This window comes from Lactuca sativa, chromosome 1, assembly GCF_002870075.4.
Source record: "Lactuca sativa cultivar Salinas chromosome 1, Lsat_Salinas_v11, whole genome shotgun sequence".
Classification (NCBI taxonomy): Eukaryota; Viridiplantae; Streptophyta; class Magnoliopsida; order Asterales; family Asteraceae; genus Lactuca; species Lactuca sativa.
In genome coordinates, this window is record NC_056623.2 from 178,016,084 (window position 1) to 178,088,172 (window position 72,089).

Sequence of the window (72,089 nt, forward strand, 5' to 3'; positions counted from 1 at the left end):
ACGTGTTAAAACTAACATACACTACACAAGGATAACCAGGTTTTCAGTATACATCGTTTACATTACATTTCGGATTGGTAACCAACTTTTTAGGAACATATAGGATTTTCCTGGGGAAAACATTTGAACATAACCAGATTTATGTAACAATTCAGATAACTAAACCTTACAATTAACAAGGACAATCATGTTTTCAGTGTACATCTTTACATTTCATTATGGATTTGATAACTAACCGTTAAGAAAATATGGGATTTTCTTGGATAACCACTTTTTCAGAAAACTAAAGGAACCTTGTTCATTTTCATAAAACAAACCGCTTATGAACTCACCAGCGTTATGCTGATTTTTAAAATGCTTGTATTCTCAGGTTCTCCTTAGATAGGTATCCCGGTTTCTTTTGTAGAAGACGGAGTGTATGAAGTCACGTCTTTCTTTTGTCTAAACTTATGTATCTATGAAACTTGTATCACTCTACTTTTGAACAAATGTAATGAAATCTATGTAATGTAATGTTTTGTGTTTTACTTCGCTTACTATGTACATTGGTTATGATATTCAACATGAAGTCACCTCCGCCCCATAACGTTTCCGCCCTGGGTTTCGGGGTGTGACACAAGTCTTGTTTTGTTATTTGTTTATGACTTCTATGTTTTGTGAACACATACATTGTAAACACTTTCTTTCTAATTGAAATGGTTGTTCATTACTTGCTTACCATATACATATCTCGTGATACTAAACATGACGTCCTCCGCCCCCGAAGTGTATTAAGCATATAAGAAGCTTTAAAACAACACGAGATAGAAGTACTCACTTTCCGGAACGAAAGTCCGAAGATTCTTGAGAGAGAATTCGGCTTTTCTCTAGTTGGAAATGTAACTAATGAATAATATGGTTCAGAATTCTATATATAGTCCTGCGATTTTTGGCAGAAAATATTTTATTCCTGAAATGAACTCTAATATCATAGAGTTTTGGAATAACAGTGTTGCACAAAACCCTAGTGCATCCACTCTCCTGATATCTCCTTAAGTGTAAATCCTGAAATACTCAAACTTATACCCTAAAGTCTGGAAATTCTCTATAACTGTTCTAATCTTCTACTGGCTTGATATGGTTTGTACAGAATGGAAATTTCGGGTGTCACATCATCCCCCTGTTAAAGGGAATTTCGTCCCGAAATTAGAATTTAGGTAAGGAAGTAGGCACGAATGATCGAGTCATGAGGTGGGGAACTTCCTAGACGATTGGTCTCACGCTCCTAAGTGAATTCGGGTCCTCGGTTGGTATCCCAACGAACCTTCACTAACAGGCGACTGCGTTGCTTCGTCCGCTTGACCTCTCGGTCGAGGGTCACTATGGTTCAAATAAGAAGGCATGGATCTCGTCTAGTGGACTTACAAGAGTCCTAACGGTAAGGTACAGTTTCAAAATCGAGACGCGAAGGGTAAAATGTACGTTACTGAGTTTGCGGAGTAGGTCTAGTTTGCGAGGTACAGGACCAATTCTGGTAAGAATCTCGGAGGTCCTAACTATATTGGATTTAGCTTTCCACGCTTTACGAAGCGTATTAAGCCATTCCCAGAGTGAGATTTCCTAAAGAATTTGGTCTCTCACTTGGAATTCCAAGGGTTCTTTCTCTTGCTAAGCTTCCCAGTCAAGGGCCACCCCTTGCTGGGTCAAAGTCAAAAGGGTTTCTATAATTTGCGAGGAGTTCTGAATGAACTATGACAATAGGTCTGTAAGACCTAGAATTTGGCGAATGTCTGTCGGCGTCTTTGGTGTCGACAAATTCTCAACGGTTTTGACAAACTGAAAGAGTACTCAAAATTTCCCACATCACTAATAGTGTGTCTTAGGAAATTTTGACTCTTCGATTCCAAAACTCGTGTTCAGAGAACTTTGCGAAAAGTATCTCTGAGGGTAATGTTTCTGCGGGTTCCTTCTTACTACGAGGGTAGATAAGTAAGTCGTTACATGGGGAATGATGAACTGATCGAAGTACGAAAAACGGACTCTATTCATTAGACTCATGAATGCTTCGGGCGTATTGGTCCTATCCGAGAGGTATCACTACGGACTCGAAGTGTCCGCATCGAGATCGGAAGGTAGTCTTCCGGACATCCTTCTCTAACACTCGAACTGGTGATATTCGAATCTCAGATCCATTTCTGAAAGTCATCCTTTCCTTGCATTTGCTCAACCAATTCATCTATGCGGGGCAGAGACCACGATTTCTAATGGAAAATATGGACAGAGTTCTGATAACCGAGGAACATACGATGCAATCTGTCGATCTCTGGAAGAATAAGACCGGAGTTATCCAGGATGAGAAGCCTAGTCTTCTAATTCTAGTTTTGTGTAGTTCGCTAAGTTATCTGGGTTGTTCTTGTATCTCCGCAGGTGTTCAGACTGAAGGGCAATCTGTTTACAGAAGTCGTACTGGGTTCTAAGTTTGTTCACATGACGATGCGATTACTCGTAGGCTTGGGTAGTTCTCCGTTCTGAAGTTCATATTAGAATTCATACATGGTTTCACAATCACAATCTCGTGTATACGAGTCGTATATAATTAAGATTGAAAAGGTAGTTGAATAACTGATTCTTCTTTAAGCTCACATCCCATCGAGGAAAAAGAAGTTAAAGTGGAATCATCAATTCTAAACCTTTAGAACCTTGATTATATATTACCCTTATGTATACATTCCTCAGTGATAGATCAATCGTATGAATCCTTGGACTGAACTTGACGTACTGCACGAGTGGTACTTTGGGGATTTCTTCGGAAGAGAAAAGAGCTATGGGGTACTCCAGGCATGAGTACTTCGGTGTTCTGAAATGACGGTTTCGCTAAAAGGACGTTTACTAATAAAGAAATGTACGTATGAAGCTATTTTTGTGAGGATCAATTTGAATCGAGTCGTATGATAATGTCAGAATCATACTGAAACTTAAAGACATTAGATTTGAACATAAAACGTTTACAGACAAAACACAATCGTGCAACCATCAACAGAGTTACAGTACTTTAGATTTGCTACAAGAGTATTGCTGCGAATGAGGTATACTACATAAGACAAGTATACGCAGCACGAGCATCCTTATACTGATAGGATCCCGCAAAAGATAAGACTCTAGTTGCACTAGTTCTGGATAGTTTATAAGTCTGTTACAACAACACGCCTAAGTTACATTAATGTGGTTTCAGAGTAGGTTCTCCCGCAGCTGTGATCCTGAGAATCTTCCCATCTGCGCCAGAGTTCTTTGCTATAGGGCAATCCTTCTTGAAGTGCCCTTTCTCACCACATTGGTGGCATGACTGGCTAGTACTAGCATTGGTGGCGGGAGTGCGGTGTTTAGGCAGTGTTATGTGGACACGAGTGCCTTCCTCATTACTCCACCTTGGAAATTGCTTCCTAAAGCATTCTGCAAGAGTTGCCACTTGTTGTTGTGGCATGGAAAGTCTTTGGGATCTCTTGCAGTAACGTTTGGTGTGTCCCTTTTTGTTGCAGTTTGAGCGCTGTATCTCCCGACAATGTCCATGGTGGTGATAACTACATTTGATTCATTTTGGGAGATTTCCAGCATATTGTCTGGCTGGGTTAGGGACAACTGGTATATCCGAAGGGATGGTAGTAGGAGGTACAGATGTCGTAGCTGTGAAGGTTGTTACCGGTGGTTGTTTCTTGTTCGTCCCTCGAAGCGATTTGTCCTTCTTTCTAGCCCAAAACTTCCATTTGTTACTCTTGGTCTCGGAACTCGGGGTGTCGTGGTAGTTTGCTGCTCGTTGAGGTGCTTGATTGTTACTTGGATTGGAATCGTTGTTAACAATCTCGCTAACATTTGCATTGTTAGCGTTATGGTGGGTTAGAATAGCTGACACGGCAGCCGAGACTGCAGCTTGAAAGGTAGCCGCATCAATCTGAAGGGTCGGTGCTTGGTTGATGGGTTGATCGTTTTTCTTTGGCGACATGATTCTGTTCCACGGAAAGAAAATGAACTTGTGAGCGAGCATGGTTGAACCTAGACGTAGTTCGACTGTTATGTAAAGAATAGAAGTATGTTTCCATGAGTTTGACCTACATCCCTATGAGGCAGTCCTAATACGGATTGGAAGTATGTTCGCGAAGGTTTGACCTACATCCCTATGATGCAGTCCTAGTAATGAGTGGAAGTAAGTTCGTAGAATGGTCTAAAGACATTTGTCGTTTAAGCCGAGGTATAGATGGTTGGTGAATAACATGATCCAACCACTAAAAGAGACTTGGAAATGTCTCCGGAGTTAACTTACTATAGCCCAATGACTTGACTAAAGCATGTTTCAGATAGACTCCAATGAAAGTATGATAAGAGTACTTGAATAAAGAATGACACAGAAGTTAGCCGACTGTCAATATCTTTGATATTCATGACATACAAGTTCGGGAAAATGACCTTGTAAAAGGTCTTACATCATATCCAGAGAAGATAGTTCTTGACAGCATAAAGACCTAACCAAAAGTACTTACAGTACAAGATAGTTTTATAGAAAATGCCACATAGAGCATAGACAGAAAGACGATTCCTATTAACAAGGAAAATAAAGTAAAGCATCTACTACTGGCGACAGTCATCCCTCTGGTGAACTCTCAGTTCAGCCAGTTGACGTTCCATATCAAGTAGGTGTCTTTCGTACACTCTCTGGCATACTCGGAGCTCTATGACTTCGGCTCGTGATTCGGCCAGTGCTTGCAGTAGGGTTTCATGGTTTCTCTCAGATCTCTCACCAGCATCTTCTAGACGAATGGTGCGGAGGGTATGCATTCTCGCATCGGCGACAACTTCTGTGATCTGATGTAGGGCTGTCCTGCCTTGAATCTCATTTCGGGCCACTCTGCGGACCAAGATTGGCAAGATTCTGTCTGTTGAGCCCCCATTGCTCAGGTCATAAAAGCTTCGGTCGCCATTAAATCGCTTGGGCTGATCTTGTCCTTGGCTCCATGCTTCCAAGCATTCCACCCACTCAGGCGTCAGGCCATGAAAAACTGGACGAGGGTTAGGAATTGGAACGGGAGCTGCCTGGGGTAGGTTCTCAACCTCGGGTTCGGAGTTAGCACCGTCTGAAAGGTCTTCATCATGGTGATCATTCAAAGGGATAGGATGATCATTCTCTCGTTCTTCTCCAAACAAACCAGCAATGACTTCGTTCGGAAGATACTGGTTGCCGTGGGGATGGAGTCCAGCCATGTTATCTATGCGAGAATTGGGGTAAGAAAATAATTATTAGATGAACTATCTAGATAATTATTTAGAAAATCTTCATTAGTTACATCGCCATTTGTGAGGTGCATACCAGTTATATGTAATCAAAACAGGATAGGCCTTCGAATAAGTGACCTTAACTCCAAATTCACACAGAATAGGGGTAAAGTAAAATTTTCACAGATTCTATGTCTATAACATCCTAATTACATATAGCTTTAGTGTATCCACTTAGCAACTATCAACTTAGTAACGAAGATCCCGTTTTAGTTCTCAAATATAAAGTACTTATAGTAACACCAAATACCCCTATAGTATTTTAAGTTTAATGTTATGTTCTACTGTTCTCATTGTGGTATTGTTGGTAAGATTTTACACTTGTTGCAACCACACAACTACACTTAGGCACATGCTAGTCAACCCTCGGATAATATAGTTGATCAAGCTATATCTTCCCAGTTTTGACCATATGTCTCTAAGTCCACCTGTGTTGCCCAACAATCATAATTCTTTTGTACTGTCCTAGTGACACTGATTTTAGTATGAATGCAGGTACGTATACTTACTTAAATATTTTATTATTTAAAGTATAAACTCTTGGTCAGAGTGTTTTAATCCCAATTGGGTTTATAGTTAGTATATCTTTTATGGGTTGATATACTCAATTCACTATAAACAATGCTCTGATACCAATCTGTCACACCCCAAAACCAAGAACGGCGGAAACGTTCTGAGGCGGAGGACGTCATGTACAGTATCACAACAATGAAAAGTAGTAAACAAGCAACAACATCATCCATTGCATTAATAATATAATTATTATACAAGTGTGTTCTGTCAAATTATAATAGACACTAAAGCATAAATCAAAATGAAAGATGAGTCTTGAACGAGCTCCATCTTCTCTAGACCTTGCATCGGTAATGAGTAGCCAATCATTTGAATGCTGCTTATTAATTACATGTGATTGATATAATGAGTAGCCAATCGGTAGTGAGTAGCCAATCATTTAAAGGAAACTGTTTGGTAATACGGCTAATGAGTAGCCAATCATTTGAATGTTGCTTATTAATTACATGTGATTGATATAATAATTAGCATAATTCTACTTGTATCCCCCCCATAAAACATTTAAAAACAGTTAAAACATTGATTAAGGGGTATGAACTCACCTGTTGTGGGTGATACGGATGAACTGAAGAGGTAGGACTGCTAGGTGTCAAGTGAAGTCTTGATCACACTCTATGATCCTAGTTAACATATAATTTCACATATATGTAACAAATTAGTCTATAAACAACTAATAAACAAATCAAGACACCCTAGGACATGCTAAACACTTTTATCAAGTGTTATTAGTGTCTAGGATTGCATCTAAGTGTTTGTAGGGGAAGCTATTGTGTGTAGGGCTCAAGGAAAGCTCCACCATGAGGTTCACCGCCCTAATGATCCTACTAAATGAGTTTACGGTTGTAAACTCATGAGTTTATGGCCGTAAGCTCACACTTATGTTACCATTTGATGTTTGATGCTCTATAAGGCCCTAATAAGCATTTCTACTTAATGGCTTGGTCTATGGAAGAGTTTAGGGCATTATATCCCATGGAGATTACGGCCCTGGGACCATATCCCATGGAAATTACGGCCGTAATCTCCCTTGTATGGGTGCTCTTGGTGATTTCAAGTCCCTAATTTAACTAGGAACTAAACTAGGCTATTGTACAAGGCTTTAGAAGAGTTTATAGCACCATTTGGCACTATTGTTTGGAGTTCACGGCCCTGGAACTTCTTGGGCCATGAACACATTACTCTTGGTGTTCTAAAGGTGTTTGCTAGTCCTAAACACATTATGGTACACATCTAAACTAGTCTCTTGGCTTAAGGAAGGCTTTTAGGGTGTTTTGGCACCTAAAAATGGAGTTCATGGCCCAAGAACATCCTTGGTAGTGAACTTACTTCTAGCTATTGATTCTTAGTGATTTTGTGGTCTAAACATGTAATGCTAGCTTCTAGGTTGAGTTCCAAGGCTTTGAGGGGCATTGGGCACACTTTGGCCCTTAAAAATGAGTTTACTCCCCAAGTTGTTCTTGGGCGGTAAACTCATGGATCTTAGTGTTTTCCTATGATTTCTAGTGTATTAAGCAAATAAGAAGCTTTAAAACAACACTAGATAGAAGTACTCACTTTCCGGAACGAAAGTCCGAAGATTCTTGAGAGAGAATTCGGCTTTTCTCTAGTTGGAAATGTAACTAATGAATAATATGGTTCAGAATTCTATATATAGTCCTGAGATTTTTGGCAGAAAATATTTTATTCCTGAAATGAACTCTAATATCATAGAGTTTTGGAATAATAGTGTTGCACAATACCCTAGTGCATCCACTCTCCTGATATCTCCTTAAGTGTAAATCCTGAAATACTCAAACTTATACCCTAAAGTCTGGAAATTCTCTGTAACTGTTCTAATCTTCTACTGACTTGATATGGTTTGTATAGAATGGAAATTTCGAGTTGTCACATTTACTCCCCAAAATGGTCATTTTATGTTTCCTCCCCAATTACCAAAAGAGTAAACTCCAAAAATCCTCTCAAGTATCATCCTAGAATTTATTCAAGATCTTCAATCTAGGAAGTGTTTCTAGCCCTTTCAAGTTAGTATATCACTTAATCTAGTGATTGTACATCCTTTAATCCATCCATTTTTGTGTTTTGACTAGTTTTCCAAAACACCAAGAACACCAAGAACACACACTAGTGTTCTTGGACTTTAAGTTCATTTCAAGCTTCCACAATGTAAGTACCTTTATCCTAGAGTCATTTAAAACTTGCTATACATGTTTATATCAAAGAAAAGTCCCAAGAACACCAAGATAAAGGTGTTTACAGTTTTGGAAGGTCCCAAAACCGTAAACACCAAGATTAGGTGCAAAGTGGTGCCGCCTAGATGCTTCACCATGCCTTAGGAACTTGTCTAGATTCATCCTTGATGAGTTTATCACACAGAAAGCACCAAAATCTTACATTTTTATGTGTTTACGGTTTGGGGATCTCCCAAAACCGTAAACACCCCAAAAGGTGTATAAAGTCCCATAAAAGTCCCATGATTATTCCTTATGTCTAAATCTAACCTAGACTATTACCAAGATTGAGCTAAGGACTTGAAAACCCCCAAATACCAAACTTATGGGTTTAAGGTAGTAAACTCATGAGTTTAAGGTAGTAAACTTATGAGTTTAAGGTAGTAAACTCATGGAGAAATGGTCCTTAGACCGTAAACTCCATTTAGGAGTGTTTTGATGCCACACAACACTTCCTAAGGCTAAATCATGAAGTAGGAATGCTTGGAATAGCTTAGAAGACTTCAAAACAACAAATAGTCAAAAGGTTAGGAGTTTACGACCGTAAACTCAAGAGTTTACGACCATAAACTCAAGGGGTGTTGGTCTTTACGGAGTTTACGACCAATACTTAGATGCACTCCTTAACACTTATAACACTTATACAAAGTGTTTGTCATGTCCTAGAGTGTCTTGACTTGTTTATTAGTTGTTTAAAGACTAATTGTTTATTACATATGTCCTTATATGTTATTAGGATCTTTGTGGGTGTCTAAGTCTTCACTTGACACCAAGCACTTATCCGACACTTCCTTCCGATCCACTTGCTATAGGTGAGGTCATACCCCTTAATCAATGTTTTAAATGTTTTTAAATGCTTTATGGGGGGGGGGATACAAGTAGAATCATGCTACTTATTATATCAATCACATGTGATTAATAAGCAGCATTCAAATGATTTACTACTCATTAGCCGTTTTACCAAACAGTTTCCTTCAAATGATTTTCATAAACACCTTATATGTTTAAAACTCCTTATTAAACTGTACATTTTATTCTGTATGTTTCATTTCAAACTCATTTACAATTGTGTTTCAAACAAATGTTTCTTTATACTTAGACTATTTTATCAAACCCATGCTTTCAAACCGTTTTATAGATTGACATCAAGTTGATCTTTTCTTAGATAATAATTATGTTCAAAGGTTTTACAAAACTTATTTTATGCTTTTATATTATCAATTGCATACCTATATATGTATAGTTATATAAGAAATGTTTAAAAGACTTAGGAAGGCTATCCACCCTATTTCCTTTTCGCGCTTGAGATGTGGTCTGGTGGGATATCGGGTACCCGTCCGAAGGTCGTTTAAATGTTAGTTATATATCATGTGTACATATATAGTCATAAAGGTTCTTCCAGTCCATTCAATACCCTTGGGTAGCAAGGGTATACTTCCATGTTCATGCGTACCAGTTACATTACTAGTAAGCTACCATATGGGTAGTTTAGGAAGATACTAGAACTATTACTAGAACGCGATATCATGCAATAAGTCAGTTCATTCATGAGTCAATACTTGCTAGATAGATAGAGAACACACATTATAGCTAGTGCACACAGTACATTACTATACAATGTGACAACCCGAAAATTTCATTCTTTCATTCTTCATTTCTTGTCAAAGTTAAACTTGTTTTTGCTATTTTGTAGCACTGTTTGGGGTCAAATAGAGTGTTTAAAGCCTAGTATAAGCAGGGTAGGAGTCGTGGGATAAGTATTGTGGGTGTGTCACCTTGAAATTGATCCAATCACACCAACACAAGGTGTGTGCGGCCACACACCCATCCCAACCGCACACACACTCCCCCTATATATTCAAGACTTAGGCATTTTTGAACACATTCTACACTTCTTCAAAGCTAGGACCCAAAATCCTCTCAAGTATCATCCAAATCTCCTTGAGGATCTTCATAAAAGGATCCGCGTGTGTGTTCAAGTCTCAGCTTGACACTTAGCAGCCTATCCAACACTTCCATCCGAAACACTCACTACAGGTGAGTTCATACCCCTTAATCAATGTTTTAAACTGTTTTTAAATGTTTTATAGGGGGGATACAAGTAGAATTATGCTAATTATTATATCAATCACATGTGATAAATAAGCAGCATTCAAATGATTGGCTACTCATTAGCCGTTTTACCAAATAGTTTCCTTCAAATGTTTTCCATAAACACTCTATGTGTTTAAAACTCTTTATTACACTGTACATATTACTCCGTATGTTACATTTCAAACTTATTTACAATTATGTTTCAAACAAATGTTTCTTTATACTAAACTGTTTTATCAAACCCATACCTTCAAAACCGTTTTATAGATTGACATCAAGTCGATCTTTTCTTAGATAACTTATGTTCAAAGGTTTTACAAAACTTATTTTATGCTTTTATATTATAAATTGCATGCCTATATGTGTATAGTTATAGAAGAAATGTTGAAAGGACTTAGGAAGGCTATCCACCCTATTTCCTTTTCCTCGATTTGGATGTGGTCTGGTGGGATATCGGGTACCCGTCCGAAGGTCGTTTAAATATTAGTTATATATCATGTGTACATATATAGTCATAAAGGCCCTTCCAGTTCATCCCATGCCCCTGGGTAGCAAGGGTATACATCCATGTCCATACGTACTAGTTAGATTACTAGTAAACTACCATATGGGTAGTTTAGGAAGATGCTAAGGTTGTTACTAGAACACAATATCATACAATGAGTCAGTTCATTCATGAGTCAATACTTGCTAAATAGAGAGAGAACACACATTACAGCTAGCACACGTAGAACATACAGTATATTACTATTCTATTACATAGATATGTTTACATGCTTACACTTACATAGATACAATTACATGATCACATTTACATGAGTACAATTACATGATCATACTTACATGAGTATACTTACATATACATAGAACAGACGTCACTAGGTGCTATAGCATGGAACCAGTTCAGGATCTAACTACACTGATGTATCACAATGCAATCGTGATTGTTATATCGAGTATACATGATCATAGTAATGTGGATGCTCACGGCTTGCAGATATGCAGGGGTCATGTGTAGGTCCCAAAATCCCTTTGATAGGGGAGCGTATAGCCTGGGATCTAGACATCACATTATACCTTATCCCTCAAATAAGGCAGCTGTGTACCGATGTAGTTATTTATTACAAATGCTACAGTACTTGCAAGATTACCCTAGACTTAAGATAATTGGTATGGTTGCAGTTTGACACTACACCATAGTACTATTTCATTTTCCCATTACATTCACTTCGTGAACATTCACACGACGCTCGGTAATGTAGAAACTATATTTTTGGTTAATGATAGTCAGACATGGGAAAATACATACACTTACAAGAGACACACACACAGACACTAGACGCCTTGGTAGAAGGCTACATTCAGAGCAGTTAGGTCTTGGTAGAAGACTACATTCAGAGCAGTTAGGTCTTGGTAGAAGACTACATTCAGAGCAGTTAGGTCTTGGTAGAAGACTACATTCAGAGCAGTTAGGTCTTGGTAGAATACTACATTCAGAGAAGTTTGGTCTTGGTAGAAGACTACATTCAGAGCAGTTAGGTCTTGGTAGAAGACTACATATAGATCAGTTAATTCTTGGTAGAAGACTCCCTGTTATAATAGTAGGAATCATAGGGATTTCTAGGGTTTTTCAAACGTTTACAGTTGTTTTACATACGTTTTCAATACATACAAATTCTTACATACAAATTCATACATACAAATACTTACTTACAAATTAAGACACTAAAATACTTATGATCTCACCAGCTTCAAAGCTGATACTCGCTTTCAAAATTACTTGTATCCTCAGGTCATCAATAGACAGGTACCGATGCAAGGTTTAGAGAAGATGGAGCTCGTTCAAGCCTCATCTTTCATTTTGATTTATGCTTTAGTGTCTATTATAATTTGACAGAACACACTTGTATAATAATTATATTATTAATGCAATGGATGATGTTGTTGCTTGTTTACTACTTTTCATTGTTGTGATACTGTACATGACGTCCTCCGCCTCAGAACGTTTCCGCCGTTCTTGGTTTTGGGGTGTGACAGATTGGTATCAGAGCATTGTTTATAGTGAATTGAGTATATCAACCCATAAAAGATATACTAACTATAAACCCAATTGGGATTAAAACACTCTGACCAAGAGTTTATACTTTAAATAATAAAATATTTAAGTAAGTATACGTGCCTGCATTCATACTAAAATCAGTGTCACTAGGACAGTACAAAAGAATTATGATTGTTGGGCAACACAGGTGGACTTAGAGACATATGGTCAAAACTGGGAAGATATAGCTTGATCAACTATATTATCCGAGGGTTGACTAGCATGTGCCTAAGTGTAGTTGTGTGGTTGCAACAAGTCTAAAATCTTACCAACAATACCACAATGAGAACAGTAGAACATAACATTAAACTTAAAATACTATAGGGGTATTTGGTGTTACTATAAGTACTTTATACTTGAGAACTAAAACGGGATCTTCGTTACTAAGTTGATAGTTGCTAAGTGGATACACTAAGGCTATATATGTAATTAGGATGTTATGGACTTAGAATCTGTGAAAATTTCACTTTACCCGTATTCTGTGTGAATTTGGAGTTAAGGTCACATATTCGAAGGTCTATCCTGTTTCGATTACATATAACTGGTATGCACTTCACAAATAGCGATGTAACTAATGAAGATTTTCTAAATAATTATTTTCTTACCCCAATTATCGCGTAGATAACATGGCTGGACTCCATCCCCACGACAACCCGTACCTTCCAAATAAGGTCATTGTTGGATGGTTTGAAGAAGAGCCAGAGAATGATCATCCTATCCCTGTGAATGATCACCATGATGAAGACCTTTCGGATGGTGCCAACTCCGAACCCGAGGTTGAGAACCTACCCCAGGCAGCTCCTGTTCCAATTCCTAACCCTCGTCCTGACTACCCCGCACCTGGCTGCTAGCTACAGCCGAACCGAAAGGTTCAAGGGTGACGAAAGTCATAAAATGATTTGGACTTCTTATTGCCATATCTAGTCTATCGTATGGTTATGGAACTCGCAATTTGGATAACATGGATTTACTTGTTAGTAATAATGAATATAGTAAATTAATAATCTTTGAAATTAGTTTACTATGTTGATAGTTTTATATACGTGTTAAAACTAACATACACTACACAAGGATAACCAGGTTTTCAGTATACATCGTTTACATTACATTTCGGATTGGTAACCAACTTTTTAGGAAAATATAGGATTTTCCTGGGGAAAACATTTGAACATAACCAGATTTATGTAAGAATTCAGATAACTAAACCTTACAATTAACAAGGACAATCATGTTTTCAGTGTACATCTTTACATTTCATTTTGGATTTGATAACTAACCGTTTAGAAAATATGGGATTTTCTTGGATAACCACTTTTTCAGAAAACTAAAGGAACCTTGTTCATTTTCATAAAACAAACCGCTTATGAACTCACCAGCGTTATGCTGATTTTTAAAATGCTTGTATTCTCAGGTTCTCCTTAGATAGGTATCCCGGTTTCTTTCGAAGAAGACGGAGTGTATGAAGTCACGTCTTTCTTTTGTCTAAACTTATGTATCTATGAAACTTGTATCACTCTACTTTTGAACAAATGTAATGAAATCTATGTAATGTAATGTTTTGTGTTTTACTTCGCTTACTATGTACATTGGTTATGATATTCAACATGAAGTCACCTCCGCCCCGGAACGTTTCCGCCCTGGGTTTCGGGGTGTGACACAAGTCTTGTTTTGTTATTTGTTTATGACTTCTATGTTTTGTGAACACATACATTGTAAACACTTTCTTTCTAATTGAAATGGTTGTTCATTACTTGCTTACCATATACATATCTCGTGATACTAAACATGACGTCCTCCGCCCCCGAAGTGTATTAAGCATATAAGAAGCTTTAAAACAACACGAGATAGAAGTACTCACTTTCCGGAACGAAAGTCCGAAGATTCTTGAGAGAGAATTCGGCTTTTCTCTAGTTGGAAATGTAACTAATGAATAATATGGTTCAGAATTCTATATATAGTCCTGCGATTTTTGGCAGAAAATATTTTATTCCTGAAATGAACTCTAATATCATAGAGTTTTGGAATAACAGTGTTGCACAAAACCCTAGTGCATCCACTCTCCTGATATCTCCTTAAGTGTAAATCCTGAAATACTCAAACTTATACCCTAAAGTCTGGAAATTCTCTATAACTGTTCTAATCTTCTATTGGCTTGATATGGTTTGTACAGAATGGAAATTTCGGGTTGTCACATCATCCCCCTGTTAAAGGGAATTTCGTCCCGAAATTAGAATTTAGGTAAGGAAGTAGGTACGAATGATCAATTCATGAGGTAGGGAACTTCCTAGACGATTTGTTCTCACGCTCCTAAGTGAATTCGGGTCCTCGGTTGGTATCCCAACGAACCTTCACTAACAGGCGACTGCGTTGCTTCGTCCGCTTGACCTCTTGGTCGAGGGTCACTACGGTTCTAATAAGAAGGTGTGGATCTCGTCTAGTGGACTTACAAGAGTCCCAACGGTAAGGTACTGTTTCAAAATCGAGACGCGAAAGGGTAAAATGTACGTTACTGAGTTCGCGGAGTAGGTCTAGTTTGCGAGGTACATGACCGATTCTGGTAAGAATCTCGGAGGTCCTAACTATATTGGATTTAGCTTTCCACGCTTTACGAAGCGTATTAAGCCATTCCCAGAGTGAGATTTCCTAAAGAATTTGGTCTCTCACTTGGAATTCCAAGGGTTCTTTCTCTTGCTAAGCTTCCCTGTCAAGGGCCACCCCTTGCTGGGTCAAAGTCAAAAGGGTTTCTGTAATTTGCGTGGAGTTCTGAATGAACTATGACAGTAGGTCTGTCAGACCTAGAATTTGGCAAATGTTTGTCGGCGTCTCTGGTGTCGACAAATTCTCAACGGTTTTGACAAACTGAAAGAGTACTCAAAATTTCCCACATCACTAATAGTGTGTCTTAGGAAATTTTGACTCTTCGATTCCAAAACTCGTGTTTAGAGAACTTTGCGAAAAGTATGTTTGAGGGTAATGTTTCTGCGGGTTCCTTCTTACTACGAGGGTAGATAAGTAAGTCGTTACATGGGGAATGACGAACTGATCCATGTACGAAAAACAGACTCTATTCATTAGACTCATGAATGCTTCGGGCGTATTGGTCCTATCCGAGATGTATCACTACGAACTCGAAGTGTCCGCATCGCGTTTGGAAGGTAGTCTTCCGGACATCCTTCTCTAACACTCGAACTGGTGATATTCGAATCTCAGATCCATTTCTGAAAGTCATCCTTTCCTTGCATTTGCTCAACCAATTCATCTATGCGGGGCAGAGACCATGATTTCTAATGGAAAATATGGACGGAGTTCTGATTGCCGAGGAACATACGATGCAATCCGTCGATCTCTGGAAGAATAAGACCGGAGTTATCCAGGATGAGAAGCCTAGTCTTCTAATTCTAGTTTTGTGTAGTTCGCTAAGTTATCTGGGTTGTTCTTGTATCTCCGCAGGTGTTTAGACTGAAGGGCAATCTGTTTACAGAAGTCGTACTGGGTTCTAAGTTTGTTCACATGACGATGCGATTACTCGTAGGCTTGGGTAGTTCTCCGTTCTGAAGTTCATATTAGAATTCATACATGGTTTCACAATCACAATCTCGTGTATACGAGTCGTATATAATTAAGATTGAAAAGGTAGTTGAATAACTGATTCTTCTTTAAGCTCACATCCCATCGAGGAAAAAGAAGTTAAAGTGGAATCATCAATTCTAAACCTTTAGAACCTTGATTATATATTACCCTTATGTATACATTCCTCAGTGATAGATCAACCGTATGAATCCTTGGATTGAACTTGACGTACTGCACGAGTGGTACTTTGGGGATTTCTTCGGAAGAGAAAAGAGCTATGGGGTACTCCAGGCATGAGTACTTCGGTGTTCTGAAATGACGGTTTAGCTAAAAAGACGTTTACTGATAAAGAGATGTACGTATGAAGCTATTTTTGTGAGGATCAATTTGAATCGAGTCGTATGATAATGTCGGAATCATACTGAAACTTAAAGACATTAGATTTGAACATAAGACGTTTACAGACAAAACACAATCGTGCAACCATCAACAGAGTTACAGTGCTTTAGATTTGCTACAAGACTATTGCTGTGAATGAGGTATACTACATAAGACAAGTATATGCAGCACGAGCATCCTTATACTGATAGGATCCCACAAAAGATAAGACTCTAGTTGCACTAGTTCTGGATAGTTTATAAGTCTGTTACAACAACACGCCTAAGTTACATTAATGTGGTTTCAGAGCAGGTTCTCCCGCAGCTGTGATCCTGAGAATCTTCCCATCTGCGCCAGAGTTCTTTGCTATAGGGCAATCCTTCTTGAAGTGCCCTTTCTCACCGCATTGGTGGCATGACTGGCTAGTACTAGCATTGGTGGCGGGAGTGCGGTGTTTAGGCAGTGTTATGTGGACACGAGTGCCTTCCTCATTACTCCACCTTGGAAATTGCTTCCTAAAGCGTTCTGCAAGAGTTGCCACTTGTTGCTGTGGCATGACAAGTCTTTGGGATCTCTTGCAGTAACGTTTGGTGTGTCCCTTTTTGTTGCAGTTTGAGCGTTGTATCTCCCGACAATGTCCATGGTGGTGATAACTACATTTGATGCATTTTGGGAGATTTCTAGCATATTGTCTGGCTGGGTTAGGGACAACTGGTATATCCGAAGGGATGGTAGTAGGAGGTACAGATGTCGTAGCTGTGAAGGTCGTTATCGGTGGTTGTTTCTTGTTCGTCCCTCGAAGCGATTTGTCCTTCTTTCTAGCCCAAAACTTCCATTTGTTACTCTTGGTCTCGGAACTCGGGGTGTCGTGGTAGTTTGTTGCTCGTTGAGGTGCTTGATTGTTACTTGGATTGGAATCGTTGTTAACAATCTCACTAACATTTGCATTGTTAGCGTTATGGTGGGTTAGAATAGCTGACACGGCAGCGGAGACTGCAGCTTGAAAGGTAGCCGCATCAATCTGAAGGGTCGGTGCTTGGTTGATGGGTTGATCTTTTTTCTTTGGCGGCATGATTCTGTTCCATGGAAAGAAAATGAACTTGTAAGCGAGCATGGTTGAACCTAGACGTAGTTCGATTGTTATGTAAAGAATATAAGTATGTTTTCGTGAGTTTGACCTACATCCCTATGAGGCAGTCCTAATACGGATTGGAAGTATGTTCGCGAAGGTTTGACCTACATCCCTATGATGCAGTCCTAGTAATGAGTGGAAGTAAGTTCGTAGAATGGTCTAAAGACGTTTGTCGTTCAAGCCGAGGTATAGATGGTTGGTGAATAACATGATCCAACCACTAAAAGAGACTTGGAAATGTCTCCGGAGTTAAATTACTATAGCCCAATGACTTGACTAAAGCATGTTTCAGATAGACTCCAATGAAAGTATGATAAGAGTACTTGAATAAAGAATGACACAGAAGTTAGCCGACTGTCAATATCTTTGATATTCATGACATACAAGTTCGGGAAAATGACCTTGTAAAAGGTCTTACATCATATCCAGAGAAGATAGTTCTTGACAGCATAAAGACCTAACCAAAAGTACTTACAGTACAAGATAGTTTTATAGAAAATGCCACATAGAGCATAGACAGAAAGACGATTCCTATTAACAAGGAAAATAAAGTAAAGCATCTACTACTGGCGACAGTCATCCCTCTGGTGAACTCTCAGTTCAGCCAGTTGACGTTCCATATCAAGTAGGTGTCTTTCATACACTCTCTGGCGTACTCGGAGCTCTATGACTTCGGCTCGTGATTCGGCCAGTGCTTGCAGTAGGGTTTCATGGTTTCTCTCAAATCTCTCACCAGCATCTTCTAGACGAATGGTGCGGAGGGTATGCATTCTCGCATCGGCGACAACTTCTGTGATCTGATGTAGGGCTGTCCTGCCTTGAATCTCATTTCGGGCCACTCTGCGGACCAAGATTGGCAAGATTCTGTCTGTTGAGCCCCCATTGCTCAGGTCATAAAAGCTTCAGTCGCCATTAAATGGCATGGGCTGATCTTGTCCTTGGCTCCATGTTTCCAAGCATTCCACCCACTCGGGAGTCGGGCCATGAAAAACTGGACTAGGGTTAGGAATTGGAACGGGAGTTGCCTGGGGTAGGTTCTCAACCTCGGGTTCGGAGTTAGCACCGTCTGAAAGGTCTTCATCATGGTGATCATTCAAAGGGATAGGATGATCATTCTCTCGTTCTTCTCCAAACCAACCAGCAATGACTTCGTTCGGAAGATACTAGTTGCCGTGGGGATGGAGTCCAGCCATGTTATCTATGCGAGAATTGGGGTAGACTTAACTGATCTATATGTAGTCTTCTACCAAGACCTAACTGCTCTGAATGTAGTCTTCTACCAAGACCTAACTACTCTGAATGTAGTCTTCTACCAAGACCTAACTGCTCTGAATGTAGTCTTCTACCAAGACCTAACTGCTCTGAATGTAGCCTTCTACCAAGGCGTCTAGTGTCTGTGTGTGTGTCTCTTGTAAGTGTATGTATTTTCCCATGTCTGACTATCATTAACCAAAAATATAGTTTCTACATTACCGGGCGTCGTGTGAATGTTCACGAAGTGAATGTAATGGGAAAATGAAATAGTACTATGGTGTAGTGTCAAACTACAACCGTACCAATTATCTTAAGTCTAGGGTAATCTTGTAAGTACTGTAGCATTTGTAATAAATAACTACATCGGTACTCAGCTGCCTTATTTGAGGGATAAGGTATAATGTGATGTCTAGATCCCAGGCTATACGCTCCCCTATCAAAGGGATTTTGGGACCTACACATGACCCCTGCATATCTGCAAGCCGTGAGCATCCACATTACTATGATCATGTATACTCGATATAACGATCATGATTGCATTGTGATACATCAATATAGTTAGATCCTGAACTGGTTCCATGCTATAGCACCTAGTGACGTCTGTTCTATGTATATGTAAGTATACTCATGTAAGTATGATCATGTAATTGTACTCATGTAAATGTGATCATGTAATTGTATCTATGTAAGTGTAAGCATGTAAACATATCTACGTAATAGAATAGTAATATACTGTATGTTCTACGTGTGCTAGCTATAATGTGTGTTCTCTCTCTATTTAGCAAGTATTGACTCATGAATGAACTGACTCATTGTATGATATTGTGTTCTAGTAACAGCCCTAGCATCTTCCTAAACTACCCATATGGTAGTTTACTAGTAATCTAACTGGTACGTATGGATATGGATGTATACCCTTGCTACCCAAGGGCATGGGATGAACTGGAAGGGCCTTTATGACTATATATGTACACATGATATATAACTAATATTTAAACGACCTTCGGACGGGTACCCGATATCCCACCAGACCACATCCAAATCGAGGAAAAGGAAATAGGGTGGATAGCCTTCCTATGTCCTTTCAACATTTCTTCTATAACTATACATATATAGGCATGCAATTTATAATATAAAAGCATAAAATAAGTTTTGTAAAACCTTTGAACATAATCATTATCTAAGAAAAGATCGACTTGATGTCAATCTAAAAAACGGTTTTGAAGGCATGGGTTTGATAAAACAGTTTAGTATAAAGAAACATTTGTTTGAAACACAATTGTAAATAAGTTTGAAATGTAACATACGGAGTAATATGTACAGTGTAATAAAGAGTTTTAAACACATAGAGTGTTTATGGAAAACATTTGAAGGAAACTGTTTGGTAAAACGGCTAATGAGTAGCCAATCAGTTGAATGCTGCTTATTTATCACATGTGATTGATATAATAATTAGCATAATTCTACTTGTATCCCCCCTATAAAACATTTAAAAACAGTTTAAAACATTGATTAAGTGGTATGAACTCACCTGTAGTGAGTGTTTCGGATGGAAGTGTTGGATAGGCTACTAAGTGTCAAGCTGAGACTTGAACACACATGCAGATCCTTTTATGAAGATCCTCAAGGAGATTTGGATGATACTTGAGAGGATTTTGGGTCCTAGCTTTGAAGAAGTGTAGAATGTGTTCAAAAATGCCTAAGTCTTGAATATATAGGGGAGTGTGTGTGCGGTTGGGATGGGTGTGTGGCCGCACACACCTTGTGTTGGTGTGATTGGCTCAATTTCAAGGTGACACACCCACAATACTTATCCCACGACTCCTACCCTGCTTATACTAGGCTTTAAACACTCTATTTGACCCCAAACAGTGCTACAAAATAGCAAAAACGAGTTTAACTTTGACAAGAAATGAAGAATGAAAGAATGAAATTTTCGGGTTGTCACATTGTATAGTAATGTACTGTGTGCACTAGCTATAATGTGTGTTCTCTATCTATCTAGCAAGTATTGACTCATGAATGAACTGACTCATTGTATGATATCGCGTTCTAGTAATAGTTCTAGTATCTTCCTAAACTACCCATATGGTAGCTTACTAGTAATGTAACTGGTACGTATGAACATGGAAGTATACCCTTGCTACCCAAGGGTATTAAATGGACTGGAAGAACCTTTATGACTATATATGTACACATGATATATAACTAACATTTAAACGACCTTCGGACGGGTACCCGATATCCCACCAGACCACATCTCAAGCGCGAAAAGGAAATAGGGTGGATAGCCTTCCTAAGTCTTTTAAACATTTCTTATATAACTATACATATATAGGCATGCAATTGATAATATAAAAGCATAAAATAAGTTTTGTAAAACCTTTGAACATAATTATTATCTAAGAAAAGATCAACTTGATGTCAATCTATAAAACGGTTTGAAAGCATGGGTTTGATAAAATAGTCTAAGTATAAAGAAACATTTGTTTGAAACACAATTGTAAATGAGTTTGAAATGAAACATACAGAATAAAATGTACAGTTTAATAAGGAGTTTTAAACATATAAAGTGTTTATGAAAATCATTTGAAGGAAACTGTTTGGTAAAACGGCTAATGAGTAGTAAATCATTTGAATGCTGCTTATTAATCACATGTGATTGATATAATAAGTAGCATGATTCTACTTGTATCCCCCCCATAAAGCATTTAAAAACATTTAAAACATTGATTAAGGGGTATGACCTCACCTATAGCAAGTGGATCGGAAGGAAGTGTCGGATAAGTGCTTGGTGTCAAGTGAAGACTTAGACACCCACAAAGATCCTAATAACATATAAGGACATATGTAATAAACAATTAGTCTTTAAACAACTAATAAACAAGTCAAGACACTCTAGGACATGACAAACACTTTGTATAAGTGTTATAAGTGTTAAGAAGTGCATCTAAGTGTTGAAGGGAAAGTCTCGTGTGTTTGGGGTTCAATGAACACTCCTAAAATGAGTTTACTCCGTAAAGACCAACACCCCTTGAGTTTATGGTCGTAAACTCTTGAGTTTACGGTCGTAAACTCCTAACCTTTTGACTATTTGTTGTTTTGAAGTCTTCTAAGTTATTCCAAGCATTCCTACTTCATGATTTAGCCTTAGGAAGTGTTGTGTGGCATCAAAACACTCCTAAATGGAGTTTACGGTCTAAGGACCATTTCTCCATGAGTTTACTACCTTAAACTCATAAGTTTACTACCTTAAACTCATGAGTTTACTACCTTAAACCCATAAGTTTGGTATTTGGGGGTTTTCAAGTCCTTAGCTCAATCTTGGCAATAGTCTAGGTTAGATTTAGACATAAGGAATAATCATGGGACTTTTATGGGACTTTATACACCTTTTGGGGTGTTTACGGTTTTGGGAGATCCCCAAACCGTAAACACATAAAAATGTAAGATTTTGGTGCTTTTTGTATGATAAACTCATCAAGGATGAATCTAGACAAGTTCCTAAGGCATGGTGAAGCATCTAAGGCACCCTAAGGCACCACTTTGCACGTAATCTTGGTGTTTACGGTTTTGGGACCTCCCAAAACCGTAAACACCTTTATCTTGGTGTTCTTGGGAATTTTCTTTGATATAAACATGTATAGCAAGCTTTAAATGACTCTAGGATAGAGGTACTTACATTGTGGAAGCTTGAAATGAACTTAAAGTCCAAGAACACTAGTGTGTGTTCTTGGTGTTTTGGAAAACTAGTCAAAACACAAAAATGGATGGATTAAAGGATGTACAATCACTAGATTAAGTGATATACTAACTTGAAAGGGCTAGAAACACTTCCTAGATTGAAGATCTTGAATAAATTCTAGGATGATACTTGAGAGGATTTTTGGAGTTTACTCTTTTGGTAATTGGGGAGGAAACATAAAATGACCATTTTGGGGAGTAAATGTGACAACTCAAAATTTCCATTCTATACAAACCATATCAAGTCAGTAGAAGATTAGAACAGTTACAGAGAATTTCCAGACTTTAGGGTATAATTTTGAGTATTTTAGGATTTACACTTAAGGAGATATCAGGAGAGTGGATGCACTAGGGTATTGTGCAACACTATTATTCCAAAACTCTATGATATTAGAGTTCATTTCAGGAATAAAATATTTTCTGCCAAAAATCGCAGGACTATATATAGAATTCTGAACCATATTATTCATTAGTTACATTTCCAACTAGAGAAAAGCCGAATTCTCTCTCAAGAATCTTCGGACATTCGTTCCGGAAAGTGAGTACTTCTATCTAGTGTTGTTTTAAAGCTTCTTATATGCTTAATACACTAGAAATCATAGGAAAAGCTTCTTATATTCATTAGTTACATTTCCAACTAGAGAAAAGCCGAATTCTCTCCCAAGAATCTTCGGACTTTCGTTCCGGAAAGTGAGTACTTCTATCTAGTGTTGTTTTAAAGCTTCATTTTGTTTATACTTTAGTGTCTATTATAATTTGACAGAACACTTGTATTAAAATTATATTATTAATGAAGTGGATGATGTTGTTGCTTGTTTACTACTTTTCATTGTTGTGATACTGTACATGACATCCTCCGCCCCAGAACGTTTCCGCCGTTCTTGGTTTTGGGGTGAGACAATAGAAGTGCATGCAATTTAAGCAAAGCTTTGATGAACATTGTTTCATTCTTAAGTTCCACATTAGAAGTCTATGCAATTTTTTAGCAAAGCTTTGTTGAGCATAGTTTATTCTTTAGTTCCACAATAGAAGTAGTCTTCGCAATTTAGCAAAGGTTTGATGAGCATTGTTAAATTCTTGAGTTCCACAATAAAAGTCTATGCAATTTAAGCAAAGCTTTGATGAGGATTGTTTCATTCTTGAGTTCCACATCAGAAGTCTATGCAATTTAGCAAAGCTTTGATGAGCATTGTTTAATTCTAAGGTTCCACAATAAAAGTAGTCTTCGAAATAGAGCAAAGGTTTGATGAGCATTGTTTTATTCTTGAGTTCAACAATAGAAGTCTATGCAATTTAAGAAAAGCTTTGATGAGCATTGTTTCATTCTTTTTTTTTGAAAGAGCCAAAGCTCAGCAAACTTTATTAAAAAGAATAAAAGAATACAAACACCAAAAAGTCAAACAAAATACAAATATAACCAACCTATCCATAACCAACTACCAAACCACTTCCTAATAATAAGAAATAACCACTCACAACCCCAAAAGTCCCTAATATCCTTAAAGGTAGCCCAAAGACTTATTGAAAGAGGGAAAAAAGGTAACTTCACCCCCTTGCACCATCCAAAACCCCAAACTACAAAAAATCCAAAGCAAGGGGTAAGGCCCTTAAAAAAACCCTCAGTCCATAAGCTAACCTTTAAGAACAAACCCCTCAAACCCATAACCCTCATAACACAATACACAAGGTAAAACCAATAAAAGATAACACAAATAAACATCTCAAAACAGAAATAACAAAAAAACCCCTCAAAAAAACTTTTCCCAAATCTCCTGTCACAATCCTTATACTCCGTCCTCCTCATAGTCTTCATCAGGGAATCCACTATCTTCTTATAGCTATTGCCCACCACCATCCATTGCAACACCTTTCTGCACCACAAACACAAAATGAAACACAACAAAATAACACCAAACCACCAGTGAATCAGATTAAGTTTCATACTAGACATGGCATCAATCACATGTCTAGGATTCTCTCTTTGGGTAATCTCAATTAAGATCATATCCAAACAGAAAATCCTATAGGTACAAGTCACATGATTTGAGAGTAAACTCTCCAACCAGTAACATATTCCGTCAATTCCTTTGTATAAGCATTTATTCCCAGAATACCCCCACCAAATTCCAGTAAAAATATCTTCCTTTTTAATCTGCCACCACTGCTAAACCCAAAACCAAAAACAATCAATCACCAAATTGTTAAACCAGAAAACGACCTCCATTATTTAACATTCTCTATTCCCGAAATACCCCAGATCATATAAACCTTATTATTGACCATTTTAGCTCTTTTCCTTAACCCTAGCAGCTTTAAACGAATCTCATTTTCAATACTAGCTATAACCCCCTCAACCAATATTCTTCTAGAGCTAAAAAGTCTATAGTTTCTCTCCCTCCAAATATGAGAAACACAGCTAGCAATCATACATTTGATGATCAAATTCTCACCAATCTTCAAATTAAGCAAGCTGCTTAACTTTAAGATCAGATCATTCCATTCTTCCGTCAACAAATTAAAACCCACCTTAATGCAGAAATACCTCCAAATTCTGGAGGTATAATCACAATTAAAGAATAAATGATTATGAGAATCAGGCACAATTTCACAGAACGGACACAGCAAGTTACCAGCCACTTCCCAACCTCTAACCCGATCCTGTGTTTTTAATCTATTCAGAATAGCCAACCACAATATAAAAGAATTGCGATGGATGCAATAGCTGTACCAAACAATATCATGCCAAGGAACTATGTTTCCAAAGTTATTTAAATCACTCCACACCTGTTTACATGAAAATTTTCTACATATACCCTTCTTATCCCTCCATCCAACAACATCATTCAAATTAGAATCAATGCAAAACATGGGAGCTTCTTTCAATCCGGGGAATATATTAACCCATTCAACCGGCCAGGAATAAGTATCAAAATCAAGAACATCACAGACTAAAGATGAATCACTAAGCCCATTACTAACCCAATCTCTTCTAGGAATAATTGTACAAAGAATACCAATTGGATGCCACCAATCATGCCATAAAGAAGTGTTCCTCCCATTTCCCACACACGAAACAACATGAGGCCTAACAGTTTTCCTTATCTCCAAAAACCTCTTCCATGTCCAGCTCATACTCTTTTTCTGCAAAATATCCCAAAAATTCCTGCTGCCTATATAATTGATTCTCACCCACTGCACCCACAAGGAATTTTTGTTATTAATCACATTCCATACATGTTTAGCAAGCAAAGCATCATTCCATCTCCTTAAATTCTTGATTCCCAGCCCACCATACTCCTTAGGCTTGCAGATATCTTGCCACTTGACTTTAGCTTTCCCTTTGACTATCTCACCATTAGCCCATAAAAAACTTCTGCACATCTTTTCAATCTCATTAATAGTAGCAATGGGAATTTTAAAGATCGAAGCCCAATAGACATGAATAGAAGTTAAGACCGAGTTAATGAGTTGCAACCTGCCAGCAAACGATAATGTCTTACATTTCCAATTGAAAATTCTCATCTTAATCTTTTCAATCAACTTTTTACAATCTCTTTCAAACAACTTAGTAACACACATAGGAACACCCAAATATTTAAACGGAAATCTCCCAACATCAAAAGGAAGGATACCCAAAATAATCCTTCTCATTAACACAACTGAAATAAATCTGACTTTTTTCCATACTCACCTTCAGCCCTGAAACCTTTTTGAATTCATCAAGGGCATCCCTTATAATTCTGACCGAATTCCCATTACCATAAGCGAAAACCAACAGATCATCAGCAAAGCATAAATGGGAAATATTGAGGGCCATACACTTACTATGGAACTTAAAATTCTGAGATTCTTCAATAATCTTACCCATAATGATATTAAACACCTCCATAACTATAGTAAATAGGTAAGGAGATAAAGGATCTCCCTGCCTAAGACCTCTCTTTCCTTCAAAATACCCATGATCTTCACCATTAAAATTAAGCATGAACCACGGGGAAGAAACACAAGCCATAATCCATTTAACCATGACTGAATGAAACCCAAATCCCTGCAAAATTCTATTCAGAAAACTCCAATCCACCGTATCATAAGCCTTTTGTATATCAATCTTTATCGTACATTTAGGAGCTCCCCTCTTTTTTTTATACCCCACCATCAGCTCCTGAGCAAGGAGAATATTGTCCAAAATAGATCTACTAGGAATGAAAGCTGATTGATTATTACTAACAATATCACCCAAACAGTTTCTAATCCTGTTCACTATAATCTTACTGATACACTTATAAAAAGTATTACAGCAAGCTATAGGTCTAAAATCAGAAACTTTCCTCGGAACCTCCACTTTAGGAACTAGAACTATTCTCGTAGCATTGATCCCCTTCAACAATTTTCCAGTCCAAAAGAATTCTTTCAAAGCCTTACACACCTCCGGACCAACAATGCTCCAAGAACTTTTAAAAAATTTTGAAGAATACCCATCAGGGCTAGGGGCACGATTGTCATCTATATCAAACATCGCAGCTTCAATTTCTTCATAAGTAACCACTCTAATCATATTAACAGCCACCCTACTATCCAATTTTTTAGGAAAAAAAATCAACATTTAATCCCGACAAATCAATATCTTCCTTACAACCCTAGAACTTATTAAAATGTGAAACAAATTTATCTTTCATAGCCTTCCCACTCACCCATCTGCCATCTTCATTCAGAACCATCTGAATACGATTACTATTACCCCTGTCCTGTAACCATTTAATCTTAGCACGCTGAGCAAGAAGTTTTTCTTCATCATTACAAGCAACATTATAATCTAAGAGAATATTAGCATGCTCTTCCCTAATCTTGCAATCAAAAGGATTACTGTCAATTTCTTGTTGTTTACATTCCAACTCTTTTCTTAACTTCTGAATTCTTTTCCCAGCACCCCAATGTTTATTACACAACTTCCTGCAATGTTTTTTGAGAATCTTCAACTTTTGAGTCACTTTAAACATAAAGAAACCTTCAATATTAATATCCCAAACCTCCTTAACCAAAGGTAAAAACTCCTCCTTCTCAGAAATAAAATTAGCAAATCTAAAAGAAGGCTTCCATTTCACTTTATCAACAGGTAAATTTAAAATAACAGGACAATGATCCGAATTTCTATATGGTTTAAAAACAGCATAGGCAAGAGGATGGTCCGAAATAAATTTCAAATTGACCATAACTCTATCAAGCTTCTTCAAAAGACCCATATTCCCAGCCGGAGTCTTGTTCCATGTAAACTGAAAACCATAAGAATTCAGGTCCTCCACTTCAATAAAACTTAAACAATCAACAAAATCTTCAACTCCTTTGGGGGTTTTAGAACAGCCTTCAGAATATTCCGAAGGTTTTAAAGCAACATTAAAATCACCTAATAAACCCCAAGCTTCCTTCTTAACAACCAAGCTATGCTTCTTCAAATCATCCCAAAGCAATCTTCTATCAAGGTAATTCGAAGCAGCATATATAAAAGACAAATACATGCCAACATCAGAACCACAAAATTTAACATAGCAGTGGATAACCTGCTTGGATTGAGAAATTATCATCACATCAAAAAGTCTAGGATTCCACCCCACTATAATTCTAGTACCAGCCTCACAGCTATTATTATTAGAAACCCAATCCCACTGCCCAAAAGTCTTAACACAAACATTTTTAAGATTTAAGACTTTGACATGAGATTCAACCACAGCACAAATACCAAGGTTATTACTCCTAATAACATCAATAACCTCCTTCTGCTTAACAGATTTATTCAAACCCCTAACATTCCAAGCACCTATAGACATCATTGGGAAATAATAGAGATTTTGGCATTTACCTCCTCAAATGCCTGAGAAATCCCCATCTTGCTGTTATTGTTTTCCGATTCCATCCTGCCTTTCTTTATTTTATTACTTTCATTTCCCTTTTTCTCCCCCTCTCCCTTAATTGATGGAAGCATTTTATTATTCACAATTTCATTAGTACCCATATCAGCACTACCACAATCTTCAATCTGATGAATAACTAACTTCTCACTCTTAGCATCCTCTTCCATTTTATCCAAAACTTCCTCTTCAATCTCTCCCAAAATTTCAAAACTGTTTTTATTACTAAAGCCATCTCCTGTTTTTGTCACACTAACTAGACTTTTATTTCCCTCCTCTCTTTTATTATCCTTTTTGATTACATACTCCTGCATTTTATTCTCCTTTAACCCCTAACTACCAATCAAATTCTGCCCATTAGCAAACTTCTCATAATTTCTGTTCTTTTCTAAATTCCAATGACTTACTCCTTTATTGTTCCAATTCCAATTCTGCCCTTTACCATTACCACCTCTATGCCCATTATTGCCTTTTGAATTATTACCCCTGCTCCAATTCCCATTCTTCCCATTATTCCTCTGACTATACGATTGATTATAACCCTCCTGAGCCTTGCTAGTGCCTTCACCATTATTGCTACCTATCACCTTCTTATGTCTGACTTTTGTAAATCCATCCCCACTAACCACTTCCTTCCCTCTATTGTTCTTTAAGTTTCTCTCATCCCCATTTGTAGCCACATTCTCAACATTCATAGCTGCAGCACAAACTTTATCCATATGCGCATAAACTTTACAATGATTACATCTAGATGGAATCCAAGCATATTCAACATCAAAACTTTGTATCACAGCAGAATTAGAAACAAAATCCCATGTAGAAATATCAATCTTCTTTCTCCATTCCTTCTCAGCTGCCATTTCAACAAGAATTCTAGCATAAGCATTCCTTCCTTTATGTTCCAAACACATTTCCTCCGTAAAAGAGTCAAAAGCCAAAGGAATCCCTATCTTACTAGCAATTCTACATAAATTTTCACCACTCCATACTTCCAAAGGCAAATAAATTTTTTTAATCCACACCGGAATTTTATCATGCTTATTCTTAGTTAATGTCAATCCTGGCCTCCACCTTTGAAGAAATAATGGCATATTATTAAACAATAACCATGGACTGCCCCCCAAAATAGCTAACATCCCCTGCTCATCACTGAATTTAAAAAAGAAAAATCCTTTGCTATTCATGAAAACCTCTTCCAGACCCACATTCTTCCACAACCTTCTAACTTCTTTCTGAATCACAGGAAACGCCAGCTTCTTATCAATCATATATCCATATAAAGTATTAGTATATGGAATACTCGCATTCTTCAGATTCTCAATCGGAATAATTACAGGTCCATCATCTTCACCATTTTCCCCTGGAATGAATCTAACATCAATCTTACCCTTATGTCTATTACCCTTTAGCACACCCGCATAAGAATTCAACAAATTCCCCTGCATTTCACCTTCCACCTTTTTGCAATTATTAGCATCCCCCAAAATAGAGGGAAGCATATTAATGCTATTAATAACAGTACCATACTTCATTTTACAACTAGTATCAATATTAATCATAGCATTAACCTCTTCTTCCATTTCAATTTCCTCATCTACACTAGTATCATCCTCACTTGAATCATTTTCCCCCTCCTCTTCAGAAGAACCATCATCATCAGTATTACTTTCCTTCTCATTGACTTGCTTTTTCAAATTTGACATATCAACGTCCATTTCCTGATTCTTCTCACTGTCTAAATCCTTCCCCATAGACTTCTCCACCTTCAAATCACTAAGAAATTGAAAGCCAATCCCCAGAATAAATTCTTCATTACTGATAACAATCTTATCCCCATCATCTCTAGACTTCACAACTTCATTTTCAACCACCTTAGAACTATCATGATTATTGACATCAATCACCGCAATATTAGGATTCACCCTAATCATTTCACTAGTAACATTCTTCAATTCCAAATTAGGATCCTGTAAATCATTACTCAATTTCGACCCATCCCAATTTTTCATCAAATTAGCAGTGTTACCTGAAGGAATAGACACAACTTGAGCTCCATCATTTTTCACCTCCCCAGCACCACCATACTTCAATCCCTTCACTTTACAATCAGATTCAGGAATAGAAATGTTAGAATCCGAATCTTAGGCTGATACAGATTCCAAATCATCTCTCGATATCTCTTCGTAACCTTCTTCATTGTCGTAATCCTCAGCATCCATCGGCGATAACCCATCCACCAACTTCCGAACCCTATTCTTAACTCTGAAAGCTTTCCCCTCCATTTTCCATTCAGCTTTACCAATCCCTGATGCAACAGCTCCAGACACACTTGGCTTACGACGAGCTTTATAGATCGTAGCTGAAGTTTGATCAATAACCCCAGGAGGAACTAACTCATTCACATCCACTTCAGTCCTAACATACCGGACAACAACACTTTTATCCGGAGGTTTAACTTTCACTTCCTTCAATCGATTCGCTTTGGATGATGCACCCATTAGGACAACGAAAATAGAGGAGAAACTGCTTCACCAATTAAATGAAATACGTCGGAAAAGTAGCACCGATGAATCAAAAACTAGATCGCACCACCGTTAGAGAGAATCAGGGGAAGAGAGAGAAAGTAGAGAGAGAAAGCGAAAAAGTTTTTTGCAGCATTGTTTCATTCTTGAGTTCCACATTAGAAGTTTATGCAGTTTAGCAAAGCTTTGATCAACATCGTTTAATTCTTGAGTTCCACAATAGAAATCTATGCAATTTAGGCAAACCTTTGATGAGCCTTGTTTGATTCTTGAGTTCCACAATAGAATTCTATGCAATTTAAGCAAAGCTTTGATGAGTATTGTTTGATTCTTGAGTTCCACAATAGAAGTCTATGCAATTTAGCAAATCTTTGATGAGCATTCTTTCATTCTTGGTTTCCGCATTGGAAGTCTATGCAATTTAGCAAAGCATTGATGAACATTGTTTAATTCTTGAATTCCACAATAAAACTAGTCTTTGCAATTAGCAAAGCTTTCATAAGCATTGCTTAATTCCTGTGTTCCACAATAGAAGTGTATGCAATTTAAGCAAAGCTTTGATGAGCATTGTTTCATTCTTGAGTTCCACATTAGATGTCTATGCAATTTAGCAAAGCTTTGATGAGCATTGTTTAATTCTTGAGTTCCACAATAGAAGTGTTTGCAATTTAAGCAAAGCTTTGATGAGCGTTGTTTCATTCTTGAGTTCTACAACAGAAGTCTATGCAATTTAGCAAAGCTTTGATGAGCAACGTTTATCTCTTAAGTTCCACAATATAATTCTATGCAATTTAAGCAAAGCTTTAATGAGGATTGTTTAAATCTTGAGTTCCACAATAGAAGTATATGTAACTTAGCAAAGCTTTGATGAACATTGTTTAGTACTTGAGTTCCACAATAGAAGTCTATGAAATTTAGCAAGGCTTTGATGAGCATCGTTTAATTCTCGAGTTCCACAATAGAAGTTTATGCAATTTAAGCAAATCGTTGATAAGCATTGTTCGATTCTTGAGTTCCATAATAGAATTCTATGCAATTTAACAAAGCTTTGATGAGCATTGTTTCATTCTTGGGTTCCACATCGGAAGTCTATGCAATTTAGCAAAGCATTCATGAGCATTGTTTAATTGTTGAGCTCCACAATATAAGTGAATACAATTTAAGCAAAAATATGATGAGCATTGTTTCATTCTTGAGTTCCACATTAGAAGTCTATGCAATTTAGCAAAGCTTTGATGAGCATTGTTTAATTCTTGAGTTCTACAATATAAGTAGTCTGCGCAATTTAGCAAAGCTTTGATGAGCATTGTTTAATTTTTGAGTTCCATAATAAAAGTCTATGCAATTTTAGCACAGCTTTGATGAGCATTGTTTCATTCTTGAGTTCCACATTAGAAGTCAATACAATTTCGCAAAGCTTTTATGAGTATTGTTTAATTCTAGAGTTCCACAATAGAAGTAGTCTTCGCAATTTAGCAAAGCTTTGATGAGTGTTCTTTAATTCTTGAGTTCCACAATAGAAGTCTAGGCAATTTAAGAAAACCTTTGATGAGCATTGTTTGATTCTTGAGTTCCACAATAGAAGTCTATGCAATTTAGCAAAGCTTTGATGAGCATTGTTTCATTCTTGGTTTCTAAAGTGGAAGTCTATGCAATTTAGCATAGCATTGATGATGATTGATTAGTTCTTGAGTTCCACAATATAAGTAGTCTTTGCAACGTAGAAAAGCTTTGATGAACATTGTTTAATTCTTGAGTTCCACAATAGAAGTGTATGCAATTTATGCAAAGCGTTGATGGACATTGTTTCATTCTTGAGTTCCACATTAGAAGTCTATGAAATTTAGCAAAGCTTTGATGAGCATTGTTTCATTCTTGAGTTCCACAATAGAAGTAGTCTTTGCAATTTAGCAAAGCTTTGATGAGCATTGTTTAATGCTTGAGTTTCACAATAGAAGTGTATGATATTTAATCAAAGCTTTGATGAGTATTATTTGATTCTTGAGCTCTACAATAGAAGTCTATGCAATTTAGCAAAGCTTTGATGAGCACTATATATTTCTTGAGTTCCACAATATAAGTTTATGCAATTTAAGCAAAGCTTTTGTGAGCATTGTCTAATTCTTGAGTTCCACAATAAAAGTCTATGCAATTTAAGCAAAGCTTTGATGAGGATTGTTTCATTCTTGAGTTCCACATCAGAAGTCTATGCAATTTAGCAAAGCTTTGATGAGCATTGTTTAATTCTAAGGTTCCACAATAAAAGTAGTCTTCGAAATATAGCAAAGGTTTGATGAGCATTGTTTTATTCTTGAGTTCCACAATAGAAGTCTATGCAATTTAAGAAAAGCTTTGATGAGCATTGTTTCATTCTTTTTTTTTTTTGAAAGAGCCAAAGCTCAGCAAACTTTATTAAAAAGAATAAAAGAATACAAACACCAAAAAGTCAAACAAAATACAAATATAACCAACCTATCCATAACCAACTACCAAACCACTTCCTAATAATAAGAAATAACCACTCACAACCCCAAAAGTCCCTAATATCCTTAAAGGTAGCCCAAAGACTTATTGAAAGAGGGAAAAAAGGTAACTTCACCCCCTTGCACCATCCAAAACCCCAAACTACAAAAAATCCAAAGCAAGGGGTAAGGCCCTTAAAAAAACCCTCAGTCCATAAGCTAACCTTTAAGAACAAACCCCTCAAACCCATAACCCTCATAACACAATACACAAGGTAAAACCAATAAAAGATAACACAAATAAACATCTCAAAACAGAAATAACAAAAAAACCCCTCAAAAAAACTTTTCCCAAATCTCCTGTCACAATCCTTATACTCCGTCCTCCTCATAGTCTTCATCAGGGAATCCACTATCTTCTTATAGCTATTGCCCACCACCATCCATTGCAACACCTTTCTGCACCACAAACACAAAATGAAACACAACAAAATAACACCAAACCACCAGTGAATCAGATTAAGTTTCATACTAGACATGGCATCAATCACATGTCTAGGATTCTCTCTTTGGGTAATCTCAATTAAGATCATATCCAAACAGAAAATCCTATAGGTACAAGTCACATGATTTGAGAGTAAACTCTCCAACCAGTAACATATTCCGTCAATTCCTTTGTATAAGCATTTATTCCCAGAATACCCCCACCAAATTCCAGTAAAAATATCTTCCTTTTTAATCTGCCACCACTGCTAAACCCAAAACCAAAAACAATCAATCACCAAATTGTTAAACCAGAAAACGACCTCCATTATTTAACATTCTCTATTCCCGAAATACCCCAGATCATATAAACCTTATTATTGACCATTTTAGCTCTTTTCCTTAACCCTAGCAGCTTTAAACGAATCTCATTTTCAATACTAGCTATAACCCCCTCAACCAATATTCTTCTAGAGCTAAAAAGTCTATAGTTTCTCTCCCTCCAAATATGAGAAACACAGCTAGCAATCATACATTTGATGATCAAATTCTCACCAATCTTCAAATTAAGCAAGCTGCTTAACTTTAAGATCAGATCATTCCATTCTTCCGTCAACAAATTAAAACCCACCTTAATGCAGAAATACCTCCAAATTCTGGAGGTATAATCACAATTAAAGAATAAATGATTATGAGAATCAGGCACAATTTCACAGAACGGACACAGCAAGTTACCAGCCACTTCCCAACCTCTAACCCGATCCTGTGTTTTTAATCTATTCAGAATAGCCAACCACAATATAAAAGAATTGCGATGGATGCAATAGCTGTACCAAACAATATCATGCCAAGGAACTATGTTTCCAAAGTTATTTAAATCACTCCACACCTGTTTACATGAAAATTTTCTACATATACCCTTCTTATCCCTCCATCCAACAACATCATTCAAATTAGAATCAATGCAAAACATGGGAGCTTCTTTCAATCCGGGGAATATATTAACCCATTCAACCGGCCAGGAATAAGTATCAAAATCAAGAACATCACAGACTAAAGATGAATCACTAAGCCCATTACTAACCCAATCTCTTCTAGGAATAATTGTACAAAGAATACCAATTGGATGCCACCAATCATGCCATAAAGAAGTGTTCCTCCCATTTCCCACACACGAAACAACATGAGGCCTAACAGTTTTCCTTATCTCCAAAAACCTCTTCCATGTCCAGCTCATACTCTTTTTCTGCAAAATATCCCAAAAATTCCTGCTGCCTATATAATTGATTCTCACCCACTGCACCCACAAGGAATTTTTGTTATTAATCACATTCCATACATGTTTAGCAAGCAAAGCATCATTCCATCTCCTTAAATTCTTGATTCCCAGCCCACCATACTCCTTAGGCTTGCAGATATCTTGCCACTTGACTTTAGCTTTCCCTTTGACTATCTCACCATTAGCCCATAAAAAACTTCTGCACATCTTTTCAATCTCATTAATAGTAGCAATGGGAATTTTAAAGATCGAAGCCCAATAGACATGAATAGAAGTTAAGACCGAGTTAATGAGTTGCAACCTGCCAGCAAACGATAATGTCTTACATTTCCAATTGAAAATTCTCATCTTAATCTTTTCAATCAACTTTTTACAATCTCTTTCAAACAACTTAGTAACACACATAGGAACACCCAAATATTTAAACGGAAATCTCCCAACATCAAAAGGAAGGATACCCAAAATAATCCTTCTCATTAACACAACTGAAATAAATCTGACTTTTTTCCATACTCACCTTCAGCCCTGAAACCTTTTTGAATTCATCAAGGGCATCCCTTATAATTCTGACCGAATTCCCATTACCATAAGCGAAAACCAACAGATCATCAGCAAAGCATAAATGGGAAATATTGAGGGCCATACACTTACTATGGAACTTAAAATTCTGAGATTCTTCAATAATCTTACCCATAATGATATTAAACACCTCCATAACTATAGTAAATAGGTAAGGAGATAAAGGATCTCCCTGCCTAAGACCTCTCTTTCCTTCAAAATACCCATGATCTTCACCATTAAAATTAAGCATGAACCACAGGGAAGAAACACAAGCCATAATCCATTTAACCATGACTGAATGAAACCCAAATCCCTGCAAAATTATATTCAGAAAACTCCAATCCACCGTATCATAAGCCTTTTGTATATCAATCTTTATCGTACATTTAGGAGCTCCCCTCTTTTTTTTATACCCCACCATCAGCTCCTGAGCAAGGAGAATATTGTCCAAAATAGATCTACCAGGAATGAAAGCTGATTGATTATTACTAACAATATCACCCAAACAGTTTCTAATCCTGTTCACTATAATCTTACTGATACACTTATAAAAAGTATTACAGCAAGCTATAGGTCTAAAATCAGAAACTTTCCTCGGAACCTCCACTTTAGGAACTAGAACTATTCTCGTAGCATTGATCCCATTCAACAATTTTCCAGTCCAAAAGAATTCTTTCACAGCCTTACACACCTCCGGACCAACAATGCTCCAAGAACTTTTAAAAAATTTTGAAGAATATCCATCAGGGCTAGGGGCACGATTGTCATCTATATCAAACATCGCAGCTTCAATTTCTTCATAAGTAACCACTCTAATCATATTAACAGCCACCCTACTATCCAATTTTTTAGGAAAAAAAATCAACATTTAATCCCGACAAATCAGTATCTTCCTTACAACCCTAGAACTTATTAAAATGTGAAACAAATTTATCTTTCATAGCCTTCCCACTCACCCATCTGCCATCTTCATTCAGAACCATCTGAATACGATTACTATTACCCCTGTCCTGTAACCATTTAATCTTAGCACGCTGAGCAAGAAGTTTTTCTTCATCATTACAAGCAACATTATAATCTAAGAGAATATTAGCATGCTCTTCCCTAATCTTGCAATCAAAAGGATTACTGTCAATTTCTTGTTGTTTACATTCCAACTCTTTTCTTAACTTCTGAATTCTTTTCCCAGCACCCCAATGTTTATTACACAACTTCCTGCAATGTTTTTTGAGAATCTTCAACTTTTGAGTCACTTTAAACATAAAGAAACCTTCAATATTAATATCCCAAACCTCCTTAACCAAAGGTAAAAACTCCTCCTTCTCAGAAATAAAATTAGCAAATCTAAAAGAAGGCTTCCATTTCACTTTATCAACAGGTAAATTTAAAATAACAGGACAATGATCCGAATTTCTATATGGTTTAAAAACAGCATAGGCAAGAGGATGGTCCGAAATAAATTTCAAATTGACCATAACTCTATCAAGCTTCTTCAAAAGACCCATATTCCCAGCCGGAGTCTTGTTCCATGTAAACTGAAAACCATAAGAATTCAGGTCCTCCACTTCAATAAAACTTAAACAATCAACAAAATCTTCAACTCCTTTGGGGGTTTTAGAACAACCTTCAGAATATTCTGAAGGTTTTAAAGCAACATTAAAATCACCTAATAAACCCCAAGCTTCCTTCTTAACAACCAAGCTATGCTTCTTCAAATCATCCCAAAGTAATCTTCTATCAAGGTAATTCGAAGCAGCATATATAAAAGACAAATACATGCCAACATCAGAACCACAAAATTTAACATAGCAGTGGATAACCTGCTTGGATTGAGAAATTATCATCACATCAAAAAGTCTAGGATTCCACCCCACTATAATTCTAGTACCAGCCTCACAGCTATTATTATTAGAAACCCAATCCCACTGCCCAAAAGTCTTAACACAAACATTTTTAAGATTTAAGACTTTGACATGAGATTCAACCACAGCACAAATACCAAGGTTATTACTCCTAATAACATCAATAACCTCCTTCTGCTTAACAGATTTATTCAAACCCCTAACATTCCAAGCACCTATAGACATCATTGGGAAATAATAGAGATTTTGGCATTTACCTCCTCAAATGCCTGAGAAATCCCCATCTTGCTGTTATTGTTTTCCGATTCCATCCTGCCTTTCTTTATTTTATTACTTTCATTTCCCTTTTCTCCCCCTCTCCCTTAATTGATGGAAGCATTTTATTATTCACAATTTCATTAGTACCCATATCAGCACTACCACAATCTTCAATCTGATGAATAACTAACTTCTCACTCTTAGCATCCTCTTCCATTTTATCCAAAACTTCCTCTTCAATCTCTCCCAAAATTTCAAAACTGTTTTTATTACTAAAGCCATCTCCTGTTTTTATCACACTAACTAGACTTTTATTTCCCTCCTCTCTTTTATTATCCTTTTTGATTACATACTCCTGCATTTTATTCTCCTTTAACCCCTGACTACCAATCAAATTCTGCCCATTAGCAAACTTCTCATAATTTCTGTTCTTTTCTAAATTCCAATGACTTACTCCTTTATTGTTCCAATTCCAATTCTGCCCTTTACCATTACCACCTCTATGCCCATTATTGCCTTTTGAATTATTACCCCTGCTCCAATTCCCATTCTTCCCATTATTCCTCTGACTATACGATTGATTATAACCCTCCTGAGCCTTGCTAGTGCCTTCACCATTATTGCTACCTATCACCTTCTTATGTCTGACTTTTGTAAATCCATCCCCACTAACCACTTCCTTCCCTCTATTGTTCTTTAAGTTTCTCTCATCCCCATTGTTAGCCACATTCTCAACATTCATAGCTACAGCACAAACTTTATCCATATGCGCATAAACTTTACAATGATTACATCTAGATGGAATCCAAGCATATTCAACATCAAAACTTTGTATCACAGCAGAATTAGAAACAAAATCCCATGTAGAAATATCAATCTTCTTTCTCCATTCCTTCTCAGCTGCCATTTCAACAAGAATTCTAGCATAAGCATTCCTTCCTTTATGTTCCAAACACATTTCCTCCGTAAAAGAGTCAAAAGCCAAAGGAATCCCTATCTTACTAGCAATTCTACATAAATTTTCACCACTCCATACTTCCAAAGGCAAATAAAAAATTTTAATCCACACCGGAATTTTATCATGCTTATTCTTAGTTAATGTCAATCCTGGCCTCCACCTTTGAAGAAATAATGGCATATTATTAAACAATAACCATGGACTGCCCCCCAAAATAGCTAACATCCCCTGCTCATCACTGAATTTAAAAAAGAAAAATCCTTTGCTATTCATGAAAACCTCTTCCAGACCCACATTCTTCCACAACCTTCTAACTTCTTTCTGAATCACAGGAAACGCCAGCTTCTTATCAATCATATATCCATATAAAGTATTAGTATATGGAATACTCGCATTCTTCAGATTCTCAATCGGAATAATTACAGGTCCATCATCTTCACCATTTTCCCCTGGAATGAATCTAACATCAATCTTACCCTTATGTCTATTACCCTTTAGCACACCCGCATAAGAATTCAACAAATTCCCCTGCATTTCACCTTCCACCTTTTTGCAATTATTAGCATCCCCCAAAATAGAGGGAAGCATATTAATGCTATTAATAACAGTACCATACTTCATTTTACAACTAGTATCAATATTAATCATAGCATTAACCTCTTCTTCCATTTCAATTTCCTCATCTACACTAGTATCATCCTCACTTGAATCATTTTCCCCCTCCTCTTCAGAAGAACCATCATCATCAGTATTACTTTCCTTCTCATTGACTTGCTTTTTCAAATTTGACATATCAACGTCCATTTCCTGATTCTTCTCACTGTCTAAATCCTTCCCCATAGACTTCTCCACCTTCAAATCACTAAGAAATTGAAAGCCAATCCCCAGAATAAATTCTTCATTACTGATAACAATCTTATCCCCATCATCTCTAGACTTCACAACTTCATTTTCAACCACCTTAGAACTATCATGATTATTGACATCAATCACCGCAATATTAGGATTCACCCTAATCATTTCACTAGTAACATTCTTCAATTCCAAATTAGGATCCTGTAAATCATTACTCAATTTCGACCCATCCCAATTTTTCATCAAATTAGCAGTGTTACCTGAAGGAATAGACACAACTTGAGCTCCATCATTTTTCACCTCCCCAGCACCACCATACTTCAATCCCTTCACTTTACAATCAGATTCAGGAATAGAAATGTTAGAATCCGAATCTTAGGCTGATACAGATTCCAAATCATCTCTCGATATCTCTTCGTAACCTTCTTCATTGTCGTAATCCTCAGCATCCATCGGCGATAACCCATCCACCAACTTCCGAACCCTATTCTTAACTCTGAAAGCTTTCCCCTCCATTTTCCATTCAGCTTTACCAATCCCTGATGCAACAGCTCCAGACACACTTGGCTTACGACGAGCTTTATAGATCGTAGCTGAAGTTTGATCAATAACCCCAGGAGGAACTAACTCATTCACATCCACTTCAGTCCTAACATACCGGACAACAACACTTTTATCCGGAGGTTTAACTTTCACTTCCTTCAATCGATTCGCTTTGGATGATGCACCCATTAGGACAACGAAAATAGAGGAGAAACTGCTTCACCAATTAAATGAAATACGTCGGAAAAGTAGCACCGATGAATCAAAAACTAGATCGCACCACCGTTAGAGAGAATCAGGGGAAGAGAGAGAAAGTAGAGAGAGAAAGCGAAAAAGTTTTTTGCAGCATTGTTTCATTCTTGAGTTCCACATTAGAAGTTTATGCAGTTTAGCAAAGCTTTGATCAACATCGTTTAATTCTTGAGTTCCACAATAGAAATCTATGCAATTTAGGCAAACCTTTGATGAGCCTTGTTTGATTCTTGAGTTCCACAATAGAATTCTATGCAATTTAAGCAAAGCTTTGATGAGTATTGTTTGATTCTTGAGTTCCACAATAGAAGTCTATGCAATTTAGCAAATCTTTGATGAGCATTCTTTCATTCTTGGTTTCCGCATTGGAAGTCTATGCAATTTAGCAAAGCATTGATGAACATTGTTTAATTCTTGAATTCCACAATAAAACTAGTCTTTGCAATTAGCAAAGCTTTCATAAGCATTGCTTAATTCCTGTGTTCCACAATAGAAGTGTATGCAATTTAAGCAAAGCTTTGATGAGCATTGTTTCATTCTTGAGTTCCACATTAGATGTCTATGCAATTTAGCAAAGCTTTGATGAGCATTGTTTAATTCTTGAGTTCCACAATAGAAGTGTTTGCAATTTAAGCAAAGCTTTGATGAGCGTTGTTTCATTCTTGAGTTCTACAACAGAAGTCTATGCAATTTAGCAAAGCTTTGATGAGCAACGTTTATCTCTTAAGTTCCACAATATAATTCTATGCAATTTAAGCAAAGCTTTAATGAGGATTGTTTAAATCTTGAGTTCCACAATAGAAGTATATGTAACTTAGCAAAGCTTTGATGAACATTGTTTAGTACTTGAGTTCCACAATAGAAGTCTATGAAATTTAGCAAGGCTTTGATGAGCATCGTTTAATTCTCGAGTTCCACAATAGAAGTTTATGCAATTTAAGCAAATCGTTGATAAGCATTGTTCGATTCTTGAGTTCCATAATAGAATTCTATGCAATTTAACAAAGCTTTGATGAGCATTGTTTCATTCTTGGGTTCCACATCGGAAGTCTATGCAATTTAGCAAAGCATTCATGAGCATTGTTTAATTGTTGAGCTCCACAATATAAGTGAATACAATTTAAGCAAAAATATGATGAGCATTGTTTCATTCTTGAGTTCCACATTAGAAGTCTATGCAATTTAGCAAAGCTTTGATGAGCATTGTTTAATTCTTGAGTTCTACAATATAAGTAGTCTGCGCAATTTAGCAAAGCTTTGATGAGCATTGTTTAATTTTTGAGTTCCATAATAAAAGTCTATGCAATTTTAGCACAGCTTTGATGAGCATTGTTTCATTCTTGAGTTCCACATTAGAAGTCAATACAATTTCGCAAAGCTTTTATGAGTATTGTTTAATTCTAGAGTTCTACAATAGATGTAGTCTTCGCAATTTAGCAAAGCTTTGATGAGTGTTCTTTAATTCTTGAGTTCCACAATAGAAGTCTAGGCAATTTAAGAAAACCTTTGATGAGCATTGTTTGATTCTTGAGTTCCACAATAGAAGTCTATGCAATTTAGCAAAGCTTTGATGAGCATTGTTTCATTCTTGGTTTCTAAAGTGGAAGTCTATGCAATTTAGCATAGCATTGATGATGATTGATTAGTTCTTGAGTTCCACAATATAAGTAGTCTTTGCAACTTAGAAAAGCTTTGATGAACATTGTTTAATTCTTGAGTTCCACAATAGAAGTGTATGCAATTTATGCAAAGCGTTGATGGACATTGTTTCATTCTTGAGTTCCACATTAGAAGTCTATGAAATTTAGCAAAGCTTTGATGAGCATTGTTTCATTCTTGAGTTCCACAATAGAAGTAGTCTTTGCAATTTAGCAAAGCTTTGATGAGCATTGTTTAATGCTTGAGTTTCACAATAGAAGTGTATGATATTTAATCAAAGCTTTGATGAGTATTATTTGATTCTTGAGCTCTACAATAGAAGTCTATGCAATTTAGCAAAGCTTTGATGAGCACTATATATTTCTTGAGTTCCACAATATAAGTTTATGCAATTTAAGCAAAGCTTTTGTGAGCATTGTCTAATTCTTGAGTTCCACAATAGAAGTCTATGCAATTTAAGCAAAGCTTTGATGACCATTGTTTCATTCCTGAGTTCCACATTAGAAGTCTATGCAATTTAGCAAAGCTTTGATGATCATTGTTTAATTCTAGAGTTCCACAATAGAAGTAGTCTTTGTAATTTAGCAAAGGTTTGATGAGCATTGTTTTATTCTTGAGTTCCACAATAGAAGTCTAAGCAATTTAATCAAAGCTTTGATGAACATTGTTTCATTCTTGAGTTCCACATTAGAAGTTTATGTAGTTTAGTGTCACACCCCGAATCCTAGGGTGGAAACGTTCCGGGGCGGAGGTGACTTCATGTTGAATATCATAACCAATATACATAGTAAGCAAAGTAAACAACCATTACATTACATATGAAACTTTACATTTGTTTGAAATTAAAGTTGTACAAGTGTTTATACATAAGTATATATGAACAAAAATGAAGACATGACTTATGAGCTCTGTCTTCTCCAAAAGATCGCGGGTACCTGTCTAATGTGGACCTGAGAATACAAGCAGTTTAAAAATCAGCATAAAGCTGGTGAGTTCATAAGCGGTTTTGTTTACTGAAAATGAATAAGTTTCCTTTTGGTTTGCAGAAAAAGTTACGAACCTAAGAAAATCCTATATTTTCTTAAAAGTAAAGCTTAATTACCCGTTGGTTACACAGTTTGGTTAAGAACAGTTTGATATCTGATTATTACGCAATCTGGTTAAGTATAAGTTCAGTTATCCCAGGAAAAACCCTTATTTTCCTAAAAAGTTTGTGATTTGTTATCGAATCTGAAAGTAACGTACAAGTATCTTCCATACTTAAAGTGTGTGTGTGAAGTCTCCTGAAAGTTTGATTACCCTTAAATGTACATTAGTTTTAACATGTATATAAAACTAATAATTAAGTATAAAGTTTTCATAATCTTGATTGTGAGTTCCATAACCATACTACAGACTAGATATGGCTCGGAATGGGGCCAGTGTCTTTTATGACTTTTGTCACACTTGAACCTTTCGGTTCGGCTGTAGCTAGCAGCCAGGTGCGGGATAGTCAATCTGTCACACCCCCAAACCAGAATGGCGGAAACATTCGGGGGTGGATGACTTCACGTAGTATCACAACCATTGAATATTGTAAAGAAGGTAACACAACCATCACATATATAATGAAAACGTATGTTGTTGCGTTATACATAATAGCAAAAGAATATTACAATGAGATGATAAATGTTCAATAATAAAACATCTTTAGTGTTTCCTTCTCCAAAAGCTGGTGGTTACCTGTATTACTGATTCCCTGGGAAATACAAGTGGTTTCGAAAAAGTGTCAACAATTAAGTTGGTGAGTTCATAAGTGTTTTGCAATGAAAAGTATCCCCTTTTTAATAGTAAATCGATGAACGAGGTTTTCAGAAAATCCAATATTTTCTATAAATGATTTGAAAAGTTTCCCGTGTTGGAGTGCCTTAGTGTTTTCCATGCTTGAATAATAGTGATAACATTTGTACTAACAATGAAATGGAAAACTGAAATGCATGTATGAATCTCGTAAATCTAACTTGTTTTTATACTTTTATGTGAGTTTTATAACCATGCTAATGACATTGTTGGCCTGTAACAACGTTCTTCAGGCGTTGGAACTGTTATGACATTTGTCACCCCAGGCCTGCCGGCCTAGCTGTAGCTAACAGCTTAGGTGTGGGATTGTCAATCCCGTATAGATCTATACACAAGTATCACGCTCCCCCTACAAGGGATTATGGTATATAATACAGGACTTAATAATGCATACTCGAACGTACGTGAAGCTGTCTCACATTACTAAGTATAAACAGATTTACGATGATAAAAGACTGTACTTCTTTTGAAAGCATTTCATTTGTCGAGATGTATATGTAAAATGTATGAATCACTTGAATACTATGCTCATTATAGTTTGTCAAAAGTATGTTCCCATTTGGTTGTAACAACTTGGTGATATAATATTCCTTTAAAACATAAAGTTATTTTTGTATCAACACTCTATAAGAACGATATTATAAAAATGATACTTTGATTTGTAATGTACTTGTATTCCCCCCCCTAAAATGTGAAAAGAATTGAAAAGTAGGGGTATGAACTCACTCGTTTCGAAGAGAGAGGCTAGGGTTGAGCAGAACTTCGTCCGCGGATGGTTGCGTCGTCGGGCTCTTCGGGGATCTCTGCAGCGTAAATCTTTCGTCGGGGCTCGAGTGCGGAAACCGAGGTGATGGAATGGTCTCTGGAGCTTTAGAAGAGTGTGAGAGTATCTGGAGGTTTGTGAGTGTGTGCTTAAACTCGAAGCTTATGCCTTCTATTTATAGGGCTGGAAACCCCCGTACGCGGCGCGTACTCCCCGAGTACGCGGGGCGTAAATTGGCGTCATGGCTTACGACTCGGGTCTAGCTAGCGTAGCTTGGGCGGGTCGATGTGACTACTGGGTCTAGCCGAGCGTAGCTTGGGCGGGTCGATGAGACTCGACTCTGGGTCTAGTACGCGGGGCGTACTCCCAGATTACGCGGGGCGTAATCCCTGCTTCCGACTTCTAAATTCCGTAACTTTCGCGTACGATCTCCGTTTTTCGCGTTCTTTATATCCACGCGTAGGTGAGATTATGCTCTACAACTTTCCTTTGGACTCTGTCGGCTAGTTTTGACTTTATTTTTAATGATACATTTTTAATAGGCCGGGCCTCCTAAAGTTCGTTAAAAATTCATAGGTTCTTTATTCGACGTCGGTTTTCGTTTGTCTTTTTATTGTTTTATTACTACTGAGGAGATCTTCAACTTTCGTTTAGGTTGCGTTAGCTAAATAACACTCGATCTTCAATCCGAGTTTTTAGCCCTCTACTACTGTTACGAAACTTTGAAAATTCGTAACTTCTTCATACGAGGTCCAATTTGGGCGATCTTTTTATGTACGTTCACCTTTCAACGAGATCTACGACTTTTGTTTAGATACTTAAGGCTTAAAATGCATTTTATTGAGATTCTACTTTTTATGTCAAATATTGTTTTAACGTCGCGTTGTAATTATACGAGTGGTTATAATTTCTTTAATATAACCCGGTTTTGAGCGTTCTTTATGTTTTTGGAAACCTTGGCATGATATCTAATATTCGATGCATCCCAACTTAGATACTTGAACACTTTATTTTCGAGGTTAATTTCGTTGTTTTTAGCTTTCGAGTGTTTACAATGCTTTTTGGGAAAAATAGGGTTGTCACATCATCCCCCTGTTAAGGGAATTTCGTCCCGAAATTTAATCTAAGATAGAGTTTACAGTTTTAGGAAAAAGATGCGGGTACTTTTGTTTCATCTGATCTTCGCGTTCCCAGGTGTATTCAGGTCCTCGCTTGGCGTTCCAGCGGACCTTTACAATGGGTATTCGGCTTTGTTTAGTCCTTTTGATTTCCCGATCCATGATCTCTACTGGTTCCTCCACAAACTGGAGGTTTTCATTTATTGCAATTTCGTCTAGAGGGACGACAAGGGTCTCGTCGGATAAGCACTTCTTTAGATTTGATACGTGAAAGGTAGGGTGTACGTTGTGGAGTTCCTGAGGTAGTCTAAGTTTGTAAGCCACTGGACCGATCCTGGCAAGGATCTCGAATGGTCCGATGTATCTAGGGTTCAGTTTTCCACGTCTTCCGAAGCGTATTAAGCCTTTCCAAGGTGAGACTTTGAGTAGGACATGGTCTCCAACTTGGAATTCCAAGGGTTTTCGTCTCTTATCTGCGTAACTCTTTTGTCTATCCCTTGATGCTTTTAGACGTTCTCGGATTTGAACAATCTTCTCCGTAGTCTCCCGTATGATTTCTGGCCCAGTGAGCGTGTTGTCAGTTGCTTGTCCTTTTGCTAGTTGTGTGTCCCCCACTTCGGCCCAGCACAAAGGTGACCTGCATTTGCGGCCATAGAGGGCTTCGAACGGGGCAGCTTTAATACTGGTGTGGTAGCTATTGTTGTACGAGAACTCGACCAATGGTAGATGTGTGTCCCATGCTTTGCCAAAATCGATTACGCAAGCTCTCAGCATGTCTTCTAGGGTTTGTATAGTTCTCTCGCTCTGGCCGTCGGTTTGTGGGTGATAAGCGGTACTCATGTCTAGCCTTGTCCCCAAAGCTTTTTGTAATGACTGCCAGAACCTTGAGGTGAATCTACTATCTCGGTCCGAGATAATGGATATGGGCACACCATGCAGTCGTACAATTTCTCTGAGGTATGTCCTTGTTAACTTCTCCAATTTGTCCGTCTCTTTGATCGGTAGGAAATGCGCTGACTTAGTTAACCTGTCGACAATTACCCAAATGGTGTCGAGTCCGCTTGTTGTCTTGGGTAATTTTGTTATGAAATCCATGGTTATCCGCTCCCACTTCCATTCGGGTATTTCTGGTTGTTGTAATAAACCCGAGGGCTTCTGATATTCCACCTTGACTTTGGCACATGTGAGGCATTTGCTTACGTAGGTAGCAATTTCGGCTTTCATGTTTTGCCACCAGTACAATTTCTTGAGATCGAGATACATCTTATCGGAGCCGGGATGTATGGAGTATCGTGTTTTATGGGCTTCGTCCATAACGATTTCTCTGAATCCACCAAACTTCGGTATCCAAATTCGATCCATGAAATAACGAATTCCGTTGTTCTTGGTCTCAAGGTTCTTATCCATTCCTCTTAGGGCTTCTCCTGTCACATTTTCGGATTTCAAGGCTTCTATTTGGGCTTCCTTGATTTGCGTGAACAGGTGTGAATGGATTGTCATAGTTAGGGATTTCACTCGGCGACCTGAGTACTCCTTCCGACTGAGTGCATCAGCCACTACATTAGCCTTTCCGGGGTGATATCGGATTTCGCACTCGTAATCACTTAGTAGTTCTACCCATCGCCTCTGTCTCATGTTGAGTTCCTTCTGGTTGAGGATATGTTGGAGGCTTTTATGATCAGTGAAGATGGTACATTTTGTACCGTAGAGATAGTGTCTCCATATCTTCAGGGCGAAGACGACTGCTCCTAGCTCAAGATCATGCGTTGTGTAGTTCACTTCGTGCGTCTTTAGTTGTCTTGAGGCGTAGGCGATGACCTTCCCTCTTTGCATTAAGACACACCCAAGTCCTTGGTTTGAAGCATCACAATAGACCACGAAGTCCTCCGTTCCTTCTGGCAAGGTTAGGATGGGCGCACTACATAAGGCTCGCTTTAGTGTCTGAAATGCACTGTCTTGTTTTTCTCCCCAGTCGAAGGTCACATTCTTCTGGGTTAGGATGGTAAGTGGCTTGGCAATCTTTGAAAAGTTCGGTATGAATCTTCGGTAATACCCGGCGAGTCCCAAAAATTGCCGGATTTCTGTAGGGGTTCTTGGAGTAGTCCAATTATCTATTGCCTTTATCTTGGAAGGGTCCACGTGTATTCCTTCTTTGCTTACAACATGTCCTAGGAAATCCACTTCCCGAATCCAAAATTCGCATTTGGAAAATTTTGCGTAAAGTTTCTCTGCCCTTAATGTTTCCAGTACTTGGCGGAGGTGTTTGCTGTGTTCTTCCTGGCTTCTTGAATAGATGAGTATATCATCTATGAACACGATCACGAACTTGTCCAGGAAGGGACGACATACTCGGTTCATCAAGTCCATGAACACTGCTGGAGCATTCGTCAATCCGAAGGGCATTACCACAAATTCGTAGTGACCATAACGTGTTCGGAAAGCCGTTTTGGGGATGTCTCCTTCCAGTACTCGTAGCTGGTGATATCCAGACCTTAGATCGATCTTTGAGAAGTAGCTTGCCCCCTGCAGTTGGTCGAACAGATCGTCTATGCGCGGTAAGGGATATCGGTTCTTGATTGTGAGTTTGTTTAGCTCCCGATAATCGATGCACATGCGAAAGGATCCGTCCTTCTTCTTCACAAATAGGACTGGCGCTCCCCATGGTGAGAAACTTGGTCTGATGAATCCCTTGCTTAGCAGCTCGTTTAATTGACTGGATAGTTCCTGCATCTCGGCTGGGGCTAAACGGTACGGCGACTTTGCTACAGGGGTAGCCCCGGGGATTAAGTCGATTCTGAACTCGACTTGACGTTCCGGTGGGATTCCTGGAAGATCTTCTGGGAAAATATCCGGGAAGTTGCAGACTTCCGGAATATCTTTAATGTTTTTCGATTCTCGTTCCTTGTCTACTACGTGGGCTAGAAAGGCATGATATTCCTTACGAAGATACTTTTGTGCTTTAATACAGGAAATGATTTGTAAACTTGAACTAGGTTTGTCGCCATAAATGACAAGAGTTTCACCGTTTGGCAGATTTAAGCGAACAGCCCTTTCGTGGCAAAGGATATCGGCATGGTGAAGGCTCAACCAGTCCATACCGATGATGACATCGAAACTTCTTATGGAAATGGGCATAAGATCGACTTGAAACAAGTGCTCGTTTAAATTTAGTGTGCACCCTACGTATAAATCGTTTGCGTGTTCTGTTTTACCGTTTGCCATTTCTACAGTGAATATTTTATTGAGTGGTTGGGGTTCTTGATTAAGTAGGTGTTTGAATTTATGACTCACAAAACTTCTCTCCGCACCGCAGTCAAAAAGTATGCATGCATAAGTGTTGTTGAGTAGAAACGTACCCGTAACCACCGTGGGGTCCGCTATTGCTTCTCTCTGTCCTACTGCCAGCACTCTCCCCACACCGCCAATATTCCTTTCCTTGGGACAATCCCTCCTGAAGTGTCCATTCTCTCCGCACCCATAACATGCCCGGCTCACCCCAGTTCCAGGAACCTGAGTAATTGGTCGTGCCGGTGCTTTACAGAAACGGGCTGTGTGCCCTTTCCTGTCACAGTTCTTGCAGTGCATCTCGCGACAAATACCATGGTGATGGTAGTTGCACTTGCTGCACTTGGGCAGAATCCCTGCATATGGTTTTGTTGGTGCAGAGGTAGCAGGAGTTGTGGTGGGGGTAGTAGCAGCATAAACCGCAACCATTTGTTTCTTTGAAGGTTCTTGTGAAGTTTGCCCCTTCCTTTTGTTCCAAAATTTCTTCTTGTTGTTGTTGTTGGCATTGATTTCATTGTTGCTGTTCCCTTTGGTTGGTTCAGCCATAATCGCCGCGACTCCTTGACAGACACCATGATCAACAAGAGATTGCGCTAGTTCCTTGGCGCTGGCGAAAGTCAAGGGTCTGGAAGCTAGTACACTTCCTCGAAGTTGGGGTGATAGTCCCCAAATGTATCTCTCAACCTTTTGGCTCTCCAGGGTTAACATTCCTGGGCAAAGTGTTATTAAGTCACTGAACCTGTTGGTGTAACCAGCTATGTCCGATCCTACCATCGAGAGGTTCCACAATTCCTGTTCAAGCTTCTGAATCTCGCCTCTTGGGCAGTATTCTCGAAGGAGCATTCTTTTCAGGTTTTCCCAACCCATGGAGTTTGCCACCACTAGGGTTAGTGTCTGGACGTGGCCGTTCCACCATGTCAGGGCGCGCTCAGAGAAAGTAAAAGCGGCGAACTTTACTTTGCTTTCTTCAGGACATGCACAGATTTCGAATACAGCTTCTGTTTTCTCTATCCATTGAGATAGAGCCAATACTCCCCCAGTCCCGCAGAAGGGAATAGGTTTTCCGTTGGTGAAGTCTTTGTAAGTGCATACCCCTGAGCGGCTTTGACCTTGGCCATTTGTAAAACTGTTTGTTCCTCCCCCCGATCCGTTGTTGCTCATTTGAGCCATTGCTGCAGTTACAGCAGCGGTTACAGCAGTCTGGAACATAACGGTGTCCATAATTGGAGGAGGTGGTGGAGGTGGTGTTGAAGTTGAGTTTCTGCGTGTTGATCTACGAGGAGGCATGTTCTGGTAGAGAAAAATAAGAATGAATGCTATAAGTTTCTAATGTTTTGACAATCGAGTGTTAGTTGTATCTTGTAATTTGTTTTTGACTTTAGGTTATGGTTTCAAGGTAGGCATAGAAATTTAAAACTCGCTACTTTTGAGAGGTATATAATAAGAAATACTTCATATTTATACATATAGGTTACACCTGAGGTGTGTTACATTGCATATCTTGTTCGGGAAAATTCGATCCTCCTAGAGATCTCCGATTACGGATACAACAGGGAAAACAAGGGAAATAAAGGAAAAACTTTTATCCGAAATCCTAATCTATAACAAAATTGTTGGGCATCGAACAATCTCTACTTGCGGCGTTTGGAGCTAGACTCGGCATCCGACCGTTTGACTCCCATCAGTCGCCTCTCGAGATCTGCTTGTTGTTCCTTCATTCCTCTTATTTCTGCCAGAGCCACTATCATTTGGTTCTGAAGTGTTCCCGTGTAGATTTGGGTATTTTCATGTAGTCCTTCCAAACGGCGGATGTCAGCGGCGTTACCTTGGGTAGCAGCATTGATTTCACGAACTCTGGCTGCTTGTTGGTCCGCCTGGTAGTTCTGGTTAGCTATAGCATTCACGACGACAGGAAGTGCTCGATCTGCTGAGCCTCCCCCTCTGACGTTGTAAAAATCCCGACACATGCCGAATGGAGGGCGTACACCTTGTTGGCGGCTCCAGTAGTAGAGGTGGCTTCCCCAGATGGGGATGGGTCCTGGTTGATCTGGTCTGATTACGGGAGGATGAGGGATGGGAGGGTCGTACACTTCTGGCTCGGAGTCTGTCCCGCTAGAAATCTCCACGATCTCTTCGTCGACTTCGAACTCCTCTCCGACTTCGACTTCGAATTCTTCCTCGACCTCTTCTTCGATTTCCTCTGGGTCTTCCTCCGGGTCTTCTTCTATCCAACCGCCGTTGCCTTGGTTTGGGTAGTAGGGATCTCCTGGTAAATGGAACCCGGCCATTTGTCTGTACTTAGGATAGATGTATGAGAACGTTATAAGAAAAGAAATTTCTATTCAGCGATTTATTATTTTTAACTATAATTTTTATTGTACAACTATTTTTAATAATACTTCTATACTATTTCAACTTGGCAAACTAGAACAATTTTGTATTTGGTAAGTTTTCGGCTTGTTGTCCACTACGACTATTCCTCGACGTACGTTGGTCAAATCCAGGATAAATATAGTTGATCAGGCTATATTTATTCTCGACATGATTACATACCCTGAGGCTCAATCGTAGTGTCGTAACTTGCCGTAATACTTTTTAGTAAAACTTGTTATGATACGAGATTTATGCATGCTTGTAAAAATGTATATCTTTAAAAGAAAGTATTTTGTTCATGAAAATGTTTCATCAGAGGGTTTTTGGTCCCCTTTGCATTTATAGTTTGTATATCGTATGTGGTTCGATATACTTAGTTCACTATAAACAATGCTCTGATACCAATCTGTCACACCCCCAAACCAGAATGGCGGAAACATTCGGGGGTGGATGACTTCACGTAGTATCACAACCATTGAATATTGTAAAGAAGGTAACACAACCATCACATATATAATGAAAACGTATGTTGTTGCGTTATACATAATAGCAAAAGAATATTACAATGAGATGATAAATGTTCAATAATAAAACATCTTTAGTGTTTCCTTCTCCAAAAGCTGGTGGTTACCTGTATTACTGATTCCCTGGGAAATACAAGTGGTTTCGAAAAAGTGTCAACAATTAAGTTGGTGAGTTCATAAGTGTTTTGCAATGAAAAGTATCCCCTTTTTAATAGTAAATCGATGAACGAGGTTTTCAGAAAATCCAATATTTTCTATAAATGATTTGAAAAGTTTCCCGTGTTGGAGTGCCTTAGTGTTTTCCATGCTTGAATAATAGTGATAACATTTGTACTAACAATGAAATGGAAAACTGAAATGCATGTATGAATCTCGTAAATCTAACTTGTTTTTATACTTTTATGTGAGTTTTATAACCATGCTAATGACATTGTTGGCCTGTAACAACGTTCTTCAGGCGTTGGAACTGTTATGACATTTGTCACCCCAGGCCTGCCGGCCTAGCTGTAGCTAACAGCTTAGGTGTGGGATTGTCAATCCCGTATAGATCTATACACAAGTATCACGCTCCCCCTACAAGGGATTATGGTATATAATACAGGACTTAATAATGCATACTCGAACGTACGTGAAGCTGTCTCACATTACTAAGTATAAACAGATTTACGATGATAAAAGACTGTACTTCTTTTGAAAGCATTTCATTTGTCGAGATGTATATGTAAAATGTATGAATCACTTGAATACTATGCTCATTATAGTTTGTCAAAAGTATGTTCCCATTTGGTTGTAACAACTTGGTGATATAATATTCCTTTAAAACATAAAGTTATTTTTGTATCAACACTCTATAAGAACGATATTATAAAAATGATACTTTGATTTGTAATGTACTTGTATTCCCCCCCCTAAAATGTGAAAAGAATTGAAAAGTAGGGGTATGAACTCACTCGTTTCGAAGAGAGAGGCTAGGGTTGAGCAGAACTTCGTCCGCGGATGGTTGCGTCGTCGGGCTCTTCGGGGATCTCTGCAGCGTAAATCTTTCGTCGGGGCTCGAGTGCGGAAACCGAGGTGATGGAATGGTCTCTGGAGCTTTAGAAGAGTGTGAGAGTATCTGGAGGTTTGTGAGTGTGTGCTTAAACTCGAAGCTTATGCCTTCTATTTATAGGGCTGGAAACCCCCGTACGCGGCGCGTACTCCCCGAGTACGCGGGGCGTAAATTGGCGTCATGGCTTACGACTCGGGTCTAGCTAGCGTAGCTTGGGCGGGTCGATGTGACTACTGGGTCTAGCCGAGCGTAGCTTGGGCGGGTCGATGAGACTCGACTCTGGGTCTAGTACGCGGGGCGTACTCCCAGATTACGCGGGGCGTAATCCCTGCTTCCGACTTCTAAATTCCGTAACTTTCGCGTACGATCTCCGTTTTTCGCGTTCTTTATATCCACGCGTAGGTGAGATTATGCTCTACAACTTTCCTTTGGACTCTGTCGGCTAGTTTTGACTTTATTTTTAATGATACATTTTTAATAGGCCGGGCCTCCTAAAGTTCGTTAAAAATTCATAGGTTCTTTATTCGACGTCGGTTTTCGTTTGTCTTTTTATTGTTTTATTACTACTGAGGAGATCTTCAACTTTCGTTTAGGTTGCGTTAGCTAAATAACACTCGATCTTCAATCCGAGTTTTTAGCCCTCTACTACTGTTACGAAACTTTGAAAATTCGTAACTTCTTCATACGAGGTCCAATTTGGGCGATCTTTTTATGTACGTTCACCTTTCAACGAGATCTACGACTTTTGTTTAGATACTTAAGGCTTAAAATGCATTTTATTGAGATTCTACTTTTTATGTCAAATATTGTTTTAACGTCGCGTTGTAATTATACGAGTGGTTATAATTTCTTTAATATAACCCGGTTTTGAGCGTTCTTTATGTTTTTGGAAACCTTGGCATGATATCTAATATTCGATGCATCCCAACTTAGATACTTGAACACTTTATTTTCGAGGTTAATTTCGTTGTTTTTAGCTTTCGAGTGTTTACAATGCTTTTTGGGAAAAATAGGGTTGTCACACAATCCCATATAGATCTGTACACTCAAGTCACGCTCTCCCTTTCCGGAGATTCTGGTTACAGGGGTAGTCCTCCATTCTCGTATCTAGGGGAAGTGTTACAAAGGACGTGTCTCCAATCTTAAGATTAATGAATTTAAAACTGAAATTATTAATACGAAAACCCTTTTTTATTAGTCCTTTACTCTCGTATCTAAGGTGAGTACTATCAAGGACCTGACTAAAGTTCTAATGATACATGTCCTTCACACTCGAATCTAGGGGGTGTTTTATTAAGGACAATACAAAGGATCTATGATTTCAACTGTAAAAGTGAGAACAATCAATTGTGAAGTATAAAGTATAACACTATATAATAAGAATTGAAATCGGTTTGAAAAACAACTCTGCAAGTCAAAACAGTTTGTTAATATGTTTTCAATTCTTAAAAGTGTACGGATTATGAAACCATTCAAATGAAATAATGAATTTAAGTACAAGATATCCTTGTACTTTTGCTTGTATTCCCCCTAAAAACATTGAAAAAGGGTAGGGGTATGAGCTCACCGGACGAGGAATGTGTCAACTAGGATGCTAAACGTCGGATCGAGGCTTGAAAATGTGCGAGGTTCCTATGTAATATGAAAACATACACATTTTTATCTAATTAGGACTTGAACTACTAATTAGTTGAGGATATACACTTCTAGATGCGAAAACACTTCATTATAAGTGTTTGGAGGGACCCGGGTGACATCTATGGACGTATATGGCTTGGATATGGAGTTTACTCTTCAAGAGTAAACTCCCAAGAGAGTTCACGGCCCTAAATACCACATCCCCATGATTTTACGGCCATAAGCTCATGGGTGGTGCTTTTGGGTGCTTAATGGCCTTAAAACACTTGAGGGGTGAGGCTAGGTTTGGTTCTAGAGCATTGGAAAGGATTAAACCACCATATGGACCACTTAAAGGAGTTTTCAGCAGTAAACTAGGAGTTTACAGCCGTAGGCTCCCTCATACCCATTCCTTATATGCTTTGGTGGTGTTAGGACAATCACATGTGAGTTAAACTCATTTTACAAGCCTTGGATGGAATTTAGGGTATCATTTGACCATGTTTTAGGAGTTTACGACCCAGGAACCCATCTTTGGAGGGTTTACGACCGTGAACTCCTAAGGGAGTTGTTTTCATCAAGTTTAAGGCTTCTAATTCGATTGTGGTTGTTTCTAGACTTTAATCCAAGGCTATTGGTGTGTTTAAATGGCATTTTAACACTTTAAATTGAGTTTACTACCCATGATATGGAGTTTACGGCCCAAGCATATTCTTGGGCAGTAACCTCATGTTTACTCCCCAAAAATTGAGTTCAAGGTGTTTTAAGTCAAATCCATTAAGTCCTTAAGTCGAATCCAAGCTCCACAAGTGATTTGGGAGGGTTTTAGGCTCTAAAACCCAACTTATATGTGTTCATGGCCCAAGAGCATTCCAGGACCGTAAACACATGTTTATGGTCCTAAATCATAGTTTGAACACGGATTTGGAAGCTAGAAAGGTTATACAACAAGTTAGGAAGGTTACCTTAGTGATTTGGAGCTTGAAATGAGTGATTTTGGATCAAAAACTTGGATTTGAGGAGAGAGGTTAGAGAGAGAGTGAAAAAGGCTTCAAATGAGGCTTAAACAACTTTAAATATGTTTCAAGTTTGGGACACGGTGGAATTCTACCCGATACCGACGTTAGACGAGGCTTTTGGTCGCACCCGATTAAGTTGTCAAAACCCAACGGGATCGAATCTAAAAAATTTTAAATTAATAATTTGGGCCAATTTCATAAGTTCCTAAGGGGTTTGTACACTCATGATATTTTAATAAACATATAAATTTAAATAACTTAGCCCAAAAACGAAATCGGAACGAATCGTTAAAGACGGGTTTTACGGACAAAATGGGTTACAGCGATGGACAAACTTCGGGTTGTCACATTTAGCAAAGCTTTGATTAACATCATTTAATTCTTGAGTTCCTCAATAGATGAGCATTGGAAGTCTATGCAATTTAGCAAAGCATTGATGAGCATTGTTTAATTTTTGAGTTCCATAATAGAACTAGTCTTTGCAATCTAGCAAAGCTTTTATGAGCATTGCTTAATTTTTTTGTTCCACAATAGAAGTGTATACAATTTAAGCAAAGCTTTGATGAGCATTGTTTCATTCTTGAGTTCCACATTAGATGTCTATGCAATTTAGCAAAGCTTTGATGAGCATTGTTTAATTCTTGCGTTCCACAATAGGTGTAGTCTTCGCAATTTAGCCAAGCTTTGATGAGCATTGTTTAATTCTAGAGTTGCATAATAGAAGTAGTCTTTCTATTTTAGCATAGGTTTGAGGAGCATTGTTTTTTTTTAGTTCCACAATAGAAGTCTATGCAATTATAACTAAGCTTTGTTGAGCATCGTTTCATTCTTGAGTTCCACAATAGAATTCTATGCAATTTAAGCAAAGCTTTGATGAGAATTGTTTAATTCTTGAGTTCCACAATTGAATTCTATGCAATTTAAGCAAAGATTTGATGAGGATTGTTTAAATCTTGAGTTCCACAATAGAAGTCTATGTAACTTAGCAAAGCTTTGATGAGTATTGTTTAATACTTGAGTTCCACAATAAAAGTCTATGCAATTTAGCAAAGCTTTGATGAGCATTGTTTAATTCTTGAGTTCCATAATAAAAGTAGACTTCTCAATTTAGCAAAGCTTTGATGACCATTGTTTAATTCTTGTGTTCCACAATAAAAGTCTATGCAATTTAAGCAAAGCTTTGATGAGCATTGCTTCATTCTCGAGTTCCACATTAGAAGTCTATGCAATTTAGCAAAGCTTTGATGACCATTGTTTAATTCTTGAGTTCCACAATAGAAGTAGTCTTCACAATTTAGCAAAGCTTTGATGAGCGTTGTTTAATTCTTGAATTCCACAATAGAAGTCTATGCAATTTACGAAAACCTTTGGTGAGCATTGTTTGACTCTTGAGTTCCACAATATAAGTCTATGCAATTTAGCAAAGCTTTGACGAGCATTGGTTCATTATTGGTTTCTAAAGTGGAAGTCTATGCAATTTAGCAAAGCATTGATGATCATTGTTTTAATTCTTGAGTTCCACAATATAAGTAGTCTTTTCAACTTAGAAAAGCTTTGATGAGCATTGTTTAATTCTTGAGTTCCACTATAGAAGTGTATGCAATTTAAGCAAAGCTTTGATGGGCATTGTTTCATTCTTGAGTTCCACATTAGAAGTTTATACAATTTACCAAAGCTTTTTATGTACATTGTTTAATTCTTGAGGTCTACAATAGAAGTAGTCTTCGAGATTTAGCAAAGCTTTGATGAGTATTGTATAATTCTTGAGTTCCATAATAGATGACTATGCAATTTTGCAAATCTTTGATTATCCTTGTTTAATACTTGAGTTCCATAATTGAAGTCTATGCAATTTAACAAAGTTTTGATGACCATTCTTTAAATACATTGTAATTTCTTTTAAAAAGTTGTTCAAAATCATTGTAATTTGTAATGATTTTTAATACTATGGTTGGTGTTGTCTTTTAACTTTTGCTATAAAACCCTTTATACTACCACGCCCCGTGTTTCCGCTTTAGCGGGGTGTGATAACTATAGAAGTTTATGCAATTTAAGCAAAGCTTTGATGAGCATTGTTTGATTCTTGAGTTCCACAATAGAAGTCTATGCAATTTAGCAAAGCTTTGATGAGCATTGTTTCATTCTTGGTTTCCATATTGGAAGTCTATGTAATTTCGCAAAGCATTGATGAGCATTGTTTAATTCTTGAGTTCCACAATAGAAGTAGTCTTTGCAATTTAGCACCACTTTGATGAACATTGTTTAATTCTTGAGTTCCACAATAGAAGTGTATGCAATTTAAACAAAGCTTTGATGAGCATTGTTTCATTCTTTAATTCTACAATAGAAGTCTATGCATTTTAGCAAAGCTTTGATGAGCACTGTTTATCTCTTGAGTTGCACAATAGAAGTCTATGCAACTTAAGCAAAGCTTTTGTGTGCGTTGTTTAATTCTTGAGTTGGCAATAGAAGTCTATGCAATTTAACAAAGCTTTGATGAGCATTGTTTAATTGTTGAGTTCCACAATACAAGTCTATGCAATTTAAGCATAGCTTTGATGAACATTGTTTAATTCTTGAGTTCCACAATAGAATTCTATGCAATTTAAGCAAAGATTTGATCTGGATTGTTTAATTCTTTATTTCCACAATAGAAGTCTATGCAATTTAGGCAAGGCTTTGATGAGCATTGTTTGATTCTTGAGTTCCACAATAGAATTCTATGCAATTTAAGCAAAGCTTTGATGAGTATTGTTTAATTCTTGAGTTCCACAATAGAAGTCTATGCAATTTAGCAAAGCTTTGATAAGCATTGTTTCATTCCGTGTTTCCAAATTGGAAGTCTATGCAATTTAGCAAAGCTTTGATGAGCATTGTTTAATTCTTGAGTTCCACAATAAAAGTAGTCTTCGCAATTTAGCAAAGCTTTGATGACCATTGTTTAATTCTTGTGTTCCAAAATAAAAGTCTATGCAATTTAAGTAAAGCTTTGATGAGCAGTGCTTTATTCTTGAGTTCCACATTAGAAGTCTATGCAATTTAGCAAAGCTTTGAGGAGCATTCTTTAATTCTTGAGTTCCACAATATAAGTATTCTTCACAATTTAGCAAAAATTTGTTGAACATTGTTTAATTCTTGAGTTCCATAATAAAAGTCTATGCAATTTTAGCAAAGCTTTGATGAGCATTGTTTCATTCTTGAGTTCCACATTAGAAGTCAATGTAATTTAGCAAAGCTTTGATGAGTATTGTCACACCCCAAAACCGGCAGCGGAGACATTCCAGGGCGGAGGACGTCATGTGTAGTATCACAACCATTGTACATAGTAAGCATAGTAAACACAACCATTAAATTACAATAAGAATATTTACATTTGTTTAAAAAACATTGAAAACATAGTTTATATACGTCAGTATAATCAAAAGTATAGACGAGATTTCTATATGCTCCGTCTTCTCCAAAAGTTAGCAGAAATACCTGTCTATGGTTGACCTGAAAATACAAACAGTTTTAGAAATATCAGTATAAAGCTGGTGAGTTCATAAGCGATTGATTCTGGTGAAAGAAAATGTTCCTTTGGTTTTATGAAAAGTTGTTTTCCAAGAAAATCCCATATTTTCTTATACAAGAAGTTTGATTATCCCTTTGTTAAACAGCCTGTTTATGAAAAGTTAAGTTATCCCAGGAAAAACCCAAATTTTCCTTAAATGTTAATAGTTGGTTAACGATCCTAAAATGAAGTGTACAAGTATCTACCATACTTGTATCGTTAGGTGTAGTTTTCTTGAAAAACTATGTTACACTCAATGAGATGCATTAGCTTTAATACACACATAAAACTAATAAGTAAGTAGTGAACTAATTCCTAAGGGTTAGTTCACTAGGTTCATTATTACCAAAAGTAAATCTACATTATCTAAGTTGCGAGTGCTATAACCGTACAATAAACTGGATATTGCGCATAACGGGGGCCAATATCTTTTATGACTTTGTCACCCGTAGACCTTCCGGTCCCACTGTAACTAGCAGCGAGGTGCGGGGTAGTCAGTCCCGTATAGATCTATACACAATAATCACGTTCTCCCTCCAAGAGATTCTGGTTACAGGGTTAGTCCTACACTCTCATATTCTGGTGGAGTGTTACCAAGGACGTGTCTCTAATCTTAAGAATATTGAATTTACAAGTAATAATATGGAAAATCCCGTTTTATGATTGGCATGAATCCTTTGTAAAATATAAAATATAACATTTTATGATGAGATTCACAAGTTTCCTTGTTTTAGTTTTGAAAACTAACTCTACAAGTTGATTTCTTAATCGGTTGGTAAAACGGTTTTCTGTGTTAAAAGCATACTGAACATGTAAGTATTTCATACGAAATAATAGGTTTTGAGTACAAGTTCCCTTGTACTTTTGCTTGTATTCCCCCATGAAATCATGAAAAACTCAGAAATAGGTGTAGGGGTATGAACTCACCTGCAGTGAGTGGAGAGGATGGAAGTGCCGGGTAGAATGCTAGGTGTTAAGTGAGGACTTGAACACACCCACAAATCCTATGTAACATATAGTGATACATAATGGTATCTAATTAGTCATTTAATAACTAATTATACAAGTAAAGGCATACTAATGCACGAAACACTTTACCACAAGTGCTAGGAGTACCAAGGGTTTCATATAAAGAGAGTATGGCCTCACTTTGGAGTTTACTCTTCAAATGGAAGCCCTTAGGGGTGTTTACGGTTTTTGAACCATTCCTCCATGAGTTTACGGCCGTAAACTCATGGCTATGGTGTGTTTGTGTGCTTCAAGGTCTTATGCTTCACAAAGAAGGGTCCTAGGGTTGATTCAAAGGCTTAGGAAGTGGTTAGGGCTCGGATTGGCACACTTTTTGGAGTTTACAGTCCCTGGACCATGTTTGGGAGTTGACTGCCTTAAACACATGAGTTTACGACCGTAAACTCATGGCTACTCCCTTTCTTTCGTGTTAGACCATTCATGCAAGTTCCTAGTTCATTAGCCAAGCATTGGAAGGAGTTTGGGGCACCAAAACCCCTATTTGAGGTGTTTACGGTTTTGGGAGATCCCAAAACCATAAACTCATGTTCATGGAGGTTTTTGGGCGTTTAATCCATATATTTGCAAGTATGCTAAACAAACAACTAGCTAGGAGGGGGTTTACTTACTTATGTGAAGCTTGCAGGAGTGATTCTTGATCAAAACCCGAAATTGTAGAGAGAGTAGAGAGAGAAAGTTTCTAGTGTGTGAAAAGAGTGCAAAGGAAGGCCACTCATTCGTTATATATGGCGAGTTTACTGCCCAAGAGAGTTTACTGCCCAAGAGTTTACTGCCCAGGAGTTTACTGGTCAGGAGAGTTTACCGCCCAAGAGAGTTTACCGCCCAAAAGAGTTTACTGTCATAAACTCCATGTTTACGGTCGTAAACTCCATCTTATAGAGTTTATGGCATGATTTTGGTGTTAGGGCTTTAGTGATTGCTTTCTAACACTTGTTCCTTAAGTGTACTGGCATTGGAAAACTCAAACAGGTCTTAAATTTAGCTAAATGGTAACAGAAATGAATTTGACTTTCAATAAAGTGTTAGACTGTAGAACTTATACATATGAAAAATTTGGGTTGTCACATCATCCCCCTGATAGAGGGAATTTCGTCCTGAAATTAGAGTTTAGGATATAAATCATGGATTAGGAAAGAGATGCGAATACTTCTTTTTCATCTGGTCTTCGCGCTCCCAAGTGAATTCAGGTCCCCGTTTGACATTCCAGCGAACCTTCACTATAGGGATGCGAGTTTGTTTCGATCGTTTGATCTCTATGTCCATGATTTCAACCGGTTCTTCCACGAAGTTGAGGTTCTCGTTGATTTCAATCTCATCGAGATGAATTACAAGTGTCTCATTGGACAGACATTTATTTAGGTTCGATACGTGGAAAACAGGGTGAATGTTGCTGAGTTCTCGCGGTAATAGGAGTTTGTATGCTACGGGACCGATCCTAGCAAGGATCTCGAATGGTCCGATATACCTTGGGTTTAGCTTTCCACATTTTCCGAAGCGTATCATGCCTTTCAAGGGTGAGACCTTCAGAAGGACGCGGTCACCAACCTGGAACTCCAAGGGTTTTCGTCTCTTATCGGCGTAGCTCTTTTGCATGTCTCGTGAAGCTTTCAGTCGTTCCTGGATTTGTACAATCTTCTCCGTTGTCTCTCGAATGATTTCAGGACCAGTGAGAGTACTGTCGGGGATTTGACCCCTAGCTAGCTGTGTGTCGCCCACCTCAACCCAACACAGAGGGGATCTGCACTTGCGGCCATAGAGGGCTTCAAACGGCGCAGCCTTGATGCTGGTATGGTAACTGTTGTTGTAGGAAAATCCAACTAAAGGAAGATGAGTGTCCCATGACGCGCCGAAGTCAATGACGCAGGCTCTCAACATATCTTCCAAGGTCTGAATTGTTCTCTCACTTTGTCCATCAGTTTGCGGATGATAAGCCGTGCTCATATCCAATTTAGTTCCAAGAGCCTTTTGCAAGGACTGCTAGAACCTTGATGTAAACCTGCTGTCTCGATCGGAGATGATGGACGTAGGTATACCATGAAGATGAACTATTTCTTGAAGGTAGGTCCATGTGAGTCTCTTCATCTTGAAGCTTTCTTTGATTGGCAGGAAGTAGGCGGACTTCGTCAAGCAATCGAAAATTACCCAGATGGCATCGTGACCACTCGGAGATCTGGGTAACTTGGTGATAAAATCCATGGTTATCCTCTCCCACTTCCACTCAGGCATTTCTGGCTGCTGAAGTAGACCTGAGGGTTTTTGATATTCGACCTTCACCTTGGCGCAAGTCAGGCACTTGCCCACGAAGGTAGCTATCTCTGCTTTCATGTTTGGCCACCAATAGAGTTGCTTGATATCCAGATACATCTTATCCGAACCTGGGTGAACGGAGTATTTAGTCTTGTGAGCCTCATTCATGATAACCTCTCTATAACCACTGAACTTTGGGGTCCAGATACGGTTCATGAAATTGTAGACTCCGTCTCCCTTGATCTCTAGATTCTTTTCCATTCCTCTCAAGGCTTCACCTGGCATACTCTCTGGTTTTAAGGCTTCCAGCTGAGCTTCTCTGATTTGCACGGACAGGTGGGAATGGATGGTCATTATTAGTGCCTTCACCTTACGCCCTGAATAATCCTTTCGACTGAGGGCGTTTGTTACCACATTAGCCTTGTCGGGATGGTAGCGAATTCCGCACTCGTAGTCATTGAGTAGCTCGATCCATCGTCGCTGTCTCATGTTTAACTCCTAGTTAAAGATGTGCTGTAAGCTCTAATGGTCGGTGAAGATAGTGCACTTGGTTCCATAGAGGTAGTGTCTCCAGATTTTTAATGTAAAGACCACTGCTCCCAACTCCAAGTCATGAGTTGTGTAATTTGCCTCATGTGTTTTCAACTGCCTCGAGGCATAGACGATAACCTTTCCTCGTTGCATGAGCACACAGCCTAGGCCCTGATTGGATGCGTCACAATAGACCACGAAATCTTCCGTCCCTTCGGGCAGAGACAGGATAGGTGCACTCCACAAGGATCGCTTCAATGTTTGGAATGCAGTGTCTTGCTTTTCACTCCAATAAAAAGATACGCCTTTCTAAGTTAGAGTGGTTAGGGGTTTGGCAATTCTGGAGAAATTTTTGATGAATCTACGATAATAGCCAGCAAGACCCAAGAATTGACGGATTTATGTGGGTACATTCGGTGCCGACCAATTTTCTACCGCTTTGATTTTCGATGGATCCACGTATATGCCTTCCTCGCTCACCACGTGACCCAAGAAAGTCACCTTCCGAATCCAGAATTCACACTTGGAGAATTTCGCATCTAGCTTTTCTGTTCTTAGGGTTTCCAACACTAATCTCAAGTGTTGTTTGTGATCTTCCTCACTTCTTGAATAGACAAGTATATCGTCTATGAACACAATAACAAACTTGTCTAGGAAAGGACGACACACCCGGTTCATCAGGTCCATGAACACTGCCGGTGCGTTGGTTAGACCGAAGGGCATCACTACTGTCACACCCTGAAAACCGAAGGTGGAAACATTTCCGGGGTTGACTCCACGTTGAGTATCAAATCCAATGTGCATAGTAAGTAAAGTAAATAACCATTACATCACATATAGAAAAGTTTACATTTGTTTTAAAAGTAAAGTTGTACAAGTGATACATAATATATATGAACAAAATGAAACGAGTCTTCTGCGCACTTCGTCTTCGACCAAAGGGATCATCGGGGTACCTGTCGAATGCTGACCTGAGAATACAAGCGGTTTGAAAATCATCATAATGCTGGTGAGTTCATAAGCGGTTTTGTTTTGTGAAAAATGTACAAGTTCCTTTCCATTTCTGAAAATGTTACACACCAAGAAAATCCCATATTTTCTTAAAAGTTGGTTATTGAATCCCAAAATGTAATGTAAAGATGAACATTGAAAACATGTTTACTCTTGTGAAATGTATAGTTATCTAGTTTGTTATACTTTTCTGGTTATGTACGAATGTTTCCAGGAAAATCCCATATTTTCTTGAATGTTGGTTACCAATTGTGAAAGATGTATACTGAGAAACATGTTTACTCTTACGAAATATAAAGTTATCTGGTTTGTTACATTTTTCTGGTTATGTACAATGTTCCCCAGGAAAATCTCATATTTTCCTGAATGTTGGTTACCAAATGTGAAAGATGTATACTGAAAACCTGGTTATCCTTGTGAAATGTATTAGTTTAACACGTATATAAAACTAATATATGCAAAGTAAATTAATTACTTTAATCATTATTACCATTAAGTAAATCTCTGTTATCCTAATTGCGAGTTCCATAACCATACGATAGACTAGATATGGCAATAAGTAGTCCACATCACCTTATGACCTTCATCACCCTTGAACCTTTTCGATTCGGCTGTAGCTAGCAGCCAGGTGTGGGGTAGTCAGCCCCGTATAGATATAGACTCAAGTCACACTCCCTATCTAAGAGATTCTGGATACGGGTGCGGTCCTCCACTCGTGTATCTCTGTGGAGTGTTCACCGAGGACTGTCTCCAATTATATAGGATTAACAAATTTACTAGTAATAATACGATTATCCTCCACTCACGTATCTCTGTGGAGTGTTACCGAGGACAAAACAGTGTACAAAGTTTTATGTTCAAAGGTTCTAATGTCATGCTTTTAACTGATAAAAATGTGGAAAACCATTTGTGAAATATATAAAACATAACAGCTTATAACCCATTTCACAAATATATGTTTATGTGTTCTGCATGTTCAAACGGTTATCAGTTATAACAATAAGTGTTAAAAGCATATGAGATATAAAACACACACATGAAAAACAAGTTTTGAGTACAAGTAATCCCTTGTACTTTGCTTGTATTCCCCCTGAAAACAGTGAAAAACAGTGAAAACAAGGTAGGGGTATGAACTCACCAGACGAGAAAACGCAACGATTGGAATGCTAAGCGTTGGTTCGGGGGCTTGATAACGAGCGAGGTTCCTATGTAATATGAAATAATATCCAAATGTATCTAATTAGATTTTAAAACACTAATTAGATAGGATAATACACTCCAATGAGCGGAAACACTTCAAAACACGTGTTTGGAGTGACCCGGGTGACATCTACGGATGTGTGGGACTTGGGAATTGATTTTACTCTTCAAGAGTAAACTCCTTATGGAGTTTTCGGCCTTATACATCACACACACATGAGTTCACGGCCGTGAACTCATTTTGGTAAGTTTTAGGGTGCTAAATGGCTTGAATACACATGGGAAATGTTGGAATGGATTTATCTAAGGCCTTGGGATGGATTGAATTCACTTAAGAGCCATTTATGGGAGTTCACGACAGTAAACATGGAGTTTACGGCCATAAACTCCCCCATGCTCAATCCTTAATTCATTTGGTGAGGTTAGGACAATCACATGTGATTCCAACTATTTTTCCAAGCCTTGGTATGAGTTTTGGGCACCATTTGACATATAAAGAGGAGTTTACGGCCCTGGAACTTGTCCTTGTGGATTCATGGCCGTAAACACTCATTTGGAGGGTGTTTGTCATGTTTAAGGTCCCCAAACAATTTTTGGTTGGTTCTAGGATTTATTCCAATGCTAAAGGTGTGATTACATGGCTTTTTAACATATGGAAATGAGTTTACTCCCCATGAATGAGGTGTTTACGGCCCAAGCATGTTCTTGGGCAGTAAACTCAAGTTTGCTCCTCAAAATCCATGTTTAGGGTGTTCTAAGTCCGAATTGGTAAGCCATATAGTCGTATCTAAGTCCCAAAGTTGGTTTGGAGGGGTTTAAGGGCATAAAAACCCTCTTATTAGGTGTTTACGGCCCAAGCATGCTCCTTGGCCGTAAACACATGTTTGAGGTCCAAAATCAAAGTTTAAACACGAATTTGAAGGCCTAAGAGGTTGAACTACAAGTTAGGGATGTTACCTCAAAGATTTGGAGCCTTAATTCAATGTTTTGGACCTTGAATCTTTAGTTGAGGAGAGAGGTTAGAGAGAGAGTAGTGAGAGAGAGCCAAAAGCTTCAAATGGAAGCTTAAACCTCCTTAAATAGTGTTCGGGATTCGGACACGGTGGAATTTTACCCGATACCGGCGTTAGACGGGGCTTTTGGTCGCACCCGATCAAGTTGCCGTAACCCGATATGGTTGATTCTAAAAAGTTCCTGATTACTAGAATGAGGTGTTAAAATGAGTTCTAAATGTGTTTAGACACCCATTAAGTCATATTAGATAATTTCAAATTAATGACTTAATTAAATGGCAAAATCGAAAACGAATTCAAAACGACGAATGGATTATCGAAATGGGTTACGATAAGGATTACAAGCAACGGTACGAATTTTCGGGTCGTTATATTATCCCCCGTTATAGGGAATTTCGTCCCGAAATTCAAAATTAAGATACAAATCATCGATCTGGAAAGAGATGCAGATACTTCTGCCTTATTGAGTCTTCACGCTCCCAAGTGAACTCCGGTCCCCGCTTGGCATTCCAGCGAACCTTCACTACCAGGATGCGGCTTTGCTTTGTACGTTTGACCTCTCGATCCATGGTTTCGATCGGTTCCTCCATGAAGTTGAGGTTTTCGTTGATCTCGATCTTGTCTAAGGGAATCACTAGGGTTTCATCGGATAAGCACTTCTTGAGATTTGAGACATGGAAGACGGAATGGATATTAACGGGGTAATTGGAGTTTATAGGCTACAGGACCGATCCTAGCGAGGATCTCGAAGGGTCCAATGTACCTCGGATTAAGTTTCCCACGTTTTCTGAAGCGTATCATGCCTTTCTAGGGCGAGACCTTCAACAGGACACGATCTCCAACCTGGAACTCCAGAGGTTTCCATTTGTTATCAGCGTAACTCTTTTGGCGATCTCGTGAAGCTTTCAATCGATCCCGGATTTGAATGATCTTCTCGGTGGTTTCGCGGATGATTTCAGGACCAGTGAGAGCGCTGTCGGGGACTCGACTCTTGGCTAGCTGTGTGTCCCCTACCTCGGCCCAGCACAGAGGGGATCTGCACTTTCGACCATAGAGGGCTTCAAACGGAGCAACCTTGATGCTGGTGTGGTAACTATTGCTGTACGAGAACTCGATCAAGGGCAGATGTGTGTCCCACGACTTTCCAAAATCGATTACACATGCTCTAAGCATGTCTTCTAGGGTTTGGATAGTTCTCTCACTTTTTCCATCGGTCTGAGGATGATACGCCGTACTCATGTCTAGTTTGGTTCCAAGAGCCTTCTGGAGAGACTGCCAGAATCTGGAGGTAAACCTGCTATCTCGATTAGAGATAATGGACGCAGGTACACCATGCAGTCGAACTACCTCTTGGATGTAAATTTGCATGAGTCTTTCCATCTTGAATGATTCCTTGATCGGAATGAAGTGAGCGGACTTTGTCAAACGATCGACAATTACCCAAATGGTGTCATACCCACTCGGACTTTTGCGTAGCTTGGTGATGAAATCCATGGTAATTATCTCCCATTTCCATTCGGGTATATCGGGTTGCTAGAGCAGACCCGAGGGTTTCTGGTACACGACTTTCACCTTGGCGCAAGTTAGACACTTGCCCACGAACGTAGATATCTCAACTTTCATGTTTGGCCACCAATATTGCTTCTTGAGATCCAGGTACATCTTATCCGAACCTGGGTGAACAGAGTATCTAGTCTTGTGTGCTTCCTCCATGACAATCTCCCTGAATCCTCCAGACTTTGGAATCCAGATTCGGTCCATGAAACAGTAGACTCTGTCACCTCTGATCTCAAGTTTCTTTTCCATTCCCCTCAAGGCTTCGACTGACACGTTCTCGAGTTTGATGGCTTCTATCTGGGCTTCTCGGATTTGCATGGATAAGTGGGAATGGATAGTCATCGTCAGCGTCTTCACTTTTCGGTTTGAACTCTCCTTTCGGCTAAGGGCATCTACTACCACATTGGCCTTGCCGGGATGGTAACGGATTTCACACTCATAGTCGCTGAGTAGTTCTACCCATCGCCGTTGCCTCATGTTTAAGTCTTTCTGATCAAAGATGTGTTGCAGGCTCTTATGGTCTGTGAAGAGCGTACACTTGGTCCCGTAGAGATAATGTCTCCAAATCTTCAATGCAAAGACTACGGCTCCTAACTCCAAGTCATGCGTGGTATAGTTGACCTCGTGTGCTTTCAATTGTCTAGAGGCATAGGCAATTACTTTTCCCCTTTGCATAAGCACACAGCCTAAGCCTTGATTAGACGCATTGCAGTAGACAACGAAATCCTCTGTCCCTTCGGGTAGGGACAGAACAGGCACGCTGCACAAGGCTTTCTTCAATGTCTGGAATGCGGTTTCTTGCTTTTCACTCCAACAAAAGGGTACACCTTTCTGTGTCAGAGTGGTTAAAGGTTTGGCGATTCTGGATGAATCTCCGATAATAGCCGGCGAGACCCAAGAATTGCCGGATTTCTGTGGGTGTCTTCGGTGTCGACCACATGACCGAGGAAAGTTACCTTTCGAATCCAGAATTCACACTTGGAAAATTTCGCATACAACTTCTCGGATCTAAGAGTTTCCAACACTAGCCTCAAGTGTTGTTTGTGATCTTCTTCGCTTCGGGAATAGACAAGTATGTCATCAATGAACACAATGACAAACTTGTCTAGATAAGGACGACACACCCGGTTCATCAGGTCCATGAACACTGTCAGTGCGTTGGTTAGACCAAAGGGCATCACTACGAATTCGTAGTGTCCATACCGAGTCGTGAAAGTTGTTTTGGAAACATCACTCTCATGAACTCATAGTTGATGGTACCCTGACCGAAGGTCTATCTTGGAGAAGTAACTGGCTCCCTGGTGTTGATCGAAGAGGTCATCTATTTGCGGAAGGGGATATCAGTTTTTGACGGTCAACTTGTTCAACTCATGATAGTCGATACACATCCGGAAGGATCCATCTTTCTTCTTTACAAACAATATCGGAGCTCCCCAAGGTGAGGAACTCGGTCTAATGAATCCTTTACTGAGCAACTCTTTGAGTTGATTGGATAACTCCTGCATTTCTGCTGGAGCTAAGCGATACGAAGATTTCGCTACGGGGTTAGCTCCAGGAATTAGGTCAATGCGGAACTCGACTTGACGTTCGGGAGGGATTCCTGGAAGCTCTTCGGGAAACACATCAGGAAAGTTATAGACTTCGGGGATGCTCGCGAGGTCTTTAACTTCCTGTTTCTCATTGATTACATGGGCTAGGAATGCTTGGCATTCCTTTCGCAAGAGTTTCTAAGCTTTGATGCAGGAAATGATGCGAAGATTGGAGCTGAGTTTATCGCCATAGATTATGAGAGTCTGACCCGAAGGAAGGTTGAGACGGATGGCTTTTTTAAAACAGAGGATATCAGCATGATTGGGACTGAACCAATCCATGCCAATGATGACATCAAAGCTCTTTATGGAAACTGGCATAAGATTGATGGGAAATGAATGATCGTTCAGGGTAAGGGTACAACCTACGAACACCTCACTAGCGCTTTCTTTCTCACCGTTAGCCATTTCGACAGTGAACTTTTCGGTTAATGGTTGGGGATTTTGTTTAAGAAGGCGTTTGAATGAATGGCTAACAGAACTACGTTCAGCACCAGAATCAAAAAGGATACTAGCATAAGAGTTGTCGAGAAGGAACGTACCCGAAACAACGGTGGGATCGGCGACTGCCTCCTCCCGTCCCATGGCTAGGACTCTTCTAGTGTTATCGGCTGTAGTCTTTTTGGGGCAGTTCCTCTTGAAGTGCCCGACCTCTCCACAATTATAGCAGGCTTGAACAATGCCTGCTCCAGAAGATTGATTGGCTGATTGGACTGGAGCTTTGCAGAATCGGACTGTGTGCCCCTTTTTACCATAGTTGGTACATGACAGCTCACGACAGGGGCTAGGGTTGTGGTGATATTTGCACTTGTCACATAAAGGAAGGTTACCAGCATATCTACTAGTAGGAGTTTGAGCTGTAGATCCCACAACAGAAGCAGCAGCAACGGGGGTAGTAGCAGCATGGACTGCTACAGTCTGCTGTTTCTTTGAGGATCCCTGGGAAGATTGACCCTTCTTCTTCTTCCAGAACTTCCTTTTCTCACCACTCCTCTTGGTCGGTTCAGGAGTGGTGGTTGTTTCCTCAACATCATCACTGTGGTCAATCAAGGTCTGGGCTAAACTCTTGGCGCTATCATACGTATCCGGCTGAGCAGCTAAGACATTTCCCTTGGTTGGCTGGGTCAGCCCCCAAATAAACCTCTTTATCTTCTTACTTTCAGGAGTAACCAATCCCGGGCAGAGGAGTGCAAGATCATCGAATCTAGAAGTGTATGAAGCAATATCGGAACCTTTCATCTTTAAGTTCTAGAGCTCGTGCTCTAATTTCTGTATGTCGCCCCGAGGGTAGTACTCAGCTATGAGGAGTTCTTTCATGGCTTCACAGCCCATGGCATTGGCTACGGGTAGGGTCAGGGATTTGACTCGGCCATTCCACCAAGTCGGGGCTTTATCGAGAAAGGTACAGGCTGCAAACTTTACTTTATCGGAATCAGAACAGGCACATATTTCAAAGATAGATTCGATTTTCTCGAACCATCTGGAAAGGAAAATGACACCTCCAGTGTCATCGAAGGATGAAGGTTTTGCATTCATGAAATCCTTATAGGAACCCTCCTTTCGGTGTCGCTGATTTCTTTCTTGATCCTGAGTTTGAGTACCACTTCCCGAACCACCGGAACCACCGATGTTCAATTGAGACATAACAGCTGCCACCGCGGCGGTAACAGCTGCCTGAAATACCACAGGGTCAATTTCAGGAGGAGGTGGTGGTGGAGGGTTGTTGGTCTTTGAGTTGGGTCTTTTTCTTGGAGGCATCTTGATCTAATAAGATCAAGAAAGAAAGAGGATGGTAAGTCCTCTGAATTGTATTAAGAGATATGACAGGTATATATATTCCGAATAAGCAATAAAGCAGGAAAGAGTTATCAAAGCAGGTAAACTATCGCTAACGGAATGATCAAGGATCTATGCGTGAACGAGGATTTCTACAAAGGATTGGCTCGATAAATACTCCCATAGTATTTCCTGATTTGCTTATGACACTGGCTTGATGTTTGTGGTATTAAGGTAAGTTTTAGGCATGCCGCATACCGCAGTCACTCCCAAGCACATGTTGGCCGTGTCTCGAATGAATATAGTTGGCCAGGCTATATTGATCCTAGACACGACTACATAACTGCCCAGGTTTAACCGCAGTGTACGACACCCATTTACTTATGTTTCGTTCTACTTGTAGCTACGGATCTCGACGGTTCGGTATACTTATATACTTTTGAAAATACTTATATTTTGAAGGATACTTTTAGTTTAGAGCACTTAGGCCCTTTAATGTTTATAGTTTTATACCATGTAAGGTTTGGTATACTTTATTCACTATAAACAAGGGCTCTGATACCAATCTGTCACACCCTGAAAACCGAAGGCGGAAACATTTCCGAGGTTGACTCCACATTGAGTATCAAATCCAATGCACATAGTAAGTAAAGTAAATAACCATTACATTACATATAGAAAAGTTTACATTTGTTTTAAAAGTAAAGTTGTACAAGTGATACATAATATATATGAACAAAATGAAACGAGTCTTCTGCGCACTTCGTCTTCGACCAAAGGGATCATCGGGGTACCTGTCTAATGCTGACCTGAGAATACAAGCGGTTTGAAAATCAGCATAACGCTGGTGAGTTCATAAGCGGTTTTGTTTTGTGAAAAATGTACAAGTTCCTTTCCATTTCTGAAAATGTTACACACCAAGAAAATCCCATATTTTCTTAATAGTTGGTTATTGAATCCCAAAATGTAATGTAAAGATGTACACTGAAAACATGTTTACTCTTGTGAAATGTATAGTTATCTAGTTTGTT

The 72,089-nt window shown here is 38.5% G+C and overlaps 1 protein-coding gene across 1 annotated transcript; it reads right to left on the reverse strand.

Annotated features, from left to right (window-relative positions):
- Window positions 1-36,484: 36,484 nt before the first annotated feature.
- Window positions 36,485-37,669, reverse strand: LOC128128155 (uncharacterized). The gene has a single exon (XM_052767022.1). The coding sequence runs from the start codon at window positions 37,667-37,669 to the stop codon at window positions 36,485-36,487; it is 1,185 nt and encodes a 394-aa protein (XP_052622982.1).
- Between the last annotated feature and the right edge of the window lie 34,420 nt (window positions 37,670-72,089).

What these genes read in the sequence shown, in the direction of transcription:
- LOC128128155 (XM_052767022.1), bottom strand. Translation starts at nt 37,669, where the DNA reads ATGTCTATAGGTGCTTGGAATGTTAGGGGTTTGAATAAATCTGTTAAG.